The sequence below is a fragment of the Chionomys nivalis genome, chromosome 3, assembly GCF_950005125.1.
Source record: "Chionomys nivalis chromosome 3, mChiNiv1.1, whole genome shotgun sequence".
Classification (NCBI taxonomy): Eukaryota; Metazoa; Chordata; class Mammalia; order Rodentia; family Cricetidae; genus Chionomys; species Chionomys nivalis.
Window position 1 is genome coordinate 3194389 of NC_080088.1, and position 71633 is coordinate 3266021.

The 71633-nt window shown below is 47.1% G+C and overlaps 1 protein-coding gene across 9 annotated transcripts; it reads right to left on the reverse strand.

The window, feature by feature from the left end:
- Window positions 1-13201: 13201 nt before the first annotated feature.
- On the reverse strand, window positions 13202-53421 carry Kcnj15 (potassium inwardly rectifying channel subfamily J member 15). Of its 9 annotated transcripts, none has more exons than XM_057766150.1 (4): window positions 53299-53421; window positions 52822-52924; window positions 19404-19489; window positions 13202-15770 (listed from the first exon to the last, which is right to left on the reverse strand). In XM_057766150.1, exons 3-4 carry the CDS (start codon window positions 19471-19473, stop codon window positions 14623-14625), a joined length of 1218 nt encoding a protein of 405 aa, XP_057622133.1. In that variant the 5' UTR covers window positions 19474-19489; window positions 52822-52924; window positions 53299-53421; the 3' UTR covers window positions 13202-14622. The 9 variants fall into 9 exon arrangements, with proteins under 9 accessions (XP_057622133.1, XP_057622132.1, XP_057622131.1 ...); XM_057766149.1 differs by having other exon boundaries at window positions 52899-52966; XM_057766148.1 differs by having other exon boundaries at window positions 52899-53021.
- Window positions 53422-71633: the final 18212 nt, after the last annotated feature.

A 71633-nucleotide genomic window follows, 5' to 3' on the forward strand; every position in this document is an offset into this window, starting at 1 on the left:
ATCGTTGGACACCTCTCATCCATCACTACCCCGGGTACCTCCCTGTTTTTAAGAGTCAGAAAAATAGCAACACCCGAGTGGTGTTTTCCTTAGGACAGAGCCAAGGAACATGGGAACTTCTGTGTGCCAGCTGCTTTCAAGAACATTCTACTCCTCCAAAGGCTGCTCGCTGTTTTGTTCATTCTCTCAAGTTCTTCTACAATTGGTTTTAAGTACTTTCCTAATATTTTTCTTCTTTTTGAGAATGTAGATTTCTTAGAAGAAAAGCTCTTGATGATTTAGCTTCAATTTCATTAATTCTCTTCATCCTATTTTGGGTTTAATTTATTCTTTTTTTAATTCCTTAAAGCTATAGCTGAGATAAGAAATATTAGATCTTTCTTCCTTTCTAAAATAAACTCCCCAAACTCTTACTGACACCATCTTTATCTAAAATTTTAGAATCGTGTCTGTCATAGGTGTTATGTTAGTTTTATGTAAAAATATAAGATTAAGATATTATCTTGATTGCTGAGATTTTATTACTCCCCAAACGTCCCACCTACAGCAGAATCTCATGTTATTCTCAATACTATTGACTTTACTATGGACTAGAGTAGAACCACCCCCTAAAGCGGGCACACCATACCTGCAAATGCTGACTGTGGTGATGCTCATATTTATATATATATTATATATATGGATAGCGTTTATAATTACCTTATATTACATATTGCAAGTCCTGTTGTTGTAGTTTGCTTTCTGTTGCTGTGATAAAAGCGATGACCAAAGAGAATTTGGGGGATGAAAAGGTTTACTTCACTTTACACTTCCGGGTAGCAGTCCATTAGTGAAAGACTCAGGGCAGGAGCCTACAGGTAGCAACTGAAACAGAGGCCATGGAAGAGCGTTATTTACTGGAATGTTCTTTAGCGTCCAGACAGCTACCTTTTTATATACCAGGCCCCCTACCTAGGAATGGTACCACGCACAGTGGGTGTGCCAGGTTCTCCTACCTCAATTTGTAATCAGGAAAATTCCCAGAAAATGTGCTCACAGGCTAATCTGATCAAGAAAATCTCCCAGTTACGACTTCTTCAGATAACCCTTGGCTGTGTCTGTTTGGAGGTGACACTGACTGGGGCACCAGTCATGATAGCAGGTGACGACTCGAGAGGAAGATGTCACTGGCTCATACTGACACAGGGGTGATGGACATTATCAAGAAAGCCATGACCACCAGGTAGCCTGCTCCCCAAGCAGGAGCTGGAGAGGGTTGGGCAGGAGCATCCTGAATGAAGAGAGAAGATAAGCAAAGCCCAGAGACTGAGAGGAGCAAACACATGAGGCTTGCAAGTGTTATTAGAGACAGAGTGGAGAGGAAGGGAGGATGAGGGGAGGCATCCAGACCTGGTCCAGGAGAGGGCACTGTGCCTTCCTTCTGAAAGATCAGTCTTAAGTGATCGGAGCCAACCTCTGTTTTAGCAGGAGCAGCCTTGGCACAGCGTGAGTGAAAAGGGGATGAGACTAGAGACATGGTACCTGTTCGCCAACCAAAGGAGCTGGCCTGAACATGGAGGAGGGTTGGTGTGGTAGAGATGGTGGGATCTGAATGCCATTCCACGGATTGTGGATGATGGCAGTGTGGAAACTCGTGGCTGGGGAGCACAGGACAGGGATGGCTGTTAGGCTTCTAGCTCCAGAGAAGGGGCTTGTAAGGGAGCTCAGTATGTATGAGCATCGTCCTCAGAGAAGGGGCTTATAAGGGAGCTCAGTGTGTATGAGCATCATCCTCAGAGAAGGGGCTTGTAAGAGAGCTCAGTGTGTATGAACATCATCCTCAGAGAAGGGGCTTGTAAGGGAACACAGTGTGTATGAGCATCGTCCTCAGAGAAGGGGCTTGTAAGGGAGCTCAGTGTATATGAACATCGTCCTCAGACAAGGGGCTCCTAAGGGAGCGCAGAGTATATGAGCATCATCCTCAGACAAGGGGCTTGCAAGGGAACACAGTGTGTATGAGCATCGTCCTCAGAGAAGGCTTGTAAGGGAGCGCGGTGTGTATGAGCATTGTCCTCAGACAAGGGGCTCATGAGGGAGCACAGTGTGTATGAGCATCGTCCTCAGAGCAATGCGATGGTGCTCAGGTCAGCACAGTGATACAAATAGGATGACTTTTCAGTTGCATGTTAGCTTACGATGCATGCAGCGCCTCTGTGGTGGTGCACACCTGGTCTGGACTGTAGCAGGGATCCCCCAACCTCCACTGTGGTGGTGCACACCTGGTCTGGACTGTAGCAGGGATCCCTCCAACCTCCACTGTGACAGTGCACACCTGATCTCCTGTACTGTAAGAGGGATCCCCCCAACCACCATGGTGACAGTGCACACCTGGTCTGGACTGTAGCAGGGATCCCCCAACCTCCACTGTGACAGTGCACACCTGATCTGGACTGTAGGAGGGATCCCCCCAACCTCCACTGTGACAGTGCACACCTGATCTCCTATACTGTAAGAGGGATCCCCCAACCTCCACTGTGACAGTGCACACCTGGTCTGGACTGTAGCAGGGATCCCCCAACCTCCACTGTGGTGGTGCACACCTGGTCTGGACTGTAGCAGGGATCCCCCAACCTCCACTGTGGTGGTGCACATCTGATCTGGACTGTAGGAGGGATCCCCCCAACCTCCACTGTGACAGTGCACACCTGATCTGGACTGTAGGAGGGATCCCCCAACCTCCACTGTGACGGTACACACCTGATCTCCTATACTGTAAGAGGGATCCCCCCAACCTCCACTGTGACAGTGCACACCTGATCTGGACTGTAGGAGGGATCCCCCCAACCTCCACTGTGACAGTACACACCTGATCTGGACTGTAGGAGGGATCCCCCCAACCTCCACTGTGACGGTACACACCTGATCTGGACTGTAGGAGGGACCCCCAAGCTTTGTAGTAGGAGACACTTCCCACCAAATGTCAGATACGTTATTACAAAATGCCTGTAGGGGTCAAATATTTCCAAACTTCTCAAAGCCATTAGGAAACCAGTGAACTCTTTGGATGGTGACTGAAAGAGGAGGCTCAGTACATGATTGGTTCATAGAGAGTGCGCTAGCCCTGCTATTAGAAAACCATCTTAGAAATGTTCTCCTTGAGGTAAACAGCTAAGGCATTTGCCAAGAGACAGAGCTCTTCATTCCCATCTGTTCACTTATCCCCGTTAGGCACTTACCTTAGTGGATTTCCAAAGCATCAAAGATGATCAACTTAACAGGAAGAAAGGTTGGATTGGACTCACGGGTGTAGAGGTTTCAGCCTCTATTGGATTGTCTGTGTTACTTTGGATCTGTGATGGCACAGCGCATCATGAACGGGAGCAAGTGGTGAAGGAAGCAACTCACTTAGTGGCATCTAGGAAGCAAAAGATGAGGAGGAAGTAGCCTGAGTCCCTGTATCTCTGTCATGTGTTTGCGTCCATACTCTTCCTTCCTCTATAATCCACTGCCTATGTTCTCTCACCCCACATAATATCAAGCTGTGAACTAAGCTTTCGACACATGGGTCTTTGATGAACATTCACAGCTTAAATTACAGCGGTGCAGGTGACCAAACACTGTCTTAGGTGGGTCTCAGCCTACCCTCCTCAGGTTCAGCTCTCCGCAAACCTCCTTCCAGTTAGCACATCCCAGCGCCTTATGGAATTCAGCTCTTCTCCAGCTACTTCTCACACCTGTCTTGGCCCATCTCTTGCTACTGGAGGTTCAGCCTTCGTCTTGAGTTGCTTCATTCTTTGCTGACTCTCTTGGTTTGGAAGCACTGTGTCTAAACCTGTGCTCTGGAGCTTCGTTCTCTTGGCCTTCACCAGTTAGTGTGTGCTTTACTATGCTACTCTCTTGTCCATCCCACCTTTCATCAAGTCAAGTTTGATTCTTGAATGTCCCACAAAGACGCATGTATTAAAGGGTTTATTATGTTTAGTCCTATTGGGAGGTGGTCAAGTCCCAACATAGTAGGACTTGTTGAGAAGCTTTTAGGCCATTCAGATGTGCCTTTGAATGGGGCAGGAGGAACGATGGCTTCGATAGAGAGCTAATGGCCAATAGCTAGGCAGGAAACGGTTGGGTGGGACTTGCAGGTAGGGGAAAAGAGAGAGTAGCGATGGAAAAGGTGGAGTCGCCAAAGGAGCAGAGGAAGCAGGAGGTGAACTTACTGTACTAAAAACAGTACTGAACTCCGTGGTAGTAATAGATAGAAGTATGGGTGGATTTAAGTTGTCAGAGCAACTTAGTAATAAGCCTAAGCTATCAGTCGAACATTTATCATTAATAAGTCTCTATGTGGTTATTTGGGAGCCTGTGGTCCCAATGTAAAACTGCCTCATACCATGACCTTTCTTCTGCTGTTACTTAACTCTGGTCTCCCCATGTCTTGTCTTTGGGCAATCTTTCGTCCATGCTAAGGTGGACACCAGAGTTGGGTATTCTCTTTTGGTCTTGGTGACTGGCATCCACACTACTGTGTGCTTATTGTTTGGTTTGCTTGTGTGCTGTATGGTTGTGGATGTGTGTGTAAATGCCTATGGGGTCCAGAGATTGACACGTAATACATCCCTCAGCTGTTCTCTTTGGGTTTTGAGAACAGTCTCTTTCACTGAACCTGGAATTACTGATTAGCTCGATAGGCTAGACCTCCTGAGGTCCACCTGCCTCTGTTCGCCTGGCATTGGCCACACCCAGCCCTTCATGTGGGTGCCAGCATTCTGAACTCAGGATCTCATGACTGCCCACTTACCTAGTGGGTAACTCACCCACTGAACTAGCTCCCCAGACCTTCCTGTCTGCTTTGTAAATGATCCCTGTGCCGTCTCTACATCTGGATCCTTAACCCACGTCCTCAGTTCCTGAATAACACATCCCTCAATGAATAAAAGGCCTCCAGGGACTCCACCCAGCTTCTGATCTCATGCATCCCTGGGTAATCCATTCTGTTAGTACATTTGCCTGGAGTCTGACCCACCTTGTATGGAAATTTGCCCCACAAGTAGAAGTATATGACAAACACAGAAATCAGGAGGGTAAGAGAGGAGAGCAAGACTCAAATGGCTGCTCTGGGTTTTCTAGATTACTCTGGATAAGTGGGTCTCCAGGGTCTTTTACAATGTGCAGTTAGACCTGTCCTACCTCCTGCACAGGATATGAGATGCTTGTAGTTCCCTGACACGTTTGGGGCTATAGAAGTTTATTATTTGGGAGCTTGATAGATGACTCAGTCGTTAAGATCACTTGCTGCTTTCAGAGGAATCTAGTTTGGTGCCCAGCCCTCAAATCAAGTGGCTCATTACTATCTGTATCTCCAGCTCCATGGAATCCAACACCTCTGGCCTCCGAGGGGGCCTGCATGCCCACCCACCCAGAAACACACACAGAATCATATAAATATAAATTTTTAGAAGAATGTAAACATATTAGCACACTGCCAAACTCGAGTAAAGGAGTAGCCAAAGCTACAAAAAGAACAGATTTCACAGGGCAAGTGATTCTGGGAAAGTATGGACTTTAGCAATTCAACCTCTTTCTGATTTTTATTTTGCTAATTATTATTATTGAGTGTGTGTGTGTGTGTGCACGTGCACTTGCTATGTGTGGAGCACTCCTGCACACACAAAGGACAACTTTGTGGGTTCCCTTCTTATGCCTTTGTGTGAGTTTGAGGAACGGGGCTGGGATTACCACGGTCGTAAAGCAAGCACTTCGTCCTGGGTCATTTTTCCAGCCTTTGAGTGAGCTTTCTAAGGCTGCTGTCAAGTGAATGAAGCCAGTCTTTCTCAGAGGAGAACATGGAGCTTCCATGTTGCCACTCTAGAGTCAGGACTTCACATCCAGAGTCCATGTGCACTGTCCCCAGGAAGGGCTGTATAAAGGCGATACCGCTGCACCTCGTGAGCGAGGACAGCTCAGTTCTCAAGTGACATCACCCAGTGAAATAGTGGAGTTGGAAACAGTGAGAAATTTGCTGAAAATTCAAGCTCACAGCCTAGCCCTGCTTCCCTGCTGTGTTTGTGAAACAGGCTCTGTCCCACTCCAGGTTAACCTACTGTCCTCTGGTTTAACCTACCGTCTGCCCAGGTATATTTCTTTCCAAAAGTCAAATATTCACACCAAGCACAAGGCCTCATTAGCACTGGGAAGTCACATTAGACAAGTTCAGCTGCCATTGGGAAGCCTCCCGACTGGGACTCACAGTCCCTTTGTTGTGTGCGTGTGCTTAGTTTCCACGGGAGACTGCTAGCAGCTGTCTTAGGGACACATACCTCTGCGGTGTGGATTCTAATTAGGTGTGTTGATTTACAGCCACACCCGTATCCAAGCCTCGAAGACATCTGTCAAGAAGTGTCTTTCTTTGAGCCTATCAAAGAGCTGTGGAATGTTAAGGATTTGAGCAAGGGACTCAGAGATGAAAGGAGGCCCTGACAGAGCGACTGGGTGGATCTCTGATCCTACGGGGCGAAAATGAAAGGAAGTAGAAGAGATGAGGCCGGGGCTGGAATTTCGCTTTCTGTTCTAGGATTGGAATGGCAACAAACACATTCCTTCAGACTCATAATAGCACCTTGCACAGGGGGTGGGACACTTTTGGAGTCCCAACCACTAGGGAGACTTCGCAGGAAGACTGGCAAGTGTGGGTGCACTCTGGGCAACTCAGCAAGACCTTGTCTGCAACAAACAAGGTCTGTGATAGAGCTCAATGGCAGAAAAAAAAATTTAGTATGCGCAAGACCTTGGTTCTGAGCATGCGCGCGCACGCACGCACCACCAACAGCGGTGCCTTAAATAGTCTTTAGTACCTGGTCACGTCCTCCCTTCTGTGACTGTTGTTCCTAGGAAAGGCTGTTCCAAGTAAGTTTATTCCTGATATATCTGAGCACAAAATAGAACTCTCTCCATCTGAGCCAGCATCATCACCACACCACTAAGATCGGGTGAATGAAAACCAAACTCGGATAGCATCCGGCTTTCCCGAGTAGCAATGGTTCCCATGGTAACAAGGACAGAAGCAGACTGCTTGTGGATATACATGCTACAGTGAGTTAGTGTGACAAACAGAGAAACAGGTTCATCGAGTGTGGAGGATCTATTTAGACTTATCCATTCGTTTGTGGTTGGGTTCAGGTCTAACGTGCACGCATATGGCAGTCAGCGTGATATTTCCGTCATGCACCAAACCATGCTCCAACTTTGAGAAACACACATTGCTATCCTGATACAGTAAATGCTAGTGTCAGAGTAGTTGTGAATTGGGGAAAGGTGGGGTCGTTCATCTTGCTATCACAATGCAGAGGTCACGTGATAACAAGAACTGGGGTGTCAGGATTTGAGAGACAATACACTGCCAGTTGTCCTAAGTTGTCCCCTCTTGACTCCTAAATCAGACTGTTCTTTGGGATCGGGTCCCCATTACCTCTGTGTGAATTTTATTAAGCAGTTTCCTGGAGTGCACCCTTTGGAATTGTAGATTCTGTGTGCTGAAGTCTTTTCGTACTTGAGGCTTCCTCAACAGCCTACAGAAATAGACCTGGCTGGCTATCATCCTGCCTCCCTCTCCTGACTGCTATTTAATGCTCTGTCTGCACACACAGGGCTTCCTTTTGTCATCCCAGGGCTTGTTTTTGTAAAAATCTCCCACGCAGTCAGGCTTCCTGTGAGAGTTCGGTTCAGTTCAACATCCTCACTCCTCAACGGTGACAGCAGAAAGGAGAATGGAGTTTTACTCTGCTGGAAACACCATAGCCTCTGGGCTCCTCTCTTTACTTTCCACAGTATTAAATACATATGTAGCTACTTTTTGTAGTATTAATAAGCTAATAGGTGATGTAGACTTTTTTGCTGAAACTTTTCGTTCACAGACGGTAACTTCTGAGTTTTAGCTTGCTAGGGACAATGTGCGCCGATATCAATTGCTGTTCCCTTGGAAACTGGCTTCAAGTGTGTTCTAGCTTTTACATACTTGTACATTTTGGGGGAACCGAGAAAGATGTCACTAGGCATGGGGAAATAAGGTTATTAAATAAAATTTGACCAAGAATCAAAATTCAATGATAGTTAAGGGCTCTATCATATAGAGTAAGTGGTTAAACACAGGGAATTTGATTACAGGATTTTAAGATAACCCCATTTTTCAAGATTTTAATGAATTTTTTTGGTTACCATACAAATAAATGTTTGTATAAACTAATAATAAACATTAGTTTCATGCATAGACGAAGGCTGACTCTTTGTAGATCTGCCCCTCATGTGATGGTGAAGAGCACAGGCCCAGAAGCTGAAGTCTGCTCTGGAGCCCGGAGTCTGCGTTCTCCACAGCTGTGACAGGGAGGGCTGGCACTGGAGACTTAGGGCTATAACCAGAAATGTCTCCTCCCAGCTAAGCAGGCTCCACACTGGCTAGGAGAGTCACACATGGCTCCACGCTCCATTGAAATGTGCTTTGCTGACTGTACAGGTTGCCCTGCTTCTGCGGTGGTGGCGGTGTGATTATGCTAACTTCAGGGAAAGGGACATGCATTTACGCCCTTTCTAGAAATGGGCCTAGCTTGGGGTTGTGTAAATGCTCTCCACGGGCTTGACAGGTAGGGTAGAGACTTCCAGTTACACCTGAAGAGTTTTAAAATTTATTTTTATTATTTTAAAATTATGTGTCTATGTGTATGTGTGCACAGGTAAGGAGTTATGTGCACTCTAAGGCGGTGTCCATAGAGTCTAGAAGAGGGTATCAGGTCTCAGGGAGCTGGAGTTTCCAGGTGGTTGGGAGATGCTGTGTGAGAGCTGGGAACCAAACTTGGGTCCTCTGCAAGAGTAGCAAGGGCTCTTGACTGCTGAGCCATCTCTCCAGCCCCTAAATTTGAGGATGTTTTAAAGGTTGACTAGGCCGTTTCATTATATATGAAAACTCTGACTACGGGACTTGAAGGGCATCCTTACAGAACACGGGACAGAACGACCAGACAGAAGATATAGGAAAAGATGTCCAGGCCACTTGGCATCACCCGCTCTATAGCGTTTAGGGTTCTGGGATGATACAGCTTTTACTTTCTTGTGGCAGCCTCGGCATTTGCTGATTTTGTTTTACAGTACTGGGGATCGAACCCGGGACGTGTATAAGCCAGGCACATGCTCTGCCGCTGAACCACACCCCCAGCCCCATTGGAGGCATTTATACTCATGTATCTATCACACGATCTGACTTTCCAATCATGTTATTAGTAACTGACTGTTGATTATCAACCCCAGTTAACTGCCACCCTTGGCTCTATTTTTAAACATCTTATAGCATAAGAACAGGAAAACAAAAGTTCCTGGAGTCAGGATGTTTTAAATATAGTTTTAGATATAGAAATGCTTCTAGTTTGACTTGACTTTTTGTTAGCCCAGAAAATGAATTTCCTAAGTGGGATGGATGCTGCAGAAGGAGCCAAGGACACAGAATGTGCCTGGGAACAGTAGCTGGGGTGAGGTAGTATGACAGGAGCTTGGATTTTTTTTACCTCCTCCTCTTCCTTCTTTTTATTTTCTTCTTCTCTCATATGTTTCCCTTTAGAAAGAGCAGGCCTCCAGGGGTATCAACCAAGCATGGCATATCAAGTTACAATAAGGCAAGGCACATACCCTCATCTCAGGGTGGACTAGGCAATCCAGTAGGAAGGAAAGGGTCCCAAGAGCAGGCAAAGAGTCACAGATGCCCTTCACTCCCATGATTGCGGGTCCCACAAGAACACCAAGGTACACAACCATAACATATATGCAGACGACTTAGCTCAGACCCATGCAGGCTCCATGATTGTGAGCCCCTAAGGGCCCTGCTTAGGTGAGTCTGTGGGCCGAGTTCTCATGGTATCCCTGACCCCTCTGGCTCCTACAGTCCTTTATCCCCCTCTTCCTAGGGGTTCTCAGAGCTCTGCCTAATGTTTGGCTGTGGTCTCTGCATCTGCTCCCATCAGCTGGTGGAGGTAGCCTCTCTGCTTCTTCTTCTGTGACATACAGGTGGTAAAGCTTTGGTAAGAACCTGAGCTCGGTCCTTTGGTGTTTCTAGGAAAGTCTTGGAATTCAGAAGGGTCTGATGGCAGCTTGCTGTATATAACATCAAATTCCACTTTGGTGGGGCGTATGAAGAACAGCAGCTGAGATCAGACTTCTGCCTTGTTTTTTGAGACTGAGTCTCACTGGCCTGTTACAGATAGACTGGCTGACCAATGAATGAGCCAGAGATTTGTCTGTCTCCACCTCCCCTCGCTAGAACTACAAACCCATGCTACCATGCCTGGCTTTTTCATTCCTGGGTTATGGGGATGGAACTCAAGTCCTCGGGTTACATGGCCTGCACCTTCCCGAGTCAGATCCCTGGCACTCTAGTGCACTTTTGTGGCTTCCTTTTCAGTCTGAAGCTGAAGGTGATGTTTGTGATTCCTTTAAGAAAGTAGACAAAATGGCGACACGAAATGAAGAGACTGACTGACGGCAGCCCCTCAAGAAGCCAGGTCAACCTTTATCCTTTAAAACCCCAGCCAAGTCTGGCTTCCTTCATTTTGCTGCTGATTCGAACTCTGGAGACTGCAGAGCTAGCTGCTCAGATGTCATTATCTGAAGCAGGTGGCCAGCTATTGCCCGCCACAAACCTGAAGGCCGGTAGGCAAGCGACCCGGATCAGTGGCAACGTGGTGGCCACCTGGGCAGAGTGTGTAGGTGACCCTCAGAAGTGAGATCAGAAGTGCTAGACCTTAAAGGGGGAGGCTTAGAGGGGTCTCATAGCCTCATGGCGGGCCACGGTCCCATAACCGTGCATGACAGTGAGCAGCACAGTGAGTAGGGATCAAGACTCAGGTAGAGCAGATTTAGTTTTAAAAATCTCATCGGGGAAAACTAGGGTAAGCTAGCCTTCATCTGAAATGACTCTTTCAAACAGTGTATAGGCAAAGAAACTCTAGGAAGAAGGATACCTGTGCATGGTGGTAATCCATCATAGCCCATGGCCACCAGGCACAGAATCAACACCTACCATGGTAGTGGTGAGCGTCCTAAGAAGCCAGGTTTACCCCCAAACCCCCTCCACACACTCCCTTCCCCCACAGTCACTTTCCACCAGCTTTCTCCCCCCAGTTCCTTTCTTTCCAGCATGTCTGTTCTCTTCCCATGTGTTACAATGATCTAAGTGAGAGAGAACTGCGTGAGTAGAAAGACCTCTCCACACTGGAGGAAACGGCCACTTAAATATATATATATATATATACTTAATTTTAATTTCAGTGATGTCAAAACCACAACCAATTCAAAGTAGAAATTTAATTCAAATAAAGATCAAACAAAATGGGTGTTTACATTTACCTAAATATTTGGTCCACTAATGAATATTATTATCTTTTCTTACCATTATGCATTAATTATAGATATTCAAAAACTGCACTGTTAATTTTCTTCATGAATTAAAAGAAAAAAGAGCAACAGTGTTTAGCTCCCACCCCCAGCCCAAAGTGGCTCATCGTGCAAGTCAGAGGTTGCAGCTCTCTTTGGTGTCTGGGGTCCCGGGCAGCAAGGCAGAAGAAATGGCTTGGGTGCCCACGGATCTGCTGCTGCTGGCCCCGTGGCCTCCACGGTGAAGCACGTTGTGAGCAGCCACTAAGAAGGCGGATGCACTGTTTCTGGAAATCACAAAGCTTGTCTTGGGTTAAACACTCCATGGTTTTGATGATGCTTATGAATCTGTTTCTACCTGAAGCCTGCCTAGATCACGCCCAGTAACTTTACACTACTTAACTCCTCTGTCAGTATATCAACAGGAGAACACGAGAGTGTGCCATTCAAAGTGATCATAGCTAAGTGACTCTGGAGACTGTTGAGTTTCAAACCAGTCAGCCATAGAACTATTTAGTAAATATTATGTTGCAATATGATTTATTATACTTTTTAATAGAGGAGTTGACATAGTGCAGGCGATATGTCCTCAAGGCTGGCCTTGAACTCCTGATCCTTGTGCCTCCGCCTCCCACGCGCTGGGGTTACAGGCATGTACCAGCACACCTGGCCCATACATTGGTTTTGAAGGCACTATGTATATTTCTGCATATTGAAAATAAATAATCAGGTATTCCAAATTTGGCTAGCAAAGATGATTTTGAGTCCGACACATCCTCACTGTACCGTCTTCAACAGAAGCGAACCTAGTTACTGAGCTGTTGGTATCAGTCGGATTCAGAGGGCACCAAGGTGGAAGTGTGAGGAATTTCATAATGCAATAGAAAAGACACCACAAACACCCCTGTGGCGCGGTTTTTCCTATTGATTCTAATACTACATACAACACAAATACACAGTATCAGTGGCTAGAGGGGCTAGTGTCTAAACAGGCAAACGGCTAACAGTTTTTGAAGAGTGGCAACCTAAGTCTGCCATGAAATCAAGAACAGAAAAAATACTCCTGAATGACTGAAGATAACAGTCTCTCTGTGTGTGTATTTAGTGTGTGCACGTGTGTGCATGCACATATGTATGTGTGTGTGTGCGCGCATGCATGTGTCTATGCCTGGAGTCCAGAGGAGTAGGTACCTGTCCTCTTCCATCAATTCTGCCTTATTCCCCCGAGATGGGTCTCACATTAACTGAGCCTGGAGCTTATCTGGCAGCCAGGAAGCTGCAGCTGTCTTCCTATTTCAGCTCCCCACAGCACTGGGGTTACCGGCATATGCAATCCTCCATGGCTCTTTAGATGGGTGCTGAGGATTTGAACCAGTAACCGCATGCCCTCACCACTGGGCCATTTCTCCTGCCCTAAATCCTCCCTTTATTAATAGAAATTATTCTGCAAACTTTTCCTCAATGAGTCTCTGACTCTCACTACACTAACTCGGTTCCAATTCAGAGATTTTATTTTCACATTTTGTTGTTGTTGTTCAAAGGAAGAACACTTGAAAATGTGGCCACATGAAGATATGGCTGGGTGTGCAGCAGCTCACACCAGCAGCTGGATCCAGTTAAAGTCTCCCCAACTTCTCTGAGTCAAGTGTTCATCTTCTTATAAGATCAAATAAACATGAAGGCAATGCTCGTGGACTTCTTACGTGTGACATCTGACGCCAGAGGCTTGAGTTTGTGTTTGCAGAGTCAGGGCATACGTATGCATTTTGTATGAGGCATGTGTGTGTGTATGTGTACGTAGGTGCGTGTGTGTGTGTGTGTGTGTTGCCTGCACATTCATGGTTGCATGGCACTTGAGCGAATTTACAGTTTGCTCTGATTTGAATAAAAGGAGCACACACTGTTTACATATTTACACATTCCTGGCCACTTAATCTCTCTCCCCCAAAATGCAGACATTAAACTCTAGTATTTTCAGAGGTAAAATGTCCCCCTTGTAAGGCTGAGTTGTAGGAGGTGTGTTTAGGCTCTTGCCTGAGGGGTCCCCTTGCTTACAAACACCCCTCCCTCCTCTCCCCTCCTTCCTGTTATCACCCGGCCTCAGGAACTGCAGGATCTATGCAGACATCCTGTATTGTGACACAGCTTCAATTTTCTTTTGTGGGGACTATAATGATCAAGCCACATACTTATCATGGCGGTGACAATCACAGCCCTCGGGGAGTTGTTTCATTCTTAAGACATCGGTGATTTTGTATAATTTCTTTGTGGTCAAGGCATGCACACAGAAAAACACTGAAATGTCTGAGAGAGTCACTGACAACCCTGCCAGGAGAGCAGATCTGGTGGTCATAAGGACACAGAACCCACACGGTCATTTTTTTTCATATGGATCTAGAAAAATGACGATGACCACATTGCTCGAAGCAGAGCTTATAATCCTGATGGTTCTGTAAGCCTGGCTGAAACCCGATTGTCTGTGTTGCCAGTATGTCCTGAAATGGTGCTGTTTGGCTTGTCTGGCAGATACTTTGAAGGCAAAAAGAGGCTGGTGCATGCTTCCCCCAAGAGTAACGGGGATGATAGAATCAAGATACAGATATATTGCAGAACTCTTAGATCCTGGTTAGGTTACTTTCACTCCACACAGTTAAGTCCAATGGGAAAATGTCAAAATGAAATAAATGTATTTTTCAAGCCTGGAATCCCTGCTTTCCCAACACTTTTTGGTCATTACCAGGTAGCTGTCATTGAAAATACAACATACATACTTAAACAGGAGAAGGAGCAGGTTCTCGGGCAGTGATACAAGCAAATAGTGAATCCTGCCTTAGACCTCACCTACTGACGATGCCCTTGATAAATGGATTAATAAATACTTCAGATTATACGATGATGTTCTTCTTCAGACATACATTTCATTCTGTCAACATGGCTGCATGTCTGTCACCCGAACAGGAATCCCCCCCATCTTCTACACTCGGTTTTTCAATATACAGCTCTATTTAGGGGGCGAAAATCTGAATTTGAGTGTTCAGTCCTGACCAGGCACTCTGAAGAAATCCTTTTATATGCAGAGAGGTTTGTTCAGCCACCAGAACAAAGAGAAAGCTGGGCCATGAATATCTCCGTGGTTAGGTATCAGGTCCTGGCCCATGTTCACAGCAGCCGCTGGTTTTTGAGAGGAGCCCTGGTGAGGAGGCAGCTCTGGGAGGGGGCCCCAGAGGCCAGCCGGGGTCAGACATTGCTCTGCTGAAGCAGGAGGCTCCTCAGCTCGCGCTCCCTCTGGTCCTCCTGTCTGTACTGCTCTTCCAGCTTCTGCTTCTCGGAATCCGCACAGTAGAAGGTACAATCCGGGCTCTTCCGGATCTGCTCAAACTGGCTGAAGTCAGCCACATACTTTCCATTTTTGGAGAGAGAAACCACAGGCACAAACTCAAAGCCCCAGTAGATCTCCTCCGGGATGTAAGATGTTCGACTCTGGCAGACGGCGCTGGTGGATTCCACGGTGGCATTGAGAAGGACCACCAGTTCAAATTCCTTCTCCTTTAGGTTCTGTGGGGTGAGGTCCCGCAGGGGGCTTGTCTCGTCCAACACGTGGTAGAAGGTCATGGGTAGAATGAGAAAGGGGCTCTCAGAAGAGGAGTCCACGTGGAATTTGACGGTGGCCTGGTTGAGGAGGATGCGCTCTCCCTCCTTGGTGACGTGCGTCTGCAGGAGTTTTCCCGAGAGCTGACACTGGATCAGGAGGCTCTTCCTCATGTTGGCCACCTGGATGACCAGGCACAGCTTCCCATTCTGCTTGCTGATGACAGCGCAGTGGCTGAACTTGATGGTCTCGGCTCGTTTCTTGGGTCTTGCGATCTTGGCCAGGAAGGTCCCCGTAATGAAGATCTCAATCAGTGTGGTGATGACCAGTTGGGCAACCAAGAGGAAAATGGCGTGAGGACACTCCTCCGTGATGGAACGGACCCCGTAGCCAATGGTTGTCTGGGATTCCAGGGAAAAGAGGAATGCTCCCGTGAGAGAATCCACCTTCATAATGCAAGGTGTGTGGTTAGAATTAGGGTCCCCGAGTTCCAAGTCGCCGTGAAGGAACGCTATGGCATAGTAGACCACTCCAAACAGAAACCAGGTCATCACAAATGTGGCCGCAAACAGGGTGAGTTTGTACCGCCACTTCATGTCGATGACCGTGGTCCACAAGTCCTGAAGGTAGAGCAAGTAGATGCCATCGACCTTGTCAATTCTCACATTGCTGTGTCCACTCTTGGACATGACTCGAGGTCTGTGGGCCTTGAGTCCAACTCCATTGGCGTGTGTCACCAGGGGGGCACTGGACATGCCAATGTGGATGGCATCCATTTTCAGGCTCCTGGTCCCACCTAAAGAAATAACAAAGATGTGTCTTACCAGGTTTTTGGTGTGACTTCCAGAAAGTAGAAAAAGTACTAGCAGAATCCCATTGTTACATTTTGGCTGTGACCTTCTACCACGTGCAATAACTGCGTCTGTTACCATGTGGAGTAAGGTTTGGGTGCTGAGCGGTCCCTTGGTATCTGTGTAAGTTTTAAGGTCAGCTCAACACAATCTGAAATCACATGGAAGAGAGTCTCTATGAGGGATTGTCTGGATCCAGTTGGCCTGTGGGTATGTCTTAATTGTGGTGGGAAGAACCACCCACTCTAAGTGGCACAATTGCTTGGGAAGAGTGACCTGAAGGATAGGAGAGTAGAGAAAGTGGGCTAAGCAACTCTGCCATCCTTGTTCTCTCTCCAGTGTGAATGTGATGTGTCCAACTGTACCAAGCTCCCGTCTCTGTTGCTTCCCCTCAATTATGAACTGTAATCTGGAATTTTGAGCTAAAATAAACGCTTTTTCCACTTGTTTGTATAAGTGTGTTGGGAGGTTGTGCCTACTGAGGTCAGAAGCCTGAAGATGTGATGTCTGACTCGGGTGCTGGGAATGAACTCCAGCCCTCTGCAAGAGCAATAAGCTGTCTTAACTGATGAACTGTCTCTTGGGAGCCCAGCTAAGTTGCTTTTGTCAGGGTATTCTAACATGGCACCAGGAAGCAAAGCTAAGACAGTTTCCAGGGTCCTGTTTCTGTCCCCACCCTGCGCATGCAAAACTCTTGAGTGATCATGACTCCTCTAGGTAAGCAACAAGTTTTCTGCATGGGATCTGTGCATCTTAGTCTCAGTACTTCAAACCTTGTCTAGATGATTTGGAAAACTTATCAGGATGCGTATAACACACAGAGAAGTAGCTACCGCGCTGTCTGCTGGGGGAAAACTGCAAGAACAATGTCGGCATGAGACCAGCGCAGGTGCAGCCGTGCCCAGTATCTTCGACCCTCAGTAGCTCAAACCTACAGATAGAGAACTCTGGAGGCAGAAGGAAAGATGAGTGTGGAGATGCGTAAGGAAGTGGAACTGTGAAGGCCACCCTAGCTGGCTCGTGCCAACATGAGGGCAGCAGAGGAAGGGCTTGAGGCTTTGGGGGAGAGCTGGCATGACTGAAAGATGCCTCTGCAGCCGAGTAGCTGTGTGGCTCAGCACAAACCTTCATCCTCTCTGGACTATAACTCTTTCATTTTTAAGTGGAGTGAGTCCTTAATGCCTATGTGGGCTCCCATCTCAGAACCAACTCCGTCCCTATTTGCTTTTGTTGCCTGGGATAAAACACTGACCAAGAGCAACTTTCAGAGGAAAGAGTTTATGCCTTCTTATGGATTACAGGCCATCATGAGGAAAGCTGGGGCAGAAACTCAAGGCAAGAACTGAAGCAGAGACTATGGAGGAACTCTCTTTACTGGCTTGCTTCCTCCGTCTTGCTTGACTACCTACCTTTCTTACACAGCCCACACCCTCCTGCCTAGCGGACGGCACTGCCCACAGTGGGCTTGAACCTCCAACATAAATCATCAGTCAATGAAATGGCTCACAGATACGCCTACAGGTTAGTCTGGTGGAGGCGGTTCCTCGATTGAGATTGCTCTTTTCCAGGTAATTGTGTCTGTGTTCCGTGGCCAAGAGCTGTGGATGACCTACTCATACATGACAAGGTTTGTGATGGTCAGGTGAGCATCCAAACAAAGCCTTGTTCTAAAAACAGAATTGCTTTCTCTCGACCACACAAGGTTATGTGAATGCCTTACCAAATGTTACCAGCATTTATGTATACTCCACTTTAATGACTTACCATGATAATACTTAGAACTTATTTGACCAGATCCAGAACTGATCTTACATGTTAGATCAACCACCTATAAAATAATTTTGGTATAGCAATTGAGAATATTACTGTACATCTTCAGAGCCAAAGTGATATTAATACATTTTTAGTCCTTCCTTTTAATTCACATACTTTGGAACAATTCATTTGCCTCCCTCCTTCAATGAATAACTTACTATCTATAGTTTCTCCCGGTTCCCATGACATTTGGGAAAAGTCAAATTATCAAGCAACAAACGTCCCACTAACAGCAAGTAGTTAAACTTTCTTAACATCTCGTGCAGGCTATTCTCAGACACGTACCACCAATGTCATTCTAGGTGTGATATTTAGGTCTACACAAAAGTCTGCCTTGTTCCTTAGATCAAAATAGAACCAGCCGGAGGAGTCTATTTTAAGAACAAACGTATCTAAAAACGAAAGGGTATGTAGGGTATCTAACAAAACAGCAGAAAAAAATAAATAAGAATTTAAAAACCTACCCAGAAGCAGCACTGGGCTCCCCGCTCAGCCCCAGGGAGGCTCTGCTCTGCCTCAACACTCAACAGTCAGAGGAGAACTGTGAGCCCACAGAGCATCTTATAGCACCTGCCTGCTGCCTGAGATAGCTGACCCCGGCATTCCACGAAAAAAGGTAACGTTGGCAATGATAGAGTAACTCAACCTGGTTGGAGTATTTTTCTTTTAATTCTACCTCATTGGTATTTTAAGAATTGGAGGGGAAACCCCCCCTTTGAAAAGCAATATATGAAAATGCAGTGGTTTATGATTCAGATGCTAATCTTTCTGGTAGTGCAGAATTATGTCAATAAAAGTTTTACAATGGATGCAGACAGGTCTTTTCATAGAAACAGCAGGGCTCCCAGTGGAGGCCAGCACCTGCTCAGGGTGCAAAATGGAGCCACTGGGCCATTTAATCTTCCTGTTTTGTTATGAATGGCATGTCTCTTACTAAATATTACTTACTGAAATTAGAATTTTTCTTGGAAAGTCACTGTTCTGATTTCATTGCAAAGAAAGGCCATGCATGCATTACTCAGAGCTTTAATTTCTTTAAACCTGCTTCACCTTTCCTGGGATCTGTTATTTAGAAGCCAGGGACATCGCAGAGAGCACGTACCTTCTTCCTTCTTGTGCCCCAGACTACAGTTCTTAATTCGTAATGAGAGAAGGGAAAAACAACCCCACTGAGGCTTGGAAAGAGCCTGCTGGCCTGCCTGAAATGGGGACAGGCCGGTGACAGGAGACCCGCGGAAGATAAGCACAGCCTACATGCAAGTGATGGATGTTCTTAAGGAGAAAGAGAGAGGAAAGAAAACGGTGCGTGACCTTGCATGCCACGACATCCACTGAAACCAAAACAAGGTTTTCCAAGACAAGTGAGGCACGAGTGTCCTGTGCTCGGAAGAGATGCTCGCCATACAGTATTCTGGGGGGAAGGGGGGACTGTGGCCTTGTGCCCCGGAAAGTAGCACTGTGGGGCTTCTGTTTGTCCTGTGCCCTCGCTGGGGAGCTGACCTGGCCTGGGGTGAACAGTGTGCTTTCCTGTTTCTGTGAGCTCTCCCTGGCTGTGAGCCTGAGCACCTGGTTCTGGGGTCAGTGGCCTGAGCCCTGCTTCCTGGCTGTCAGGGTTTGGGACCTGGGGCCTCTGCAAGGGCACAGTTCAGAATGAGGGACGTGGGTCTCCGGATAGCCCATCTCCTCTGTCCTCCAACCCCAGCCCCGCCCCCGGTCTAGAACCCTCTGCCCTCCAAACCCTCCTCTGCTACCTGGTCACTCACTCTGTAAGTCAGGAATCTTCTGCAGGGCAAGTGGCACGTCCTCGCTCCCCTTCACCCACCTGGCTACCATGGGGTCCTGCTATGGCCTGGAAGAAAGAGGGACAGACACGTGCTGTTTACAGGTAGGTCCAGAGCACCCAGCAGAACTGGCCCCTGAAGATCCCTCAAGGCGACGGGTGTGGCATTTACCTTCGAATCCCTGGCCATCTGGCACAGTGCCCAGTACAGGCTAAATGGCCCAAAACTTTCAAGAATGAAACCGTTGCTACCACCACAGCCTTGCTATGAATCCAGCCCCTGGAGGGAGCTCATTGACAAAAGGCGCTGGAGAGAAAGGGTCAGCCCACCCCCACCGGGGCCACAGTGATCTGAGCAGGCGGCAGGAAGGGGAAGTGCGGAGGAAGTAAACAGCGCACACTGGAGGGGGAGAGTCCAGAATAGTCCCACCACGGGTGGAAATGCATCGCTCCTGTTGACTCAGAGAGAGGTAAAGAGGATCGTCAACACTGTCCCGGGGAGTGGCAGACCATAGAGAAGACGGAAGCCTAGAGGGGAAGGCTCCACTGGTGCTGGGGAGGAAGGAGGTGCAAAGGCTGTGGGAGACACAGCCATGCTCTTCCCAATACACAAAATTCCCTGTCCTCTCTGCTCTGTGTGACCTGGTGTAAACTCAACTCAAGGTGCTTCGCATTCTTCTTTTCTGAAATAATGTGTGTGTGCGCGTGCGCGTGTGAGTTGTGTGATTTGCCAGTCATCTATCAACCAGTTATCAATCGTCTATCATTTTGATTTTATCTACTATCTATCATCTACTTATAACTTATGCCACTGTACCTATCAGATAACCTGTTAATCTACTATCTGCGTTTCACCTACCACCTGGCTGTTACCTTCGTCCTCCATCTGTCCACCTTGCCTGTTATGCATCTTTTTTTTTTTTTTATCAATCTTTAGACCCGTGTATGGGCCTCACTCAGGTATACAGGCTCTTTACTGCTGATCAGCCATTATATAGTTGATATATCCCCTCCTGCTAGCTCCCTGAGCCTCCTCCAGAACAGATCTCAGTGTGCCCACTGATTGGTTGGAAGGCAACCCCTTGCTCCTTGCTCTCTGTGCCCAGTAACCTGCCTTGTACCCATCAGTTTGGCTGTTTGCTTCATTGACCTTATACATTATGACATTCTCTTGATTTGCTTTATATGTTTTCCTGCAGCCTCCTTTCAAATTGTGTGCTTCTCGGGTGCTGGAGAGATGGTTCCATGGTTAGGAGCACTTGCTGCTGTTTCAGAAGACCTGAGTTTGGTTCTCTGCACCCACAGGGCAGCTCACAGCCAACTGTAACTCCAGTTTCAGGGCTTTGGATGCCCTCTTCTGGCCTCCAAGAGTACTGCATGCACACTGATGCCCATAAACTCATACATACACATTAAATAAATTCACAGCATTGAAAAAAAAAAAAGAAATCTGCTTCTAGCACTCCCATTTTAATTTTAATAACATAGCCTTTGATTTTTTTTCTTAGTGGTTCTACAATCCACATGGCTTATCTTCTGCTGAGACATCAATAGTTTTCTACAAGCTAAATATGGGTAGGAAGATAAAAAGGCATTGCCATGTGATTCCCTGTCTCTTAATCCTGCAGATAGGCAATACTCCTATAACCATTCGCACAGTGTTGGTCTCTGGAGGTAACATTTGGTTTCCTAGGTTTTTCATGCTATCAAAGCTTACAGGTTGGGATCATAATTGTCACAACTGAGATCTCTTCACTGGAGTCCTTAAAATATTGGACAGAAAAGTTGGGATGACTCTTTCCCAAGAAAGACATGGGGCATGAATTTGTTAGTTCATTCTGCAGTATATCATCTGATTTCTGAAGATAAAGGAAAGCAAAGTCCCATGTGTGGATGCACCTGAGCAGCAGGCAGACAGCCGGAAGGCTCTTGGCTGTGTGAAGAGTAGGTGGCGGCTGCTCTGGTAGCGCCACGAATGAGGGACTGGGAAAGAGTCATCCGGAAGCACGAGCTCTTGTGAGAATAGAGGACCTGGGAAACCACATAGAACACAGGAGCTTTGGACGTGAACAACCTGTGAGGGGTCCTGGAAGCTGTGGGCTGTTTAGAAGAAGCATGTAAGGAAAAAGCAGGGAGGAGTAGGGATAGAAGCATCCCGAGTAGAAGATGCAGCCTAGACTAAAATAATGTGATAAGCAACCAAATCAGAAAGACTCGGGTAATGGGACCACAGTGGCTCAGGGGAGTACCAATAGAATCCACAGAGATAATAGAACTCCCAGGCGTGGCAGCCACACCTCAGCCATGTACTCTCCCAATGGGACCCTTGGTGTGCAACACTGGAGTTCTGCAGGGTGGACGCTACCGTTTGTCTGCCCTTGAGGCCACCTGGACACACACAGGGGCCATGGAGAAGCGACTCGTTCAGGCTCCCAACACTGACCCATGGCAGCACTGAGCCACAGCTTTCACTAGCCTGACAGAGTGCTCTGGGCTCAGGCCTCCACCCACCCCAAGACTGAAGCCCAGCCATGCGCATGTCTTACGGGATTCCTCAGGGCACATTGCCACTGCTCTGTGAGCATGCGCAGTTTCCACCCTGGTGTGGTTGGCTTTCCTCACTTTAGGATGAGCCTTCCTGTCTCTGCTTCCTCTCAGCACCCTGACCAATACCAGGTGTTGAATACACTGGCCGATTTCTGTAGGCATGTCCAGCTCCACCATCCTTGCAGGTTAAATGCCACCTCCCCGGTGTCCAGAGCCAGGGACAAAACTTTTGAAATCAGAAATACAGAGAGATTTTAGTTAAAACTGCAGCATAGTATTTACATTTATTTTATGGGTATTCGTAAGTCATGTAGACTGTAGAGTACATGTATATTATGTACTATCAAGTGTATGCCAAATACGTTATACAATTTATATTACTTATATTATGTATTGGCACAGTGTCAATAATTCTAGCTAAAATTAATCTACACTAATTATAAAAATATCTTTTTATATTTTAGGCTAAATATATATTATAAAATAAATAATTCTGGCCAAAATTAAGTACAGAGATATTTTTAGCACTCACAATTTTCACCCATCATTTTTGCTAGCCCACTCCTGTTTATACAGTACCTTTTCCCCCAGTTCTCAAAAATAGGATCTACTACCTGCCACAGATACTTTCCAAAAAAAAAAAAAAAAAACTCATTTAAGAATCCCTTTCCCCTCCCAGTTAGCACAGTTTTGGGACCTCCTAAAAGTTTAAAGTTATTTCTAATTGAATATTGTAAGTTTCCTGTGCTTCCATCCTGGGAAAACATCCTGTTGTACTCAACATGGCAGACAAACAAGGTGGGTATGCCAGCAGAAAAAAAGATTCATCTTTCCCTTGATGGGAACTGCCTGCTTTTCAATCAGGTCTCTAGAGTCCTCATCCCATAGCTCGCAGGGGAGTGGGAGGTCCTGGAGAGCAAACCTGACTCAATCCATACCTTGCTTTTCTGGACTAACAAAATGTGAAGGCTCTGACTTAAACCGTGACGACGTGTAGCTTCTTATTGATATGAAAAGTTGCTTGGAAAGCTTTCTTGGACATCAGCTGCTTCTGACACTGAGTTTCTGGGTTTGTGTGTGTATGTGTGTATGTGTGTGTTTTGATAATCTACAAGCCCAGAGATTGCCGAGTTTAAATGTCATGTTAAGTATACGCAGGCTTAAATATTAAGTAGGACAAAGTGCTTGACAAGAATCTGTTCAAGGGTCACTGAACTCGAAGGATTTAAAAGTAATTGAAAATAAAACCAGCCAGGCTTACTGTCCTTTGGACCCTGTGACAGGTCACACAAACACACACCAGGAGATCTGTGCTACAGCCTTGTACCGAGTTCCTCTCTCCTCTGCAAAACCATCTACCATTCACTTCAAAGACTGGCTGGCAGAGTTCCGAAGCCAGTTTAACTTCACCAGCATGGGGCAAGGCACCCATCACCTTGCCTGTGCACACCAGCATATTCACGAGCTGGTTTCCCAGGTCAGTGGTCTAGACAGGTAGAGCTGTGGCATTTGGTTACTGTGTGTGATTGGATGTTGATTCCTGTTATTCCCAGCATTTCACTGCTGGATCCCATAAAGGATCCTGACCTAGGTCTTTGGGCTGCCTGGGCGAGGAGGTCATGTGACTTTTCTGCACTGGACTCCTCATGGGTCTTGCGATGCTCCTGGGCTGCTCTTCAGCTGTTTTGCTCCTTATTCTGAGGGAGGGGGAGAAAGAGGAAGAAGATGCCCAGGGCTGGACTGTCTCAGGGCGGCCGCTAACTTGTAACAGGTGAGAAGGGACACTTGCGTGAATCATGGAGATTTTGGAGGTCTGGGTTCCAGAGACAAAACCTACTGAAAACTGGCACAGAGAAGCTCTCACTTCGGATTCCATGCTAGCCTAAAAATATGGAATTTAAAGAAAGGCATGGAAGTCTGAAATCGCCCTCATGGGACCGCCAAATGCTCCAAATGCTGGTCTTGGATGAGAACTTGGAGCAGAGAAATAATGGCAGTCTAAAGATGGGTGTGTCCGGTCTTAGAAGGAGGTCATTTCAAAGTCAGCACTTAGGTACAAGACACAGGTGAATCTTCAGAAGATGGCACACAGGAGACCCATTCCTCCATTCCAAACTCCTTTGATCTGCGGATCTGATGGCTCTGGGGCCTGTAATCTCAGACACGAAATGTCCTGCGTCTTTACCTCTGTACCACTGACAGCTCTGATTTCAGGAGGGGCTTTTTAAAGCAACACCATTTTTATCTCATCGTTCCGTTTACCAGAGAAGAAAAAACAATGTACTTCCTAAGTGGGGAGCTTAAGAGTGGAGAGATAAGGTAATTTATGCATATACATTCAGCTAGGAGGCAGCAGATCTTGTCCAGAGAACCAGCTCTGTCTACCCTTGGCATCGGCCTCCTAACTACGACACCATAACAGGGACATGGTGATACCTGTCTTTTCTCAGTGACTTGTGTCGAAACTGCACACTGCATGGTTGCCCCATCATAGAGTAAGCAGCCATCCCTGACTCATCGCTTATGCCCTGCCAGCCCTTGTATAGGCACCGTACCTGACCCTCATGTAGAACCTAACACAGTTACTACTGTTACTGCCTTATTTCTGACGAAGGCTCCAGCTATGTGTCTGTGAGCCCTCTAGCCACTGGAGGGGACTGGAAGGAGGAGAATGGCCGGTGTGGAGCCAGAAGGTCCAAAGGTCTAAGCTCCTAGGTGGTGCCATTGCTGCAAATCTTGAGGCCACACTTGGAGAACAGCGTCTACACACAAGTTACAGAGAATACGGGGAAGATAGGCATGGTGGGGAAGTAGCAGAAAGCTGATGGGGGTCAGAACACATGAGACTGCCAGGAAGTTGCAGCTGTCCTTGAAATGTCCCCAGAGCACGGAAGCTCAAGTGTTCTGTCTCAGAGAATAAACAATGATGATGGAGAGCTGGAGAGGTTTGGATGGGGAACACTCCGTTGAAAATTACTCCAGGTCTCTTCCTTGCGTAAGCACCATCCTATAGAGGCCCTCAGTTCCACACTGAATAAGAACTCTGGAGGCCGGACCTGCAGAGATAGCTGGACTCCAGGGATGGGTACCCAAGCATCATCTGACTCAAGGCAAAGTAGCGTTAAAGGCATTTGTAGCAAGTCCAGCTTGGATGTTTTGTTAGTTAAGGCCAGGCTGCTACAAGTTCTTAGCCGAGAATACTACAGAATCACGTAAGAGATATGGATATGTCCACTTCCTTCCTTGGCTCTGCCATTGTGGGGCCAAGTGTTAGCTCCTGTGCCATGAGGGGTATGCACGGCACTCACTCATACCACACCTGAGCAGAACATCCAGCCTTGATCTGACATTTGGAAACTGTCTTGGGAATACTGATCTGGTTCAGATTGCCCAGATCTAAAGAGGATCCAAGAGTGTGAAGACTCCTCAGCCAGCAGCTAACTGGCTTCAGCCTGGAACACAATCGTGCTTCTCAGGCCTCTCCATCGGCAGAGGTCACTCCTGGTTAACATGACATGTCTCTAGCTTTCCACCTCACTGGATTATGAACATAGGAGGTCTTGAAGTGTATGCCCCCCTCAATTGCAGCATCAGTCTCCCTCGGGGACCTTGCTCTTCTCCCGTTGGTCCTACCTCTAAGCTAAAAACCCAAACTTCTGGAGGTGCTTCCCATGAGCTCGAGCCTTAAAAGGAACTCAGTTTTCCAAAAGATTGCAAAGGTGGCTTGGAGGAATTTATCCTTTACTCTGTGACACACAGGGCAAGCAATAAATGTCCCTTCAATGACTAAAGCCCAATTTTGCAACCCATGGGACCCTGTCAGGAGCCTATTTGCCTCTGTGGTCAAATATTGAGCTGTCTTCCTATGTCTTTGTTCTGTTATTATTCTTTCAAATTCCATAAGTATTAAAAAAAAAAAAAGAGCTCCCTCCCTTTCCATCCTTAAATGTGGTTTGCATAGTTGTGCCCTTTTTCCTCAATGCAGATTCCTTCTAATTTCTTTTTCATTCCATAGAATGTCAACCTCTTCTCTCCCCAGAAGGACAAGTCTAAACGGATACCATGCTCAGTAGACTCATTTTCCATTCTCCATGGCAAAGAATCAGAGCCCTAGAGTAAGTCAGAGCTATCATTTGCTGTGTATTTTTGTAAAGACAGTTTAATTTTAGGCTCCTTATTTGCAGGAGAGCTAGCTAACCCAAATAAAACATTATACATCTGTCTGTTGTTACGAGTGACCAACTTCAGCTGAACATTCTTCCCTAATAACAGCAGGCTTTCTTATAGACTAGGGACGACGTGCAGCAGCTAGGAGCAAGTGGAAATTTCCTTTGGTTTACCACCCTCGGTCTCGCTTGCTCCAACATGTGAAGAACGCGGTAATAGGCATCCTCTCCCCTTTAATCACAGCGTGGCTTGGACATGCATTGTTGTGAGGTGATTGGTGAATCAGGGAAATTTATGTCTGGGGGGAAAAAACAACAAGGCGAAGAGTGTTGTGTTAACGTTCCAAAATGTTCTCCTCAGGGAACGCGTTTCTCCCTGTCTCCCAGTCCCGCTTGCTGCTCTTGTTTAGATCAATTCAAACGTTGGGAAGAAGATGGATTAGCAGTTCTGTTTGGTGAAGGATGAGAAGGCAGAGCCTTGGGGATTGTTTGACCTGAGTGTGTTGGAGGAAAGCGTTTGTTTCTGCAGACAGACTGTGGGAGAAACAAGCATTTTATATCATGTATTTTGATGAAACTGCAAGCTGGGTGCAGTTGGAGCTTTCAAGGAGGAAGCCAGCAAGTGTGGAGGGAATGAGGAAATGACTTTCCTTAGTTCTTATCTTCTTAGGACTCAGGAAGGACTGAGTGGGTGCCACCTTCTCACCATACGTCCTTATGTAATTTACAACACTTCGGATTGATTTTCCTAAATAAATCTCCCATGTGAACTCACTGGGTGGAGAGCCTCTGTTTAAGGTGATGAAGGCAAAGAAACACAGGAAGCATATTGTAAATGTGGCGTCCTCTCTCTCTCTCTCTCTCTCTCTCTCTCTCTCTCTCTCTCTCTCTCTCAGTGGAGCTGTGACCTGGGTGACTGAATGGTGACGGGTGGATTTCAGTGTGATTCACCTGCCGTTGCGGCTGGAGTTCCTCTGCTTGTTGCTTTTCCTGCTTGTTATTATCCCAATGGGAATCGCATTCCAGACAAAGGAAATGACTGACTCTTGCTTGGTTTGGAACCAAGTTATTTAGGAGCGGGACTTGTGTCAAAACGTTTCACAACCCCGTCTCACTCTTAGTCCATGCTTTGACCACATGCCGGTGACATGGGAACTGGAGCACTCAGGTCTGGGGAGCACAACACAGACCGACAGTCTAACATGGAGGACGATGAGAGGACCGGAGATGCGTCTGAACTGTTCACTTCTTCAACAGCTAGTCACATGTGATCTCTGAAATGTCTTCACATTCAGTCAAACATCTCAGCCCTTTGGCAGTTAGCTAACCTTCATCAGTAAACAGGGACACACGGTACACTGATGTCATCTGTACTTAATTAACTGGATGGTGTTTGGCTCAATTTTGGTCGTGTTAGGGTTGCCAGATATGATATAAGATGCTCGGTTAAATATGAATTTCAAGTGGATTGCATGTACTTTTTATTATAACTATGGTAATATTTAATAATAGTATTCATATGCTAAAATTATTCATGGTTGATCTGAAATGCATGTATATGTGCTCCCTATATATGTATATATGTGTATGGACGTATAGATAGCACACTGGTCTTTATTTATATGTCTTAAATCCTTTTTTTTTTTTTTTTGAGACAAGGTTTCTCTGTAGCTTTGGTGCCTGTCCCAGAACTAGCTCGTGTAGACCAGGCTGGTCTCGAACTCCCAGAGATCTGCCTGCCTCTGTCTTCCAAGTGCTGGGATTAAAGGTGTGCACCACCACCCGGCATATGTGCTAAATCTCATATCCTTAGGGAGGACAAATCTGCCTTCCAGAGTAGATCAGAAGGACAAAACATGTACATACCAGGTTTTATACATAGACAGTATTCTTAGAAGAACATTGTCTTGGTACTAGGAACTCTGAAAACAAACGCAGTCATTGTGGCATTGAGGAATCAGGAGGTAGCCATTTCCTGAATGATTCTCAGAAACGACCTGGAAGCTGGTAGTGTAGTCCTATCTTTTGTTTGTTTGGGGGATGGTGGTAAGTGCCACCATGCCAGGTTCATGCAGCACTCGGGCTTAAACCCAGGACTTTGCACATGGTGGTGAGCTTTCCACTGACCCAATCACAGTCCCAGCCCTGGTCTTATTTTTGAAAATTTGGCTCAGAGGCTCTGAACCATTTTGTTTTGCTTTTCAAGACAGGGTTTCTTTGTACAACAGCTCTAGCTGTCCTGGATCTCACTCTGTACATGAGGCTGGCCTCGAACTTCTTCTGCCTCCCGACTGCTGGGATTAAAGGTGTGCACCACCACGCCTGGCTGTGAACCACTTTTTGTGTTATGGTCTTTTTTGGTGATACACGATTGCCTTCTCGGAGCATAGCATTTAAGGAGATAAGGACAAACCATGGGGGTTACCAGCAACGCTGTACAGTCCTGAGTAAGTCATCGTGTAAAAACCATTTTTACAGTCATTAAGCCAACAGAGTGGCGGTGTGTGGCTGTGACAGGTTCACTGCTGGAGCTGAAACACCTATGGTCCGCTGCTCACATTGATAGTAAAGAAGACAGAAGTTTGTACAAGTAAAGTCACTGAAAATAAAGAGTTCCCTTTCTTCCTTCCTCTGAGACCTTCTCTTGTTCACCAGACATGGGGCCTGGATTTAGATTAAGTTATACATTCTGAATGCAATGGTTCTGTAACGTCAGTCGACCTAGTCCAGCCTTCTCTACTTACTTTCCCCAAAGACACAGAGGTCTAATGTATTATTTACATTATAAATATAGCATGAATCCTTGCTGCCAAATGTGATAATCTGATTTCACTTCATGGGACATGCGTGGTAGAAGGAGAGAACCAGCTTCTATAAGTCGTCCTCTGACCTCCACACATATACTGTGGCACTTACACACACCCATGCGCGTGCACACACACACACACACATGCACACTAAAAATGTAACAAAAACTTTTAAAATAAATAACCACAATTAATCTCCCTCCCAACACAGCAGCACACACCGTATCAGGATGGACATTATGTCCGTATCTTGAGCTCACACCCAAGGGATGCAGTCCAACACACACTGCTCTAGAAGCCGTGGCACCCTGTCCTCTGACGGGGAAACAGTGGAGGAAATGACAGGAAGCTGCTGAGAGCTGTATGTCGTCATTGCTCTTCATAATGGTGCATGGTGTTTCTGAGAACCAGGGAGCCGCAGCTCTGGCTAAGGCACCACGGAGCCCCACACAGCTTAGATGACCATGGTTGCAGCAGAGCTCTCTCCAGGAAGGAGAAGACATACTCTTCCGGCAGGGCGCATGTGCACACAGAGCAGCTCCTCACAATCTTCCAGTGGTTCCCACTCCTGGTGGGGCAGGTCCCAAGGAACCTTTAGAAGGCACCGTGCCACCCCTCAGGCCTTGCTCAGGCCTTGCTCAGGCCCTCAGTCCTCAGCTTTGCTCTCTCTAGGACGAGCCTGGCTTCCAGTTCAGTGCTGGGCTCTTCCAGAATAGCTCAGTGCCCTCAGGGCTCCGTGTCTGGGAACGCTTGATTCTTTCCTGAAGGTTCTCCTTCCTTCTGCTGTTGGTTCATCCCACCTCTCCTTCAGAAGTCAAGCTGAGCATGACATCTTCTGTCCTTAAAGATACACTGAGCACTGTAGCGTGAAGATGGACCTAGTATTCACTGTGTTCCTGTTAACACTACCTGTGCAGCTTTGGACAGATTCTTAACCCTTCGGAGACTTGGTACCCTCAAGTACAGAATGGAGGACATAAGACCTGGCCCCCAGAGACTGTGAGAGGTTAAAATCCTTCTGCCATACCACATGTCACAAGAGAATTCATTGTCAATTAGAGACTCCAGTAAGAAGGAGCACACAGACCATTGGCCGTGAGGAAATTGTATTCACCGCAGAGGAAGTGCAGAGAATTCTATCTGAATCTACAAAGTTCTCATGGGCCCAAAGAACCATCATCTGCAGCATCTAAAATCACACAGAGGAAAACCTGCGACAGGCTGAAAAGACATTTCATTTCTTCAGTGTGCGTTCATCCGCACCAAGAACTTACTGTGTCCCTGCTGCAAGCTGAGTGCCGTGCGGACCCGTCAGTGAAGACAAGTTGCTGGCTTTGTCCTCTAGAACAGGACGGGGAAGTGAGGTCTTGCACAGTCATCAGGCAGCCATTCAAAGACAAACCTGGGTGTGCTGGGGAGGGAGTCCAGGCTGGAAGACAGAAGAAAGCGTGGGTGTATGGTGTGGTGTGTTCTAGTCTGGGGTTCCTGGAAGGTTTCCCAGGGAGGGGTGAAGAAACAGAACAACTTCTGGTCAGGTGAGAACCGGTGTCTGTGGCAACGGCCCTGGTAGATGGAGCTCGGAACCTTCTAGAAAGGAAGGCAGGTATGGGGAGGCTACAGAGTCCAGGTGAGAAGTTAGGGCCTTGGGAGCTTTTTGAGATCTGTCATGTCTTCAGCTTAGGAAAACGAGGAACTTCTCGGGTTTTATTCAAAGGAAAGACAAGATTTAACATGCTCACCGGGTGGTTGCTTTGATACCATAGAGAATGGTCTGGCAAACCCAGATCCTGACATTCTAATTAATTAGCTCCTGAAATAACGACTGAGGTATAGCCCGGGCTGGGGCCAGCTGCTTGAGAGAGGCGAGAGCCTGTGAGCTGAGGGCTCCCATAGAGTCAACAAGTGTCTGGGGCACAGCTAGGGTGACACAGAGGAAGAGAAGGTCTCAGAGAGGATAGGAGAGGGTCTCATCCTGTAGTCCAAGCTGGTATCAGACTCCCAAGGTGGACCAGGCTAGCCTGAACTTATAGTAACCCCCCTGCCTCTGCATTGCCAGTGCTGGGATAACAGCCATGCACCACTATGTCTGGTTCTAATATGCCTTTCACAAGGCGGTCAGCAGGACTGAATACACAGTGTGCTCTCCCTCTCTCTGCCTCTCCAGGTAAGATTAAAGTGAGATGCTTTATGACTCCAACGGTTCTCATCTCTTCAAAGGAAACACAATTAGAAAGGATTTCCAACCAGACTTTCCATTTTATGCCGTTAATCTGAAAATTCAATTTCCCCCGGCACGGCTCATTCTCAGTCCGTCCAGATATTACTGTAAACGAGATGTACTTACCGTGTCCATGGGAGAAAATTTCCACACCCTGCCACAGCCAAATCTGTGGAATCATTTACTCTCAGACATGTTCCAGTTGTGCAAGTCCAAGAGCCTAGTTTGCAGCAAACAGTGAGGACTATTATTTTCTGTTCGCTTAAGGCTTCCTCTAATTGGCTGAGGAGTCTGTGCTTGGCCCAGAGGGGTTGCTGATACAGCAGATTCCTGCCTGATGCCTTTGCTCAGGCAGGTCAGTCACTCCAGAGACCTTTCCGCTTTGCAAACTCCTCTTTGCTCCTCACAGCCCCGCTGACGCATGGGCTCCGATGCTAACACTTTCTCTCTTTCCTCTCCTCGGCCTTTTGCACATTGTCAGCACCTCGTGGCAGCTTCACTCTGCTGCTATCCGTCTCTGCTCTGGAATGTGTCTTTTCTGTTCAGAGATAGGCTCTAGATGGATGGGTGCTCAGCTCATCATGTGTGTGTGTGTGTGTGCGCACACTTGCACTGCATGCAGGTATGTGGGTGCAAGTGGGTGCATATATGTATGACATGCAAAGGTTGATGTTGTATGTCTTCTTCAATCACTATTCATCTTACTTTTATTTATTTATTTTTTTCCAGGCAGGGTTTCCCTGTGTAGCCCTGGCTGTCCTGGAACTCACTCTGTAGACCTGACTGGCCTCGAACTCACAGAAATCCACTTGCCTCTGCTGGGATTAAAGGCATGCGCCGCCACCACCTGACTTTCTTACTTTTTGACACATTCTCTCACTGAATCCAGAAGCATGCTGATTCAGCTCTCTGAGCCGGTCAGCAAGCCCAGGGATTCTCCTGTCTCTACAGGAATTTTAGATTCAATCATTATCCCAGTTTATTTTTATGTGGGTCCCGGGGATCAAATTCAGGTCTCCGTGTTTATGTCACAAGCTCTTCACAGAGTGAGACCTCTACCCAGCCCTTATCACTCATGCTAAAGATAAACCTTGACACATATGAGGGACTTAACATTTAAGGGAGGACCAAGGGGGACAGAGGTGCTGTCTAAATGAACTCAGAGACCCCTGGCTCAGAACCAGGTCTCTCATTTACAGACACCGCACCCAGTGCTCCAGCTCAGTGAGAACATGGGTCTACAGCTTAGCACGTGGGGACCCTTCGCCCACAGGAACCATTAACCGGAAATGAATATCTAGATTTCATATATTGATTGACAGCACAAGCACTAGCTTGGAGAGGAAATATCTGTATATTCCTCAGATTGATGGGCATCAGCGCACCCAGCTTAGCCTGATGAAAGTCTCCCTATGAAGATCGTGCACATGGTGTGTCAATCAGCGTATCAGAGAGCCGGGTTCTACATAGTGTTCTGCCTGCTTAGCCAAGGGGTCTCTAGTGTGGAGAAGCATAATGCAGGTGGATATAGATATGAAAAATATTGATATTATATATAAAATATATAATATAAACAGTGACTCCTATTCAGCCTTACTTTATCTCTTTAAATGCTTATACATGGTATATAGTTTTAAGTAGACACACATGTCCATTAAAATAAGAATTTTCATATACCATATATGTGTGTCCCGAACCTTGATTGTGGGAGATGAAAGATCATAAATATTTGAATCATATGTGTATGTGTATTATGTATTGTTTGTTTGAGTCAGGGTCTTGCTATATAGCCTAGAACATTCTGGAACTGAACTCATGGTGTTCCTCCTGCTTTTGCCTCCTGAAAACTGGGATTATAGCCCTGAGCTTCTAAGCCTGTTGAATTCACAGGGCTTTAGAAATCAACGATCATTGAGTCTCAAAATATGCACACATTTCCTGGGGGATCACTTAGCATGAAAATTCTTATTCGGAAATTCTTGGCTGTAGTCTGAGGATCTTCAGCTCCCACTGCCTCATGTGAGGCCAACCAGGGCTGAAGGGCACAGCTCACTCTGTGTAGGGGTGAGTCAGGGTCTTCCTCTGAACCATAGGACGTGTGGCACAGGAAGGGGCCCGAGTGGCTGACTTCCCATTTTTCCTGTGGGTGGCAGTTACTAGTGTCACCCCAAGCATAAAAGAGAAGATATGGGTTATGTCAACCCATAAATTATGGCACAGGGACACAAAGGTTCACTTTGCCATATATTATGATAGGGAGGGCCCTGAGGAAAACCTGCTTTAACTAATGGCATTCTTTTCTGAGTACATGTTCAGCCCAAAAGCATCATTTGTACATCACGAGGCTGTGTTACACAAGGGTCCTGTGGTCAGCAACTCTTTCCCAGCTCTGGCTCTAATCTAAAAGCTTTTCTGCCGGGAAGCATACATAGCTGGAGACTAAGGTCTTGACCACTCCTGGTCACGCAGCTCCTGTGGGACTCACACTAAGCTGGGATTGCTGAGTCAGGACAGGCAGCTCTGCCTTGGTCATCCTGACCATGCTGGCTGCAGAACACACTAGATGAGACTCACACTGTGAGGGAGGGGACACAGGTCCTCCTCATCCAAAATGAGAGGAGTAGCAACACACACACACACACACACACGACACCATTGACTGAATCACTGAATCAACTCTCTCAATTCATGTTTGTATGCCCCGTTACAGCTTCCCAAAGATTACTTTTGTCTTGTTTATATGAACTTCTTTTAAGACAAGATTTCTCAGTGGTCTAGAGCTTGCCAAATAGATGAGGCAGGTTAGACACATATCCCCAGGATCCCCCTGTCTCTGCCTTCCTAATGTGAAGACTGCATACGCCACCACGCCTGGCTTCTTATGTGGGTTCTGGGGGCTCAAATGCAGATCTTTATGCATGCAAGGCAAACACTTAAGGAACCGAGCTATTACCCTAGGCCTGACTGTATGTGCTCTACTGTGGAACTGGTTTTAGTGGAAAATAACAAGGGATTAATTACCTAGGTCCACAGCTCACAGAAGTGGAGACACAGCATCCAATCTTTTGATGTCTGAGAGGGTGACATTAAGATGGAAGAAAACCAGGGATGATGGAAGGGATGAAAGAACACTAAGCTTCCTGGTAGAAATGAGTTAACTCAGAAAGCTGGTCCGTCAATGTCCATATTCTTGCTTGGATCTGTCCTCAGCCCTGTTACAGACAAGAGACCCCTCTTTTGATGGAGGCGGGTCTTGTATCTATCTGTTGCTTTCATTGGTTAATTACTAAAGAAACTGCTTGGCCTTTGATAGGACAGAAAATTAGGTAAGCGGAGTAGACAGAACAGAATGCTCGGAAAAAGAAGCAGATTCAGGCAGTCGCCATGATTCTCCTCTCCAAGATGGATGCAGGTTAAGATCTTCCCGGTAAGCCACCACCTCGTGGTGCTATAGAGATTATTAGATATGGGTTAATCAGGATGTGAGAGTTAGCCAGTAAGAGGCCAGAGCTAATGGGACAAGCAGTGTTTAAAAGAATACAGTTTCCATATAATTATTTGGGGTAAAGCTAGCAGGGTGGCGGGACGCAGCCCGCCGCTCCGTCTACACTCATTAGAGGTGGATCTGGGACTGGCTGTGGTTGACAGCCCTTGGCGGTGCCTCCACATTAGTTCTGTGTGCCCCACAGCTTCTTGTTGCTATTGTCACTGCCAGAGCAACAGATCAGGGCATGAAAATAGAACCCAAGATGCCAGTAAGGCAGGAGGGAGGACTCCTGGGCCTTCCATAGGACGCCCACCAGAGGTTCTGCTCATGCTCTCTCAGCTCTGGGTCCCCTCCCGCCCTTAACGGAGCTGTTTCACTTTCTCTGCACATGAGTCTTCTGTCTTTCCCAGCTGTTTATCCCTGGTCCTCCCCAGACACTGGCGGTCCCCCAGACACTGCCAGCTCCCTTTACAGTTCTGAAACCTTCTAGTCATCTCTGGGTGTGTGTCATTCTGGTGAAACTCCAACAGGCTCATGCTTGAGGTCCTGTCTCGAGTCATCTTTGCTCTAGAATATTCTATGTAGTGAAGCTGCAGCGTCCCTCTAAAACCTGAATTGTCTAGATGAGAGCTCTCTGTTAATCAAAACATCACTCCTGACCTTTTGAACGTGGATCTACAGTTGGCCCTACTTGCCTGGCTTTGGCTCGAGAAAACAGTTGCTCTAGATTATTAAGGAATTATGACAAGGAAAAAACACACATGCTCCAGCGTAGAAGCAAGCACTTCATCCTCAGCACATAGGATAAGAAAAGGAGTCAAGGAGAGTCACACTCAGGCTGTGTGGGCCAACGATTGTGATCTGTGAGCTGGGGGAGGCTATGGCCCTCAGCAGGGTGTGGTTACATCTCCCTCAGCAGGGTGTGGTTACCCCTCCCTTTGCTTGCACAGATTCCCCCATGGGCTTGTTGTGTGGGGCACATTCAAGTTTCGCATTTTCAAACTTCCTACAATTTTCTTTTAAGCATTTTAAGTCCTCTGTTAGTAGATTCTTTTGGTCCCAAACCCATCACTTTGTCCTTTGATGACAATAGCTTCGTGCTTGAGGTTCCTGTCTCAGGTTATCTTCCTTTAAGAATGTTCCACATTCTGCTACCTCAGAGGTTCCTGTAAAGTCATCTGCTGCCCAGATCAGCAACATCCACTATCTTCTAGTCAAAAGCTCACTCCTGGGCTTTTGAACGTGGCTATGAGAGCCCACCTGCTAGCAGGCTTTGACACCGAGCATTCCCCAGCCCTCTGCCTACACACGCTGAGTGACTCACAGCTGTCTTGATGAGCTGGCTCTGTTGATAACAATGCCTTTTACCTTTTGCCATGGTCTCCCTTCTGCAAAACCTGCCTCCCTTTGCCTCCTGATTTTTTCTGATTTTGTTTTGAGACACTGATCATTCCAGGCAGGTGCTTTTCTTAGCTGTGGTGATGGATTCAGCATTTGCCTCCATGTTTGACTGGGCTTTTATCTCCGAGACCCCTTAGCTCCCCGTGTGGAACGGTTTGCTTCCATGCCTATGTGTGATAAGATAATTAGCAACATGAGAGGTGAGCGTGTCCATGCGTCCAGCACTCTGTTGGCAGCGTACATACTTCTGAGTCCAAATTTCAGAATGACTGGTGAAACTCTGATAAAAATAAGTCACTGGAGACCAAGATAAATTTAAGAGTTGGCCTGAGGTTATGTCTAGACCATGGTCTGTCTGTTTTCAATGCCAGCCTTTCCTCCATCATAGCTCAGGGGTTCCCAATGGAGTGTAAACTACTTATACTATATGTATCTGGGCCCAGGACACAGCGGGGCTGTAATGTGTGTTGAGTTTGTGCATGTATGAAGACAAGAAAAGGAAACGTGAATCTGCCACTGTAGAGCAGTAGCCCAGAGTCTCACAATGAATGCTTCTGCATATCAACTGCGGTTAGGAGCTGAGTCAAGGGACTCTCTGCTCCTGTACCATGCATACTCTTTGCTGATGGAGGATGTCAGCATTGCCTGGAGGCTACAGTGTGATGCTATCAAGGGAGACGTCATCAGCCTTTCCCTTGAACTTACTATTGTTCCATGTTCTTTGAACAGTCCCATGGTCTTACAAATCAGGCATGGAAGTCCATCTCCAACCTTCCTTGGAATCTATAGCTCCATGATCTTGTTTCAGATCCTGCACAATCTGTTTCCATGCCTGCTTCTCTGTTCTTTTGAGACTATCCTGGTGCAGACCTGCGTGTCTTCTGCAAACCATTTTAACATGTTATCTGCTGTTTCTCGGGCTACAGCGGACCTTCTTCATGCCTCCCCCATTTTACAGTCAATTTTTCTAAAATGCAAGAACAGTTTCTTAAAAATGAGAACCTCTGTGTGGATAGGACCTGTAACCCCCATCCCATTCTACCCCTGGTTCAAACCTTGTTGCTCCTCATTTCCTGTTTTATGAAATGTCAGCTCTGAACCCAAATTGCAGGTTTCTTTCATCTAGTCCCCTGCCATTTTGGCCGTATCTCTGGAGTTGCCTCTGACAGTCCAGATCACCTTGGCTCTTTCAACCTGCTCCTTCTCCTACTGTCTTCCAGGTATGAAGAGCCAACAGGTCTGATAGCAAGTCCCTTGAGGCTGTAATCAGTGCTTGTTTTCCCCGCCTCCCAGCACAGAGTCAGTAAAGAGTTCTCCATTTCCTTCACCACTAGGCAGTTGTGACACCACCTTCCTTACTCCTGTAGCCTAAAGCTCCAGAGCTTTGTGCCCCTCCCTTCCGGATGGCACACGGGTTGGGCTGAGTTCCTCCTGTGCTCTCAGCAACAGACCCTGGCATAGGATAAGTCTCTAAAACTGTTTTATGACTCATGACTCTAGAATGTGCAGCACACGAACCAGGAAATGGATCATTAGTCAGTTCATAAGATGAAACATCAATTACCATCAAAGGCATGACCAAGAGCACGTGAGTGGTTCCTATACCCTTATCACTGCATGCAAAGTTTTCTAAATTGTTGACTTTGAAATGCTCTGTCCTTGCACATTGTTCTGTCTTTCTAGGAAATGGGTTTTCATGTTTTTAAAATCCCCTGAATTAGAATGCATGTGTGTTTATCTGTCTTGGCTACTCAGACACTCCTGAAGGTGTCACTGATGTTCTGAGAGAGCACACGGGCATTTAGCTTAGAGGTTTCGACTAGAGAAAGCAACAACTTTTACGTGCACACCAGATCATTGTTCGCTGAGGCTGCATACCCCACCAAGAGCACACCTGCATAAAATTACCAAGGAAAATATCGCTACACTCACGGATGACCATGGAAACAGTTTAATCAACAAGATAAGAAACTTTAAGAAGCTCAAGAGTTCAACTTGGGACTCATGTCAAGGTCAAGGGAGAAGGAGGGAAGGCTGCTGGTCTGTTGGGGGGTCCTTAATGCCCCTCAATTCTTTCCACCACCCACCTGAGTATCACTTTTCATCTCCAGCATTTATTTCCTAAAGTCAAAGGGGGGTTTTGACCTCTTAGTCATTAGAAATGGGACCTAGTTTTAAATATGTAAGTCTCATTCTCACTTTAAAAACACTATAGGAAGGCGGGAGGATGTAGAAACCTTATACACAGTTTAGGACTGAAAGTTATGACATGAAACTTTGAGCCTTGGTGGAACCTCTTACCCCTGCCTCAAACTCTGAACTATAGTGCCATTTTCTTGGAAATTCCTGTCTTTTCCAATTAGGCCTCACCTCCAAAACATTCATTTGTTTGCTCATTCATTCTGCAAGCATTTAATACATTTTGGTCCTTCAAATATGTAAAGATGAGTGTGATAAGGTTCAAACACTCAAACATACCCCATCAGATAGAGATGCCCTGTATGTCATTGTTTTTATACCCAGCACAGCAGACTCTTCATATCTAAATAGTTCCCATTTACTCGTGGATGCTTATCCATTACTATGATAAAATTCGGTATTCCGTGGTTCATGTGTTTCACTCATTGCAAAAGATTGTCAGCAAGGACAAGGATCTGATCTTCACCTCCACCTTGCCTATATCCAGTACAGAGTTGACTGGTAAACTTGAATGAATGTGATCAATAGAGAAGACGGGGTTTCCAGGAGAAAGTCAGATTAGTTTCAATTCAGAAAGTCAAAGAAGTCTTTGCTAATTTCCTGCAGCCAAGAAGAAACTGGAGAAAGAGCTTTGCCACAAGGGAGAGATCACCCAGGTTTTATTTGGGTTGGTGAAGAATGCCCAGAGTGTTCTCCCTCGACTGATAAGAGGGTTCATCAGACACCAGTGTTTTCCACTGCACAGAAACATCACACAGACACCTTTCAGATGTGCTAATGCCTTTGCTTCAGCACAAGACAGAATCTCCTGGAGAGGGCGTGTGGCTGGACCTAAGTCTTGCTCACTTTTTAAAAGCTCTTAATTTGTTTCTAGTGTGTATTCCTGGTTGAGAATCACTGGGGAACCAGAAGCAAAGGTAGAACAAGGCCAGGTTGTGGGCACAGCATATTAGTAATGGACTTTATAAAGAGGTGGAGACAAGACTGGGGAGTTCAAGCTTTCAACAGGCAGAAAGGATCATTTTCATAGCTGGGTGGACTGAAGGCCAGAGAGTGCCCTTGGAAGATTATCTGGAGGATTCTGAACTTGAATGAGCTGAGCATGAGCCCAGATAGACCATCATCTTGGTTTACCATCAGGTAAAATCCACTCAGATATACATGAAGAGGTGATGAGAGGCTGAAAGTGGAAAGGATTTTGGATTTGCTGGTTAGATGGAGAAACCTGGAAGACACCCACAGGATACAGAGGGTGAGACAAGCCCAGCGATCATCTGCACCAGCAGAAGGAGGGCTGTCCAGGAAGGGATCAGAGCAAAAGTCGCCCGGTGGTTAGAAAGTTTATCCAAATAGCTAACTAAGAAGGTGATGGATAAGAATGACCCTGAGGTTGAAAGGGTTTGATGGAAGATAAAGAGGCATTAATGCTCACAGTGATAGGCATTGGAGAGGAAGGGTCAAAGCCACTGCATGCACATTGGTGTACAGGCATTGGGATGCGATGGACAGGCAAGATGTTGGCTCTCATGGAGTTTGTGTTCATGTAAACTGATAGAATCATGCTGAAGAGGGATGGGGGGGATGTCGCTCAACCAGTGGAGTCCTCACCCAGCATTAACAAAGCCCTGGCTCACATTCCTAATACCGCAGAGACTGGGCATCTTAGACGCATGCCTCCAGTGCTGGAATTTGAGTGGTGGAGGGAAGAGGTTCAGCGGTTCAAAGTCATCCTTGACTACATAGCTAGCTGGAGACCAGTCTAGGCTACTTGAGATCCCTCCCAGAAACAAACAGGGACAATAACTGACGCTCACGGGTGTGAACACAGGTCCTTTGGTGGAAGGGGCAAGGGATCCAGGACATCGGACAAACTTAGGCTGCCTCCTGATCACAGCTAGGAGGCAACAACTGTGGAGAAGGCTTTGGCCAGGATCAGGGTCTTGTGATGGTCAAGAGGGAACTTGTATTTCGTTTCACCTGCTATACTTCATAGATACTGAGCAGCCTAGAAATGCTGGCTGGGTATGGAAGGAGTGAGTCACTCTGGCCAAAGGCCCCAGAAGCCTTAGTAGTAAAGGTCATGCAGCAGGAGATTGCAAACCCCACGTTAGAAACATAAACACTTGCAAGCCACAGAAGGTGGAATCTCGGGGTCATAGCACGCTCGCCAGCTTGTGCAATTTTTAAACTAACGGAACACACGGAGGAGCCTGCTGGCCCTGCTATCTGGCGAGAGAAGAGCTGTAATTTAGCATCCCTGGCTATCAATTAGTCCCATTTTCCTCATCTGTAAAATAATAGGTTTGGATGAAATGACCTCAAGGTTCTCTTCCAGCCTGGTGAATGGTGAAGGTGAAAATCTGAGCATTCACTGGCAACTTTAATGGTTGAATGTTTTGAATGTTTAACTGTTCATATTCGAAAAGGCAGTACCAGGCCTATGCCCTCCAAGCTCTAAATTTTAGGAACCTACCATATTTTAAAATGAATTGCCCTCTGGAATCTAAATTCTGCTGGGAGAACTCCTCAGGGGTCTGGGGAATTGCCCATGGTGATGGGTAGAAGATGGATTGGACATTGAAACAGACCATCTAGGAAATGATTAAGAATGTCTTAAGTCCCTGGTATTTGCAAGGGACTTAAGACATTGCTCCATGAGGACTGAGAGTGATGGGCTTCTCTAGTGTTAGGAGGCTCTGCCAATGGGACTCTTCCCCAGGAGCCCAGAGGACTCAGAAGAATGCACACAGCCTCTTTTATCCCTCTCAAGTATTTGAAATAAGGGATAGAGAGATGGTCCAGCACTTAAGAGCTCTGGCTGCCCTTCCAGAGAATGCAGGTTTATTTCCAGTTATTAACCCATATGGTGGCTAATAATTGTCAATACCTTCATTTCCAGTGAACCCAACACCCTATTCTGACCTCCATAGGTACTATACACACTCATAGCGCACAGAGATACATTCAGGCAAGAAACCTGTCTTCGTTAGGGTTTCTATTGATGTGAAGAGACACCATGACTAGAGCCACTCTTATAAAGGAAATCATTCAATTACAGTTCAGAGGTTCAGTCCATTATCGTCACAGCGCGACATGACAGCGTGCATGCAGACGTGGTGCTGGAGAGGGAGCTGAGAGTGCTACATCCTGTGCAGGCAACAGGAAGTGGTCTGAAACCCCTGGGCATGGCTTGAGCGTGTATGAGACCTCAGAGACTGCCTCCACACTGACACACTTCTCCCGACAAAGCCATGCCTACTCCAACAAAGTCACAGCTCCTAGCAGCGCCACTCCCTTTGGGAACCCAAGCACATAGAATAAAATATAAAAGCCAACCAGGCTATCATGAGCTCTACGTGTCCAGTTTGACAGTGTCCTGCATGGATGGCATGCAGGCAGTCTGCATGGGATGATGAGAACCGCTAGGAATTGTGGACATCGAGGTAGAAACAGCACGTCTTAGAAGGCCGCCTAGTTCTGTCTTATGGACCTGTTTTCTCAGGCCACCTAGCAGTTCACTCTGCTTCAATGCTAGTGAATCTTTCCCACTTCACTGTCTCCAAAAGAGGGAGCAGAAGGATGACTAGACTTGTCCAGAGTCACTACCACCACCCAGCCCCTTCCCAGGAGGTGTCTCCCTCCATCTTTAGGATGACCCAGCCAGCAGGTGGCCTTCAGTGCCTGTTTTTTCAGGTTTCTGTCTTAGCTTCTCTTCATGATGGACTATCTGGCAGCCAAATAAACCTGTTGTAAACGTTGATCTGCACCCAACATTGTTGCAGACCTAGCCCCAGTAAAAGATTTTAGATCCTATTGTAGCCAAACACAAGATGTCATCAGTCTTCCAGGGACTTAGCGTCTCCTGGTCATGTAAAGGTATCCACCCCAAACACACTCAGATGCAGGCAGTACCCACTAGTCACAGACACATCACAGACATCCTGAGAGCTTGCTCAGCCTAGAGAAGATGAAGTTCCGGGAATGCAGGGATGGTCATGCTTTATGAGGTTGGAAAATCCGAGTCTGGGGAAATCAGAGTCTTGGGGAAATGGATAATGAGGTGCTAATAGGAAAAGCAAAGTCCAGCTTTCCCGGAAGGGGCACTGCCATGAGATGAGGGAAGAACCCTTCCGCGACTGGATGGGACCTCACAGGGAGAGGTGGTACCAGAATGAGTGAGTGGAAGGGCTGGCGAGGAGAGCTTAGAGAGAAGAGCCAGCCTCCCCTCCCCCACCCTCCCAGCAGCTTAGGCTACAATGGCAGGTGCCTTGGATGCTCAGGTTCAAGGGACACATCCAAGCTGTTGGTGGTTAGCCTGGTTCCGATTCGGAGGCAGCAGCGAGGCTCCTGAGAGCAGGAGGTACGTGGTGTTCCCGCTCCTCGTTTCCAACAGCCTTGAGGTTTTCTCTCCATCCCAGCCTGAGCAGAATGCAGTCAGTTTATAGTTTATGGGGGTTTCCTGCACCCCCATCTATGTTTCCACTGAGGTCTGTGCTTTTTCCTAGACCCACCCGGATTCCAGAGCACGGCTCACTTGCGTGCCAAGTTCAGACTTGCTCTTTGTCCTCCTTCCTTTCTCCAACTAAAACATAGGAGTGTTACCTTTCGAAGGCCTCTGTGTGTTCTCCACAGACTACAAGGAAGGCCCCTAAAGAACAGGAGGAGTAATATCTAACTCATTTTGCATGCAAAACAATAGCGCTTCTAGAAATAAGCCACTAATCAGTTCTCTCCCATCCCACGTCTTGTTTGTCAATTTAAGAGGCTTTGTAGTAGGATACCTTGTGTGTGTGTGTGTGTGTGTGTGTGTGTGTGTGTGTGTGTGACAAACTTGGGTGTCCATCAGGCACATCGTTATTGTTATTATTGTTTGAAACGGGGTCTCCCGCTGGCCTGGCACCCTCCAGCCAGGGAAGACTACTTCACTGAAATAGGAACTGCCTCTCTCTGCCTCGCAGACACTGGAATTATCATGTACTGACTGTGTTAACATGGATTCTGAGAGTAAAACTAAGGTCTTCACGTTGCAAGGCAAGACCTTTACCAAAAAGCCATGTCCTCAGCCCTGCGATGCCCTTTATAGGTTAAAGGACAGTTCTTAAAGATTCTGTAGGAGTGGCAACTTAGACACCAAAACTTAGGACTTCTTTGCAAAATAATCTTTTCTTTTCTTTTTTTTTCTTTTTAAAGTGGAACTGATTAATAAGGGAATTGGGCCCATGGAGGAGGAAGTGAGGAATTATCTTTTTGGTCATCTGAAGGCATTTGTTCCCTATCATTTCATACAACACAAGACTGGCGACTACAAACACTTTCACTCAAATCAGCACAGGCGGCTCTCATCATCCCTGTGGTAGGCATTTCTCTGGGGTTTTCAGGTAGGAAAGTCAGCTAGCTCACCCAGATGAAGCTTCCCTGTGAGTGGAGGCCGCAGTCTGGGACTTCTTCCTCCACCCCCACTTCTCTGGGAAACTGACCCAAGGAACGAGCTTGCACTGTTCTTCTGGGGAGAGGAAGAAGACAAGGGAAGGGGAGATCCCAGAGTGCTCTGTGGACCACTTCCACCACATCTGGAACACCTGTCTGGGGCCGGGAGCAGTCACACCTGGAATTCACATCAGGGACGTCTGGACTCCAAGGACCAGAAACTACATGGGGCCAGGCTGCCTGTCTCATCAGAATAATCCCCAGCTGGTTCTCCTCTACCCCCTTAGGGAGCTGCCTCTCTGTACCTCTCTCCCCCTCCGTCCCTCCCTCTCTCTCCTTCTCCCTCTCTCTCTTTCATCTCTGCACCCCTCACTCTCTCTCATCTCTTCATAATTCTAGATACTCTTACCATGCATTTGTGTTCTCTGTCCTGTCAGGAAATTTCCAGAATGAGTGTTATTCCTTAGATTAACTTCTGTCCCTCCCTCCCGTCTTTCCTGCTTGCTTTCCTTCCTTCAGCTGCCCATCAACACGTGGCCTAGGCACACCTTGAACTGACAGACCTGTCTCTGTCTCCCAAGAGCTGGAGAAGGTTCTGGACCACACCTGGCTCTCATTCTACTTTTTCTAAGACAAACACAAAATAGCTGTGATTACTTTTCCAAGCTACCTATGTAGTTTTCAACTTTGCTACTATGTGTTCTGCCGCAGTTCTGCAAGGTCACAGCACCCTTGGGGAAACCCAGAAGACAGACCGGGAAACAGGAACTGGGAGCTGTAAGAAGGCCCATGGCCCCCGGGGAACTGGCATGACTTCCTTGTTCTCGCTGCCTTGGCACTGCTAGCTTTCAGGTCCTGTCTGTGCTCAAAGGTCGCAGATCTTATGAAAGAATTAACATGAAAGGTCTTGCTTTAATCACGGCGGTAATTAGCAAGTTTGGAGCCAGCATTATCTTTCCTCGTTTTGTTTTGTTTTTTAATATTGGAAACGCATTCAAGAACAGGCTTGTAGTTTGCTCATTGTCTTGGGACACTGAAATACATTCCTGGCAAAAACCAGCTACTCACCCACTTCTCCCAGGCAATGCCTTTCCCAAAGCAGTTTCCACTCCTGAAATCTGAAGCTAACAGACTTAGCCTCTGTCCCCTGCTTGTCTGGCCTGCACGGGGCTGATGGTAAGGTTCCTTGTGTGGGTCAGAAGTTCTGAACCCCGTGTCCAGTCTTCTGTAGGGTGTAAGTCTGTCAGGGATGCTAACTGACAGTGTCTCTCTCTCCTGTCCTTTCCCCACAACAAACTCGAACCTTGGGTACAGGGCAGCCACTCTGCATTGCCTGGCCAGCCTTATTTCATTCACATTGCTCTCTGCCCTCTGATGGTGCCTCCTTCCCCTCACTTTTGGAGCCCGTTCTGCTCTTCATGACTCATCTCAAATACCCTAGTGCCTTGCCCCAGACTCTTTCCCCTTTCTTTCCCTCTACAAAGGTCCCTCATTCAGCTCTTATGGTTTCCCATGTACCACAGCTGTTCCCAGGCTTTGGGTGGCTATTCTTCTCCCACCTCCCTCCCTACCCACATCTGTCCTCATAACATCCAGAATTTCTCTGAGTTCAAGATTTAAGTTTTGGGGCCAGCGAGAATGCTTGGTGGATATTGTACTTGGAACCAAGTCCAACAATCTGCGTTTGATCCCCAGAACTCATGTGATAGAGGAGAAATCTGACTTGTACAAGCTGTCCTTCAACCTCAATATGAACACAATGGTACACATATATAGGAACACACACACACACCCCAAATAAACGCAGTTTTAAAATTTAATTAAAATGGCTAAATCTTATCACCTGGCAAGATAAAAGACTGCTCAACTTTCAATAGAGAAAGCTCCCAGAAAGAACCGGCTGGGGAAAGGTAACTGAAGGTCAGAGCTTAAGTATTCAAGATACAAAGGGGGGTTGATTTAAATCTCATTTAACAAACATTTCTACCAACCATAGGAGTTACAGATATTGAAAAGTAAGCAAGCTGCTGCATAGAAATCATTCTTTAAGAAACCTCCCCAGGATATTGAACTAGACAAGTTAATATCCGTAATTATAAGACTTTGTGTTTAAATATGCATATTCTCATGAAGGCTTAAAGAGTCTGGACGTCTTGAAACAAGACACATTCGATTGCTCTTACAGAAAATCAGCTCTTCAGACTTTGGGTCTGACAGAGTATTTCATGCTCTAGAGGGGAAAACCTAGAAACTTCTTTTTGACTTAAAATCTGAAAACCTCTGAGAGTCAAACGCCTTTCCTGCCATGCACCCAGTCCAACCCTCATGAAACGGCGTCTGAGGGAGTTCAACACGCTAGCTCAGTCGGCTCCTGGATGTGGCTTGCTGCGGACTGACTCACTTCTTCACACCCAGGCAGCACAACCTTCTTTTCCCTTCTCCTCTTTGCTTCCTGGGTCAGAATTGTAGCCCCCACCTCCATGCTGCACCTTATAAGCTCTGAGCTTCTTCTCTGCCTTGTCTCAAGTCTCCCCACATTTCTTCTTCCCCCAGACACTCTGGGTGTTTCCCTAGCTCCCCCTTTGGGGTTCAGAGCATCACGGTATTGTAGGCACAGGATGTTGGTTCACCAAGGGAGATCAAGATTCACTTACTAGTTTTCAGATATGTATTTCAAAATATTTCCTATGAGAGGTCTGTGCTGGGATAGATGTGGGAGGCCAGGAAAGAGGCAAAGACACAGCAATTCTACCTTCGTGTGGGTGCACACACAGACTCAAGAAGCGTGGCTTTCCCTGGGTGACATGTCGGCAGTACAGAGGAGGATCTAAAATCTCCATCGCCAAAGAGACTTCAGGCCTGCCTAGAGGGGCAACTAGGCTATTATAATGTCAACGAAATACCTATCTCCAGGAATGGGAGAAAATTCTAGAAGGTGCTAGCCCCAGCTTTGTATGCCAGAGATGGTGTCCTCGTGCTGAGCTAGATATGAGTTTAAACCATGGGGAAAGTTAACCTCATCCGTGTGGGCCACCAGATGATACACAGAGGGCTGTAAAGAAGCAGGTCAGGCATGCACAGCAGAGGACAGATATCGTCTTTCAGGAATTATGACATAGTGAACATAGACTAGTGATTGTAAAGCTATTTCTTCACGGGCCACAAAACAGCTCAGGTAGAGGCATTTGTCACCAAGGCTGAAGACCTGAGTAGACCACATGATGGAAAGAATAGTCCATCTCCTGCAAGTTGTCCTTTGACCTGAACACATACCACATGGTACACGCATGCATGTGTACACACACTTACGTGCATGTACACACACATGAATTCGTACCCAAAAGAAAGAAGGAACGTGGCTAAAGAGAAATAAGAGACATTTGGCTTTGAGACAAAACGTGAAATCCTTTTCTAGGGCTGACCGAGCAGGTCCACTGTGTCCCCTAGTGCCGCCACTTGCAGTCACCTGCAGGGGCACACAACTTACTGTAAGGTGATTACAGTGTTCTCAGAGGGGTCATGTGACTCCTTACCATTCCCCACTAATCAGTGTCCACCCCGTCCAGTGAAGCTGTATGAAAACAGACCCGGGGGAGATGGGTCTTCTGTCTAACGCGGGTTCCAGCAGTCTCATAGTTAATAGTTAAAGGCTGGTTGCTACAGAGCTTGAAGATTTAATGTGCTAATGCCCAGGACCTGCAGGCTGGGAAGGACTTCCTGAGCCTGAGAGTTGGAACTGCATGGGCCCCTCCTTGGACTCTGCACACCAGCAGGACAGGTGATAGGAGACGAGACAGGACTAGTCTCTAAGAAGATTCCCGACATCCCAGGAGACTAAAGCTTCAGCATGTAGGGCCCGAAGCTGGGTTCTTGAGAACCTGTTGATGGGAGGATTAGAGTGCTGTTTGGGCTAGAATCATTTAATGCCACACATATGCAGTAGGGTCCCTGGTGACATGCCCACACCACCGTGGCAGCCCTTACAAGGCAGCCTTGGCTCTTCATGGTTAGCTTTTTTTTTTTTTTTTTTTTTTTTTTTTCGATTTTTCGAGGCAGGGTTTCTCCGTAGCTTTTGGTTCCTGTCCTGGAACTAGCTCTTGTAGACCAGGCTGGCCTCGAACTCACAGAGATCCGCCTGTCTCTGCCTCCGGAGTGCTAGGATTAAGGGCGTGCGCCACCACCGCCCGGCTCATGGTTAGCTTTTATACTTTATTTATTGATTTATTTTTGAGACAGGTCGCACATTTCCCAGGCTGGCCTTGAACTCACTATGTTGATAAGGATGATTTTGAACTCCTGATTTTCCTGTCTCTTCTTCCTGAATGCTAGGATTACAGGCTTGGGCTACCACACACAGTGTGTGTGGGGTTGGGGATACATCTCAAGGATTTGTGTTTGCTAGACAAGCACTCAGTTAATCAACTGAGCAACTCCAATTAGGCTAGCCTAACCCTAACTAAGAAGCACAGACCTCTTAGACTCATAGGAACTGGAGAGACAGCTTGCTGGTTAAAAGCTCTTGCAGAGAACCGGAGTTAAGTTCCAGCCCCTACATCGGGCTTCTCACAACCACCTGAAACTGCTCTAAGGGATCTGATGCCATTTTCTGGCCTCTGAGGACTGCACGTATACACATAATTATAAAGTAAAAATGAAATCTGTTTACAATTAAGATGAGAAGTGTATTGAACGAATGTTAACTGATACAAGACATCGGAAACAGCGCTCATTCACAGAAACCAGGGAGGGAAAGGAGAGCCTAGGCACACAGGCATTTCACCGAGGCGACTGCTCGGAGTGCACTGCAGCAGGTGTGCCTTGCTCACGAATCTGGCGTCATTCTGGGCTCCAGACTCATGGCCCGCAATGTGTTCTTTGTATCTTAAGTTTCCGGGTGGAAACTGTGCAGCGTGGACTCCCCGAGAGGATGCGTGGGCTCTACAGTGAGAGGATTGAATCCACTGATTGCATCTTGCCCTGAGGCCTAAATGGGACCAGAAGGACCAGCCATTATATGGAAATCTGTCATGGTCACATGCCAGTGATGTAAGGAGCATTCCAGACACCATCAGATTGAATTTTCTTAACCCACTGGTGAGCAGGTATGTAGAGGCACAGGCCCATGCCTCCGCCTGTTTCCCAGAGTTACTCGTCAGGCAGCTGGTGACTACCATGTGCACACATCTGTCCCTTCACTGGGGAATCAGTCTGGGGCTTTCCGACATAAGACCCAGCGTGGACTTATCCTGAGGTGATGGGATTCACATGCACAAGCTCTCTCCAAAACCTCCTTCTGATTTTACAGCCATGGTTTTGAGTTTATGTTCCTTAATGAAAGCCTTGCTTTGTATAATCTTTGGGCTCTGTGACATCTTGACCAACCTCAGCTTTGAGCGGTGAGAAATAAAACACACAAGAATTCTGTAACTATCAGCCATACACTGAGATGACTAACTGAAATGGGGTGGACTGCAGCCAGACCTCCCGGGTCTAACACTGCTCCTTCTCTGTGTCAAATCCACCCACCTTGAACTTGAGAGGATCAGCATGGTTGAGCACATCAGAGGTACGGTAGACTTGAGGTACTATCTGCCCTGACCCCCAGGCAAAGCAGGAGCGCTCAGGGCTGTCACAGAGATTTTGAGCATCCTGGTATCAAAGGTGACCCTGCTGGTGTGTGGATGACTGCACCCTGGGGGTGTGAGCTGTGAGGTCACAGGGGAAGTATCCACCAAGACCCAGTCCATTCTGGAGCTCATTCTTCGCATGGTTTTCTCGTTATGTCCTTCACCGGGCTGGGGCTCACACATGCGTTTCTATTTAACTGCTCCGTACTGGACACGGAACAGCTTTGGGCACCTGTGTGCTTTAGTGCCCCAGATTGGAGCCCTGATTTCTTCTTGTGTGTCTTCTGCTGTGAGCATGATCAGACAGCCTTGATTCGTCTTCACAGTGCGGCTGAAATAGCTGGGATTTATTGTCTAGAGAATCTGGCAGAGAAGCACATAGGGCTGTGACTGAGTTTGGGCTCACTGAAGTCTTCCCGCACCAGAGGGAATGCAGGTCGCTAGTTAAAGAAGGGCACAAATGTGTGTGACTCAAAGTCCTGGGAATGCGTGTGACCCTCTACAAGGGCCTTAGCTGCACTGTACGAAGAGACTCCCCGTAGTTGTCTCAATGAATCCGGAGTGCATTGCAGCAGCTGACTGTCTCAAGTCCAACCCTCCTGGCTTTTCCTGCATCCAGGAGGCAGAACCAGGGCTCCGCGCCTGCTGGGCACATGTTTTACCACTGAGTTATGCCCTCATCTTGCCTTTTAGGAGGAATGTCCGTGTTTCTATTTGTTTTCCATCTCAACAAAACAACATTTAGTCAACGAGACTTCTTTCTGGGAGTCCTTTGCTTAACCGTGTTAATGTTTTCTCCACCTGCTGCTCGCAGTGTGCCCTTTGAAGGGAAGGAAAAGGCTGGTTCCCTCCGCCCCCTCGATCCAGGAAGAATCTAGGACTCTGCTGTCCTGAGGTTGCTTGGCTATGAACTTCTGAGAGCAAAGCTCTCTTACCTGACAGGAAGCGGCATCCAGGAAGCCACCTGAACAGCAGCAAGGAGCCAGGAGTGTTGGGTCATACCTGCCTCTTTGTGGGGCACTGTGTCCTTGAGAGGCACAGGGCCAGACCTGTCTGTGGCTCACTTTGCTCCTGTGCTGTCTGCCACCTCCTCCTTTCAGGGAAATGGAGGTGGCTCTGAGGAGATACATATGAAGGACAGAGTAGCTGAGAGAGCAGGCAGCAACCTCTTTCTGCTCTGCTTCTTGCCTTTGACCACCCATAAGCAACTCTTTGCTGGTGTAGAAAGCAATATTAATCCTTACAGGAACCTCCTGACTATTTTTGCAGTCGAAAAAAAAAAAAAACTATTTTCACCGAGAATGAGGCCCTGCATTTGCTGCACACGCAGAGGAGAGTATAAACTGTCACTTCTGGAAGAAAATCAGAAAGCAGCCCCTCAGAGGCATCTGCCGCCTCCTACAGTGTTCCAGGGGCTGGCACTCACATTCTCTCTGCCCACCCTCCCTCACCGTGCCATGCTCATCCTGGGATTATGTACAAATTCATTCTAGCCTAAGCTTGGGACTCTAAAGGGTCCATTCAAGGGAAGCAGTGGACTGCTGCAAGGCTCAAGCGGGTGGACCACTGCCTAGGAAAGTGTGGAACACTGATTGTGTAAGTCAGAGAAAGACTTCGCTGAACTTGCTCCCTAAAGCCTCCTGGGTGGGCTCTCTGATTCTCAGCACATTCTGTCATTCAGGTAAATATAGCTAAGCACACATATGACACACATACACACATATCCACAGGTGCACATACAAGAACACAAATATATGCATACACACAAACGCACATGTATACACGCACACACAACATACATACACATGCATTCATGCATATGTACACACCTCCCCCCAACAACCACAGAAGCCTTCAGAATTCTTCCTTGAAGAAAGGGAGGAGGCATGCCCTCAGGTCTGAGGGAAGAAGCCAGAAAAATCCTGTTTTTGTTAGCTCTGGGCCCGCTGGCGTGAGAAGCCCGTGGTCTCACTCTTCTACCCTCAAAATGTGAGCTGTCTGCATGGGTTACACGTGTGAGTGGGGAAACTGGGGAGTGGCACTTTTGTAAAGTGGCCACGGATGTTAGTGGGAGGAAGGAGTGGTAAGGGGGAGGGCTTCTTAGAAACACATTTTGCCCGAAGCCAGCAGAAGCACACACTTCAGCTCCGTCTGTTTCCCTAAGACCTTCACAGTGCTCACGTGGGTATCCGGGGAAAGATTTGATCTGTTAGGACTCATGTTTCTGGGGCTAGGACTGCAGGCAACCTGGCTAAAGTTTTTCAGCCTCCAGCCTTGTGTGGAAACCCCACAGGTGACCTCTGGTTCATGTTCCATGGTCATTTATTTTACTTCAAAAGGCGGGTTGTTAGGAAATCAAACCCCGGGAAGGTTTGGAAAGAGCATTTCTCTGGGACCCACGTGTGAGGTGAGTTTGTAATTAATGCTTCATCTTAAGTCACCCTCATGTGTAGTGTCCACACTTGAGCGGCATTTAACAGCATATTCCACTTTTATGTGACACTTTCCTTTGATTTTTTTCCCTAAGCACGGCTATAAATTGGAGAGAATTTGTCACCCAAGGCTGTTACTGATGGTGACCTGTTTGTTTAACCCTTCACGAGAGTGGGCAGAGCAGAGAAGGGTCTGAAGTCACCGAGGCTGCTGTGTGAGCATGAGCTGGTGATTTGAGACTGCCAAGAGGGGACTTTGAAACCCATTAATAACCTGGACACTGACCTGGGCTCTGGGGTGGAGGCAGGTGAGCGCATTCAGATAAAAAGAAGGTTGGCTGGATGTTTGGATTGTGGGGAGGGGGAAAGGTTTGGACCTCCGTTTTCCAGAGTTAATTTCTACATTTGTGTGAGTTTTCTAACTTGTGACTTAAAGCATCTGTGGGGTCACAGAATGTCTAAGAAACAAATTCTTACTTCCTCCAGGCGACTGAACGCGGAAGTGTAGGGAAAGACAAAAGCAGGCTTTGCAGGGGCCGGTGGGAGACTTCACCCAGCCCTGGGCTCATTAGCCAAGAGCGGTCTAATCCACATGGAAGTACACCCCATTAGGGAGAGCAGTGTTCTCCCTGGGTCGCCAACAAAGCGGTCTCTTAAGTCAGACTCCCTCCACTCCTTGACCCACCACAGAAACTAACAGAGCCCTTTCTTTTTGTTGAGAGTTTTAAATGTTTGGTTGAGGATTTGCCTTACTTCTATCTAAACTGACTTCTCCAGTGACAAAAGAAAATGACAGCCAGGGGACTTAGGAAAGAACTATATAGTCCCTGGAAATCAGTAGCACGCTCCTTCTGACACCCAGCACAGGAAAGCATTAGAGCAGTGCACAGCAATTCTCAGACTCTAGACCCCTTACGCCCTCCCCACGCTGGGCAACATATGCTTGGTTTATGTTATTTTCTGCAGACAATGATAAAACGCGCTCCCCTCCCTTTGCCCACATGTAAACAGCCCCTGTAAATCCCCAGATAAGCTTGGTCGGCTTGAACAATTTAAGAAAGTATTAAAAGAAGGGCAAGGTTTTCATTACCTTTAGAAGTCAGGTTTTTCAGAAACATCTCCAGAAAGCTGAGTGCCCCCACGTTGACATAGGCGCCTGCCTCTTACCTGCAAAGAGTGCCCAGTGCAGGCTCCTGGGCGACCAGGCAAGGAAATGATCAGTTCATGCAGGGTGCCTTGAAAAGATAGGTGCGGAGGGTTTTCAAAGTGAAGAAACACTCTGGCTGTTCACTGTCAGTCAAAAACAAGTTGGTACAAGTTTCTGTAGGAATTACCTGAGGGGAATGAGGAGAGAAAGAAAGAGATTGGAAGAGATTGAGTGGGGAAGGAGGGACAGAGAAGGAGGGAGGGAAGAAAGGAGAAAGAGGGGGAGAGAGGGGGAAAAGAGAAGAGAGAGAGAGAGAGAGAGAGAGAGAGAGAGAGAGAGAGAGAGAGAGAGAGAGGGGGGAATCTGAGAAAGGATCCCATGATGTCAGCATGACTTAAAGTCTTAAGGAAAAGTACAGACCAGCGCAGGGCAGTTCAGAATGTCAGAATGGCACCGACTCCCCAGCTCTCCGGGCACCTGTGTATAAAAGAAACTGAAGTCCTTATACAGAACAGTAGTTCATTTCTGGAGAAACTTTGTCCAGTCTTATCAAAGTCCTCTTAAAGGTTTCTTTGCCTAAGTAAACTATAAACAGATTATCTTTCTTAAGGAGCCAGCCTGAGTCTCCTGTTCCCGCTCCCTCCCTCTTCCCCACCCCACCCCAAAAGAACACTAATCAGCATCCTGGCTCCCGGGGAGAGCAGGGGACAGCAAACTCACTTGAGCCATGTCTACCACAGATTATGCCCAGGGAGAATTGCACCGTGGGGAGGAACTGCTGTTTTCAGTTCTGCCCTCTGTGGTCGCAGTGATTTTTTATTTATTGATTGATTGATTTTGGGGGACTGATTTTGTTTACCTCCAAGTAGTTGGAAAGATAAGAGTAAAGCTGGCTTCTTCCAGACAAGACAGTGGGAGCTGGACTGGGTTTCTGGGTTAGAATTAGGGTTTAGCATTCTTGTTCAGAGTCTGGCTTTTTATTAATTATTATTAATAAGAAGTAGCCAGTCATGCTAGGAGAAGCCCCTAAAAAGATAGTTGTAGGGTGTCAAAACACCCATCTACGGGTCTGCATCCTTCCTGGACTTCCAGGAAGGGAAGTCCACAGCCTCTCTACCCTTCCACCATCTTCTAGCAGTATATACAGAGATCCTGGAGCATCCTTAGAGGGGAATAGTTTCCCGTGGAACTTCCTGAGTAGCGATGCCCTTTGCCAGTCTAAAGGCAGTACAAGGACGAGCAAAGACTTTTTTGTCAGAAGAACATGATGACATACTTGTGTACCTCACTTCCCCGCCCCCTGCTTTGCCAGGTACATGCACCCCTGTTCTTGACTAAGCCCATACCACAGTCATTGATGAGGTCTTTACCCACACAGTACACGTCTGATAGGTGGTCCTTACCTAACACAGTCCTGCCCAACTCTGGATCTCTATTTTCCTTGCCATTTGATACGTCAGTTATCACCACTGGAAGCTCCTCTGACTCTGGCATTTACTGACTGTGCTTCATTTCCAAGTTCCTCACTTGTCTTAGATATTAACTATGTCTTTCCAGGAATACCCAGCACAGCGTGAGTCCATACAAGCATCCTTGTTCCTGGTACATTTACACATGTATTTATATATTATTGATATTCTTACATGTATCATGTTGTATAATACATGTACTTGCCAAGTAGATTGAAAGGCCATGACCGAAGGATGTAGTGATCACAACAGAGCTTCTCATCTTCTGTATTTGATGCACAGGATTAATTGTTGCTTATGGGGAAGGAAGGGGAAACCAGAGAGACTGATCTCCCCAGAACCAGGTCCACAGTGCAGATGGACTTCAAGACATTTCATGGCCCATGTATATTTCATTGCTCTGCGTTTTTCTTGTTAGTCCACTGGAGATATTCACATGCATGATACAAACATGTGAATATGAGTATGTTCATATGTGAAAGTTCACGTGTTCATGTGTGAGTATACATGCTATGCATCTTCCTTTGAGCAGCATGTAATATACCTCATGCAGTTTAAAACAGCTGCAAGTTTGGTTTCTTGCAGAGTCATGTCTAGTAGAGTCAAAATTCATTTATATAAATGAAGACAATAATAAGAATTTATAACATAATAATAATGACAATGAGAGAAGAAAATTAGTCAAAAGTAGTAAGAGTGCATGTGGAAGTTAAATTCTTAGTGTTCTTCATTGTGATGATGCTTGCTTTTTCATTCTTTATAATGGTAATAATCAATAATTAGATCCTGTGGTTGCCGGTCTGACAGAACTCACCAGATGAAGTGAGGCACTAAAAATATAAGCCTGGGTGCTCACAGGGGAAGTGAGAAAATTCTAGAAGAACTCTCCAGGAGAGGTCAGTCACCGGAAACAGGCTCTGTTTTGCGTGATGTAACAGCTGGACGACTCGTCTAGGTATCTTTGGAAATTTCGGAGGCTGAAGGGAATAGGAAAACCTTTTAATCCTGGCAAAAAATATTTTGTGTCATTAATCTCTTTTTTTGTCCAGTGAATAAAATCTGCTCCTCATCCTGGGGTTAAGGTGCAGATTTTAAAGTGGTGGAGTCTGGGATTGGCTGCCTGATAACACAAGAGATTATTGTCATGCATGTTGGTTAAAGTATTGATTCGACAGCCTAAAGCCCAGCAAGAGTAGCTTGTTCATAATCTTCTTAGCCCCCCTCCCTCTCCCTTCCTTTTGCCCTCCCTCCCTCCCTCCCTCCCTCCCTCCCTCCCTCCCTTCAAGTTAAATGAAAGCAATAGATGTGTCTAATTTTCACAGAGCATAATCTCAAACCTGCATTTGTATCTGGCTTTTGCCAGAGGGACGTCTCCCCAGAGCGGTTTCTATAGGGCACCATGAAAGCTGCAGGTGCTTTCAGTTCTCCTCCTGGTTTGAATCAAAGCACAAAGAACCTTGAAGTATGGAGAGAGGAACAAATACGTGCTGACTTCTCTGAGTCAGGTTAGCCGTGCACAAAATGTGGCTTTGTTTACAGAGCGCCCTGTCTGGATTGATGGTGACCACCAGCGTCTTAGAGCAGGGTGCTAAGGTCCCAGCGCCAACTGTCAGGAAGGACCGAGGCAGTGTTAGGGTTCACCCCAACACTCCATTAGGCAGATGGCACGAAATCACCAACCCAAAGGTGACTCAATGGAAACACTGCCTCCAAGCTATTCTGGGCTTAACACTAGAAATGCTAAGAAATCCCATAGTCCAGGAAAACAGCTACGGTGGGTCACCCTACTCCAATGTAGATACTTGGCTTCTTTTGTTTTCTTTTTCTTTTCTCTGTTTTTTTCTGTCAGGGTCTCACTGTGTAATCTTGACTGGGCCTTGACTCACAGAGATACACCTAGATAACTGGGGTTAAAAGTATGCATGGCTGCACCCAGCCACTCTCTCTCTGTTTTGAAGTTACCTATTTTAATGTTAAACATTAATTTGAAAATAAAAATTGTTATTCTAATATTCTAATATAGTCACACTAAGTAGACAGTGGCCAACAATCTGTAAATGTTAATCCAATGGGAAAAATACAACCTAAAAAGTTACGTTCATGACCCATGGGCCTCTGCTCAGAAGCTGCTTGCTCTTTAAGCCTCTCCTGAGTTATTTGGAGACTCTAGGTCCCTCTTGGTGACATGTAAGTGTCCGTGAATGACATAGTACCTGCTGGCCCCCGTTGGATGGTCGCTATGAAGGTGAGCTTTCACTGTTGACCGTGTGAGCTGGTAAACAGCAGAGCATTGCCTGCAGGGTAGAACGGCCAGGTCTGGCCCACTGCGTCCACAGCCACCCTTCCTTCCTTGGACATTCTAACCTGGTCATTCATCTGAAGATGAGCTTGAATGCTGGCTTATGTTAACTCCTATTATTATTTAGCTGTGCATTGAGTAGGTGGGTAACTACTAAACCAGACAGAGAGATGTCCTGGGCATGTCTCCACCAGACGTCCAAACGGAGAAAATTATTCATAGCAGCTTGGTTCTTAGCCAACGTGCACTCCAACAACCATTTTTACATGTTGAAATAGTCCGTTGCAGACCTCGTGATGGTCAGCCTATGTAACGTAAAAGACGAATTGGAATAGGCATTTGTAGATGGTTCTACTTCTTTCCCCATGGGTCCCTACTTGGTGATAAACTGGATATTGTATTGGGGTACCCCTCTTTTTGGCTTGGTGATAGCAATCATTGGGGGAGGCCTTTGGTTCTATCTGCTGAGTGCAGCTACTGTCTTCTGTCACCTCCAGTCATCGTGTTGACAAAGACCCCTCCCTTCAGGTCTCACCTGTTCTTACCTGCCTCTTCGTCATACTTCCACCCCCGAACATAGGCAAGGTCTCTTTACCACTTTTTCAAAGTTAGTGATTGGCTTCTGGCAGAGACTGTGGGTTCACATTACAATTTGGGGGCCATTGCTTTATCTAACTGTGGCACTTAGTGGTAAACTCTGTTATACCCTCACTCATACTCCCTAGGGATTCCTTGTAGCAGCCCTGATTCTTCATAAGCACCCTGTTCCCACACTGCACAGGGCAGCAAAACCTTAGCAGCCCCCAAACACGCCCTCAGCATTTATTATAAGCAGAGAAGGGAAAACACCTGTGTTCCTTGGGTTTTGATGTTGGAAATTTTCCCATTGCACAACTGTCCCTTCTTGCCAAATATTCCAGTTACTGTGGAAAAACTGAGCAATGAAAATTGGCTAAATGATGTCAAGTGACAGAGCCCAGCCAAGCTGTCATTAAGGTCTCCAAGAACTCCCATGACGAAGAAATAGGAGTTGGGAAAGAGGGTGCCTCTGCCTTCTAGATCCTTGGCTGCACACCCCACCTATTTCTTATTTTTAGCTAAGTCACAATAGGAATTAACGGGACATTATCTAGAAAGCAATGTCCACATAGCGAGCAAAAGGGCGCGCTAAAGGGAAGCTGGGCTGGCGGCTCGCTCTGCAGCCCAAGCCAGTCACCTCACTGGACTCATGGCCACAGCTCTATTTGAATAAAGCACACTTAGAGACACCCTGGAGATAGGTTTTGATTGTCCTTTTCTTCAACAGCCAGCGTGGAAAATTAAAGCAGCTAAAAAGTTGTGAATGAGCCAAGGTCAAACTCCCAAAACTGATAGACTCCGTTGACTGAGAAGAGAGTGACTGGATTTTCTTAGCTTCTCCATTAAGAAGGAAATCACCTTGTGCTCATTCAATCTCTCCCTCTCTCCTCTATGTCTCTCCCCCCCACCCCCCCGTGTGCATGTGTCTCTCTCTTTCTCTTTCCTATGTGTGTGTGTGAGTGAGTGCGCGCACGTGTGTCAGTGTGTTCCTGTGCGTACAAGTTCATGTGTGTGGAGTGGGTGCCAGAAGTCAACCTTAGGTGTCACTCTTCAGATCATCCACTCTGGTTTTTGAAATGGGGTCTCTCGCTGAGATACTGGGCTTATGAATCGGGCAGCAAACCCCAGAGGTCCTGTAGTCTCTACCTCCTGAGTGCTGGAATTACAGGTATGTGCTAGCAGGTCTGGTTTTTTCCCTGATGCTGGGGTTGGGGCCACGTCCTCATGCTTGTGTGCCAGCACTGCACCCACAGAACCACCTCTCAGCATCTTTGCTGCATTCATCCTTGGTCACATGCGGGGCAGGGTGGGGGAGGGGTCTGCTTCTGTCACTAGTTCCTTCCCTGGCGTTGCTTTGCTGTTGTGATCATCCTAGGGGAGTTGAGGGATGACTTGCCCTTCTCCAAAAGACTTTCATTGAGGAACTTCCACTAACCTCTGGCTACCTCAGCCCAACTGACTTCCTTTCTGAAATCTGTGTATTTGGCAGGCAGTGGTATCTCCAAGCGTGAAGGGTTCTGATTTATGAATGAGCGAAAATTCATATGACTGCGTAAAGAATGCACCCCAACTAGGGTACTTGGATTTTCAATTTAGCCTCATGTTTATGCCTTGGGCAAATATGACTTTTGAGTTCCTCGGTGGCTTGTGTTATGAGTCAAGTCCTGGCTACCGTGCCCAGAGCAGTGCTGTAGCCCACCCCGCCCGCCACACACACACCATGACATGCTAGTCTGTCTTGGCAGGAAGTTGTGTAGACGTGTGGGGGTGGAAGGGACATGCTGCTCTCTTAGCCATTGGTTCAGAGTCTGGAGATGCTGCCTGGGAATTGGGACCTGAGAAAAGGTAACTCCAAATCCAAACTGCTTTTTGCGCGAGTCAATTAATCATAACGAAGTCACGTTCAGGGCTCCTGCAATGCCGATGGAGAACATGGGGTGACCCTATGCCGTGTGTCTTCTCTCAGGAGACATTGAGGATCAACGTTCTACAGTGAAAGTGGCTGAACTCAGGTTACACTTCTCGCTTTGCGTTTGCTCATTGCCATATCAAGTTCTGTGTTGTTTTCCCTGAGCGTGTGTCTAGGAACCTCCCTACGCCATAGCAAGTTCTGTGTTGTTTTCCCCCGAGCGCATGTCTAGGAACCTCCCTACACAAATCCACAGGCTTTTCTTCATTTGTGCCCACTGCAGTCCCTTCAAACTCTGTGAGTTCGCCATTTATACTCCTTGAACCTGAACTACCTTAAAATACTTCCAAAAATGTGAATTCCTTCAAAGAACCAGAGTTTCTCCAAGAAGAGCAGTGGGGAACACTGGTGTGAGGAGCCCTGGGTGGGGAGTACTGATGTGGGGAGCACTGTGTGAGGAGCACTGATGTGGGAAGTGAATCCTGTGTGAGGAGCACTATGTGGGGAGCATTGTGTGAGGAGCACTATGTGGGGAGCCCTGTGTGAGGAGCACTGTGTGAGGAGCACTGATGTGGGGAGCATTGTGTGAGGAGCACTGATGTGGGGAGTGAATCCTGTGTGAGGAGCCCTGTGTGAGGAGCATTGTGTGGGGAGCCCTGTGTGAGGAGGCCTGTGTGAGGAGTGAGTCCTGTGTGGGGAGTACTGTGTGCGGAGTCTTATGTGAGGAGCACTGTGTGGGGAGTAATGTGTGGGGAGCCCTGTGTGGGGAGCCCTGTGTGAGGAGCCCTTGTGGGGAGCCCTTGTGAGGAGCCCTGTGTGAGGAGCACTGTGTGGGGAGCACTGTGTGAGGAGCCCTGTGTGGGGAGCCCTGTGTGAGGAGCCCTGTGTGGGGAGCACTGTGTGGGGAGCCCTGTGTGGGGAGCACTGTGTGGGGAGCCCTGTGTGAGGAGCCCTGTGTGGGGAGCACTGTGTGGGGAGCCCTGTGCGGGGAGCCCTTGTGGGGAGCCCTGTGTGAGGAGCACTGTGTGAGGAGCACTGTGTGGGGAGCCCTGTGTGGGGAGCACTGTGTGGGGAGCACTGTGTGAGGAGTCTTATGTGAGGAGCACTGTGTGAGGAGCACTGTGTGGGGAGAACTGTGTGGGGAGCCCTGTGTGGGGAGCCCTGTGTGGGGAGCACTGTGTGAGGAGCCCTGTGTGAAGAGCACTGTGTGGGGAGCCCTGTGTGGGGAGCCCTGTGTGGGGAGCATTGTGACTTTCTGCCTTACACTGTTGCTTTTGTTGGGGGGAGGGTCAAATCATTTGAGTGCTTAAATAGGTTATATTGCTCAGATAAATAGATAAATAGATTTCATTAGCTTGTTCTTAGGAAACTGAATTTAATCAAGCTAATTTTCCTGGAGCGCCTTGCACTGCAACAGTAATTTGCGGAGTTTATGCCACCCGGTTTATTTAGCATTTTAGTTCTGACTTTGATCATGTGCTTGCATTTGCAGAAATCAAGTGTGAGAATCTATCTCCTATCATAGTTTTATAATCTAAAATAATATTTGATGGATCTCAGAACAGCATTGCTGTTCATTTGCTGACAGAGTCTTGTGCTGTCCGGCCTTGAGTCAATCAACATCAGGAGCAGTGTGCTGATCCCAGCCAGTGGCGTGTGAGTGTATAATTCTGTCTGCTGCTGGCTGTGTTCAAACTGCCGTTTGAGTTTCAGAAATCCACATGGGTAGGGCCAGCAGGGCCCACATGTAGAGGTAATGAAATTTGACAGTTCACTGCGTCCTGGAGATGGAATCCTTAGTTAAGAAAGCAGCCTGCGTCATGAGAGCATTTCTGAGTGTTTGCTGGGGATTAAGTTTCCTCCTCAGAATTCAGCGAGCAGAGAGGAGGCAGGCGTGGAAAGTGCTTTCCTCCGTTCTATGTGCTGGACGTGCGCCTGTGAGAAAGCGAAGAGCTCAGGTAGAGGTGGACCGGAAAGCCAGCCTTCCATCACAAGGTGACCTTGACGAGTGGCCGTGAAGAACGCAGGAGCCCTCAGAGCTGGCGTTCGTGCCCGTGACTGACATTAGTTAGTCAATCACTCCTTCAATGTCTCTGTCTATCTGTCATCTCTACGTCTGTATCATTTACTTATGAACCACTGTGACCTAACAGAAATGATCTGAATGAGAAAGGCTTCCTGGCTCATGATTTTAGACAGGTCAATCCAAGTTTGTTAGCCTCATGCACTTGGACAGAATGTTACGGCAAAGGGAGTATGTGTCCAGGAACCCCCTCAGCTCCCCACAGGCAGAGAGTAGAGAAAGATACCATGAGGGGTCATAGACAGGAAATATTCAAGTAGCTTATTTCCTATAATTAGATCCCACCTAAAGTTTCCAGAACCTTCCAAAAGTACCACTAGTTGAAGAATCAGGTTTTCAAAGTATTAATCTGTTAAGAATATTTCTTATTCAAATCATGACAGTACCCATGCAGACATCACACTTCTTTCGTTCTCTGGTCATCTGACTTGGCCTAACTCTTAAACTCATAGCAGAAGATAGTGGTTGACGTGAAACTCCTGTCCGAAGGGTTCCACTTGGGTCTCAAGCATACATTTACAATTACAGAGAACAAGCTTCAGATGCTAACTTTGTAGCCTGAGGCTTACATTGTGGTTCTGATTAACAGGTATTATGCTCATAGCCTTGCCTCTCTTGCATGCATAGCCTTGTCTCGCTTCCTGATGGGACTGTAACACACTTCCTCCAGGTTGTCCATGGAGACATTTAGTGCAGACTAGGAAACCTAACAGGAGCCACAGCCCTCACACAATGGTTAAGAACTCCAAAGAAATGAAAGGCAGGCCCACAATGATTCGCCTCAGAGGACGGAAAGATGCCATTAAGGCACCATATACTGGCAGTGACCAGCCGAGGGGATCAGGTGCAGTGAGATTTCGAACTGGGTCTCTGACTCCTTGCCCCTTTCCCCAAGCCTTCATGGTCTCGGGCCCCTTATGCCCTTCTGCTGTCCTCAGACTTTGTGATAATAGTACCTACAGCAACCTCTTGTGGCCATGGGGGTGGCTCTGCCTTTTCCTGTCAGCTGTGGCCAGTAACGGCCCTTTAAGGAGCATATTAGATGACCAGTGTCCATGTGGTCATCTGTATCAGGATGTGTCCCGTTTCCTGAGCTAGCCATCTGGACTCCATCCAGCCCACAATCCAATTACTTAGAATATCTTTTCTTAAGATGAAAAAGAGGATCCTTGTCCAGCGGACGTATTGCAACTATCTGTTTTATAAAATAAATACCTTAAAAGTCACAAGCCTGGAATCGGAGAGCTGGCTCAGCAGTAAGAATGCTTGAGAAGCCATCATGGGGATCAGAATGTGGATACCAGTATCTAAGCCTGGTATCCTGCAAATGCCTGCAGTCCAGGTCCAAGGGCAGTGGAGACAGAAGGATCTCTGGGGTTTGCTGGCTTCCAGACCACCTGAGAAAAATATTGAGATGCCAGTTCCTGCACTGCTGCCCTTAGTGCCTGGGATGAATAATTTTCCCCAAGAAATTCTGAACTCTGCAATATGAAGAATCAAAGATGGACCCAGAGGTGGCGATCTCTTTGAGGCTATTGGATTCAGTTCTGCCTAGAAAGAACAGTTGGAAAGTTAGAGAGATTCAGGGCATCCCGTAGAGCCAGGGAATTCTACTCTTGTAGAGGAAACCTGAGATCAGCGCAAGTCAGGTGCAGACTAAGGATAGATGGCTTGTCTATAGTCAGGTCCTAAGGTCCAGTTCTGCTTCAGTGTCTGCTTGCAGCCTGGAATATAGACTCTGCTCCCTTGCTCGCGTCAGAGTCAACAGAGGTGAGACAGAGGGGGCTACATCACTCGGGTCCCTGGCCAGAGCACTGTTAAGGCACTGTGAAGATCTGCTGAAATCCCTGCCCTGTTAACGAAGGTCCTGAGTTCAGATTGTAAGCAAGAGCCTGCTGTTCGTTCTGCTTTAAGCAAAGACAAGGAATGCTTCCTCAGCAGCTTCCGCTCTTTCCTGCACAGCCCAAGCTACCCTGAGCCAAAGGGCTATCAGTTTGAGAGCCAGGCTGTGCTATGTCAGCACCAGGTATCTTTAGGGCTCCCTAAACACACCTGGAAACAATTACATAAACCCCTGGTGTTTGTTTGCCCTGGATCTTGAAGGTTCAGGCCCAGTCAGCACAGTTTGAAATGCCTGAAACAATTTAGACCAGTTATTTTGTAGCCTTACCTCTCAAATAGCCATGCCCACCTTGTCTGGGGCCTGGGGGAGGAGGGCACTTCCGTCAGAGAGTGCTAAAGGACCAGGGCATAATCTTCCCAGCGCACCAGCCTCAGTCTCTGTGACTGGTGCTAAGGGGCAAGGCTGTGACTAGCCAAATACATGACTGTGATTGGCCCAAAGACCCCTTCTGGGGCTGCATAGGCAGGGTACTGCAGCTCACTCTGTGGGTCAGCTGGCGGATGCGCTGCTGGGCTACTGCATCTGGTACTGCAGCAGCAGGTAAGATGAAGACTGTCTCAGAGTGGCCTTGCCTCCCTTCAGCAATGCAGGCTGTATGCGGGATGCCTGGAGAAAGAAGCAGCAGCAGGGAATGACAGAGGCAACAGAGGTAGCTTAGCAGTCAAACAAATAGATCCTGGATCCCTCGATCTGTGTGAACCCGGCAATGTGGGCACTGCCTGGTGGTCGGACTGCTGAAGATTCAATGGCCACGTGAACACAACATCACTTCCTGTCACCCATAGATCCCAGACTTCCTATTGTCACATGAGAACTCAATACCACCCACTACCCCAGTGTTTACATGGGTAAACAATGAGCAGCCCTGCCTACGCGGGTTCCTGGCGCCCCAACTCTGGTCCCTGATTTACCGGAGAAAAGCACTGGCAATGCTGCTTCTCAGAGCAGAGGCCTTCGTGCGTCTGCTTGAGGACTGAAGGAACAGCTACCTAGAGAGATGTAGTGTGAGCTGTGTTCCTGCCGCCCCAGCTCCTGGTCGCCTGGCTAGCTTATGCCCCGAAATAACAACACACAAACTGTATTCTTTTAAACACTGCTTGGCCCATTATATCTAGCCTCTTCTCAGCTAACTCTCGCACCTGGACTAGCCCATTTCTAATAATGTATATAGCACCTCAAGGTGCACTTACCGGGAAGATTCTAGCCTACGTCCATCCTGGGTCGGAGCTTCATCGCATCTGCCCAGGAGAGGGGAGCTATCGAGTCTGAGCTCACTTCCTCTTCCTCCCAGCATTCTGTTTTGTTTACTCCTCCCACCTATGTTTTAACCTATGAGGCCAAGCAGTTTCTTTATTACTTAACCAATGACCTTCCTCCATCATTTCCTTTTTTTCTATTTAAACAAAAAGGAAAGGCTTTAACTTTAACATAGCAAAATTACATATAACAGAACAGTTATAAAGTAAAAATTACAATATTTACATCTATTTTATCCTTTTTCATAACTAAGGAAAACTATAACTATCTATATATTCTTTAACTCCATCAAAGACTCCAGAAGGATATAATATTACCTAAGTAAATGAGAAGTAAGCAACTTACAAAACTCTAGAAATCACAGAGACATCTCACTGCCTGGACAGTCACCCAAAGTTCCTCTGTACCGTTGGGGCATCCATCTTCGGCCTACAGTTCCATAGTTTCCAGCAGACTTTTCCATGAAGCAGGAAATTTCAAAGTCAGTTCAGTCACTATCTGCTGTGTCCTGCAGAATGTCTCGCAGACTCCTTCATGAATCAGGAATCCTGAAAGATCATCTCATCTTTAGGCAAGTTCAGTAGTCCTCTCTCTGCGGGTTCTCTGTGTCCAGTTTATGCAGTAGTCCAGGCAAGAACAGTTTCTTGCCCAAATGGCTATCAAACTCCATAAGGATCCTCTTCGATGCCCATCTTCTTTCTTCTTGAAGTAGATTGGTGCTGCCAGGAGCAGACGTGTTTCATTGTCATGAAAAACCTGGGAAAGATTCAGCATGTCTGACCTGGCAGCTTGCTTCATCGCGTCTGCCCGGGAGAGGGGAGCATGGCATCCTAGCTCACTTCCTCTTCCTCCCAGCATTCTGCTCTGTTTACTCCTCCCACCTATGTTTTAACCTATGAGGCCAAGCAGTTTCTTTATTACTTAACCAATGACCTTCCTCCATCAGAGAGAGGCCTTGGCCCACCCTGCAGCGGCAGAATGAACTTGGTGGTTCCTGACGGCCCACCAATTCCATCCAGAGGGTCCTACGTACCAGCCAGGAGCCTGTCCCTGATGGGAGGGCAGGTTTGCTGGCGAGTGGTGCTGGCTGGTCTGACACCCAGTTATTGAATAGTCCCCTGGGTCCCCTGGCTCCTTAGCAATAGCAGGTATCCAAGTTGTTACCTGTCTCTCCAGTACATCTGCAACAGAGACCGTGCCCTGAGGCCGTTGCCACTGACAACCAAAAGAAGAACCCAAGAGTTTGAAGGTGCCCAGGGAGGAGGGGTAGGGGAGGTAGAGAAATGAGAGGTGGCAGCTGGGGACTGATAAAAAGCTCTAGGGAGCTCGGGAGAAGAACCTGCAGGCTCTGGTCATCTGAAGAGTTGCAGGGAACTGTCCACTCTCCAGTGAGGGTCTCAGTCCTCAGTCCCAGAGAAGTTACACTGGCCACTGGCCCAGACCAAAAGTCCCCATGCCTGAGGCCTGCAGGGCGAGATGCTGTCACCTGTAAGGCTGAAGTCTGCATGGGGACAATGACATAGGCAGCTGCTTCTGTCTGCCCACTGCTGCCTCTGCTGCCGTCAGACACTGAGGGAGAGGAAGGCGGCTGTGTCCAGCATTTGAAGAGCTTAGCCCTGTCCACAGAAAAGGAAGAGAATCAGTCAACTGGTTAGGTGGTGGGAGTCCATGCCCTCATCCCTATATCCACAGAGAGCACCACCTCTGAGGCCAGGGGACTCTTGAAGAAGGCACAGCCCTGCTCCTGCACTCAGGTTCCCTGACAGAGGCATCTAATCTGCCCTAGGCCTTTCTTTTCCTTTCTAGACTCTGGTGGTTGAGAAACCAGTTTAACCACAAGGAGCCCAGGAACCCTACACCAAGGCTCTGCTCACTTGTTTAAGTAAACAAGATGCCCACAAAGATGAGTGTTATTTTTAAAAGATGAGGCGGAAAAGGAAAATAAAGGCTGGCTGGGGTTGGCATTCAGTCACTTAAGCGCATGCTAAAGGTGCAGAAGCCCTGGGTTCAATTCCCAGCACTGCATGAAGTGGGCACAGTGGCATGCCTACCATCCCAGAATTCTAGAGGCGCGGGCTGAGGGATCTGAGTTTCACTGTCTTTCTCAGCTTTATTGGAGTTTAAGGCCTGCATGGGCTATAGAGAATGTTTTGAAGAGAGAGGGAAGGAGGAATGAGAAGAGAGAAGAGAGTCCTTAGGACATTTCCTAGGTGGGCCAGGCTTTATCAAATCTAAAGACAGGATCAAAGGAGTTAAGATCGAGAGTCACTTAGCAAATCTTTATTTAAGTATTAGGACCAAAAGTCTAAATGAAAGGAAGGGAAAGTGGTGGCAGGTCCCTAGCTCAGAAACACAGCACACTCCAACTCTTAGGAAATGGCTTTTGGGTGGTAATGAAAGTGTAGCCAAAGCACCAGAAAACCCCACTCTCCAGGCCAAATGCAGCCTGTCACCTCTATCAATAAAGTTTTATTGTAATTGTGGCCATGTGCATATAATAACAGATCATTTACCGAGATTCTCCTGATAAAATGGCACAGGGACATAGTTTTGACAAAAAAACAGTATCACAAGCTAAAATGTTTGTGAGCTGACCTTTTCTAGATAAACGTTTGCCAACTCCTGGTATCAGAGACGACAGAGCAGACAATGCGTTGTTCTCCGCTGTGCAATGGAGTCTCTAAACAGAGAAGGCAAAGATGGAATCTTTGTAGTTTGTTTTTTTCCTGGGCACTGCACCATTTGATTAAATAATTTTATTGACTTAGCATCCACCAAGCTTTAGTCAGGTGTCTACTGATGGACACTCTTCCTGCGTTACGGTGACAGTGGCAAATAAAGCTAACCATGTGTCTGGTTGCCTTTGCTTGGAGAGTGGTGGGGAGCAGGAAGCTGTCCTGCTTCCATGGCTGTCAGAGCCCTGTAGAGACACAGAGAAAGCCTTAGTGGGGAAGCCTGGCATGGGGGCTGCTGGGCGAGTGGGGTATGCTTTCGGCAAGAGACCATGCAGGGTTTTACACAGCTGTCTAAGAACTTGGGTATGAGCAGCTTTGAGAATCTTCAGTAGTTAAATGTCAAACAAAGCCATCTCTTCATGTGTGTGTGTGTGTGTGTGTGAATGTGTGTGTGAATATGTGGGTATGTATGTGAATGTGTATGTATATATGAGTGTGTATGTGTATGTGATTGTACGTGTGTATTCAGAGGCTAGAGGTTGCCATCTGTGTCTCCCATAGTCATTTCCAGCCTTATTTTGGGGGACAAGGTCTTTCAGCGCACCTGGAGTCCACTGATTCAGCTGGACGGGCTGAGTGGCACACCCCAGAAGTCCTCCTGTCTCTTTCTCCCCAGCACTGGGGTTATAAGCATGTGCCTATGTGGCTGTGCTTTCTTTTTAACATTGGGTCGGACACGGACCCTCAAACTCGTGTGATAAGTCCTTTTCTGACTGAATCACCTCTCCACCCTCAAACCCTCTCCTTTTCTTAGTCCTTCCTCTCATCCCCGTGTCTTCCAGGCTTGGCCTTGAGTGAGGGACTAAGTGTGTGAGAGACAGTGATTAGAGCATGCTTTTCCACAAGTAAGCTCGTGGGAAGTTCTGGCTCACAGGTGACCTGGGCTAGCACTATGGTGGCAGAAACCAGCGGGAGAGAAGGGTGTGTGAGGAGAGTGGATGTTTGGGAACGACTTCAGATCAGCCTGGAAAGCACATGCCCATCAGATGCCTAGGTTGTTTACTGCATTTTCTGCTTGGGTAAACAGCCAAGAGAAACTAGAAAGTACACCAGAGTCTTTCCTGCCTCAAACACAGTAGGGGATGAATAAAGAGGGTTAGAGGTGACTAGACCCCCCCCCCGGGCTCCTATTCATTATCAATCTGCTGCAAATTGTCCTGTACGAAAGAAACAAGCAGCCTATTAAACAACAACCCCAGCACCAAGAAGACAGGGGGGAGGATTGGAGAGTTAATTATTCCCCCAAATCTTTGACTCCATGGAGGTATCATCTGAGGATATTGGTTTAATAACATGTTCCCACCCAAGTTCATTTAAGGCATCATTTCAACACTTCATCTAAGATGTTAACAAATTTGTTTTGGATAGAAGAGGACTCAGCCAGGAAAAAGGTCACTTACACGAGATAAAAATTCCACCAAGCTGCCCCAGACTTCCATGTCCGCCCACAGATCAATAGTGTCCAGCAGGCAGTATCCCAAGTCTGTGGACTTGCCCTGCCCACCTGTTTTGAACTCCAATATGCCGGCCATTTTTTTGAAATACCTGGCTCAGAAGCTAGGCCCCAGATGCACGGAAAGGTGACCGGAATGCTCACTCAGGGAGAAACTGCAGACCTGAAAACTCGCAGCAAGAAAAACATGTCTTACCAAAGTGCGAACCAGACACTTGGCATCCGCTCTGTGTGACGCAGGGCTCCCCGACTGGCAGGAAAACCACAGTAAAGAACTGATTATCCTGTGAGAGCACATTCCACAGTCTGTCCAAGGCTATATTTGTTTTACAATAAGGTACAATATGTTCCGTGATGTTCCCAATCCTGGGCACTTAAAAGAATTGTATCTGTATAGTCATTAATTCCACTAAATTACAGAGAATCCATCAATTATGTAAATGAATGCATCAGGTTTGGGGTGTTCTTTCATTTCGGTAACAGTGATAATCCACACATGGAACGCTTTTAGTAAGAAGAACGCTCAAGCCTGGCCCCACCTGTTGATTGTAGCAGCCATTTGTAAAAGCTACAATTGAAAGACAGCTCAGATAAACTGAGTTTTATGGATCAAACACCTAAGTATGATGTTCCCTAGCAAACTAAATGTTTTTTAAAAAACATAAAAATGAAAAGTCAGTTTTGAAAGTCATGTTTAGTCAAGTGTTAGTTGATACATAAAAAAAAAAAAAAAAAAAACTAAATCCCCCTCTTACTCCTAGCCGGTGCCAGGAACTTAAATGGTGAAAAAAATAAATGTTTCTGTTTTAAGTTAGAGCCTGTAAACACTGAAACTGCTTCAGAAGAAGGAATGGTTTCCCCTGACAGAATGGATATTCAGCAGTGCAGATGCGTTTGAAAGCAACTTTCCATTCACCTCGGAAAGGAGACGACAGTGTAAGGTTACTCCTGGAGCCAGACGGTCCTCTGCGCCCAAGTTCAAGAGCTGCTTCTGCCTAATGCTTGACTAGTTAGCACAGCCACTTTCCGTCTCCAGACCTGCCTAGCTACTTTTTAACCATTTCAGACCAGGAAGCTGGGCAGAGGAAAGTGGCATCCAGTTCTCTGCCCTTACCAAAGGTCTCAACCTGAGAACCCAGCAAATTCCTCCTTGTTTGTGTCTTTTGCAGACTTTGGAAAGTTCATAGGTCAAGAGAGGGTTAGCCATCTGCAGTGCCATGATGAAAGTCCATACTGTGTGCGTATGGGAGGAGTACATGTGTGTATGCATTTGTGTGCACGTACACACGTGGATAGGCATCTTCCTCAGATTCTCTCCATTTTTAGAGACAGCATCTCTCATCAAACCCAGTTTTTCATTCAACTAGACTGAGTCCAGCAAATCCCGAGGATCCCCCTGTTTTAGCCTCTCCAGTGCCGAGCCAACAGGTGTACACTTTAGTGCCTAACTGTTGACAAGGCTGAAGAGGATTGGAACTCGGGTCCTCATGCTTATATGGCCAGCATTTTTCTGATAGAGCCATCTCCCCAAACTGTGCTCTGTGGTTCTTGATGGCCTTTTCTTGAGTAAAGTAAACTGCAGAGAGTACTTTTTGTCTATTCCATAAAGCATTCTGGTACTCAGAGAAAGGTGATAGGGAGGTAAGAAGAAACAACACATTAAATAAAATACGTGTGTGTGGGTGTCTGTGTGTGTGTGCGTGTGTGTCAAGAAGATACACACTACAGGTTCTTTCTGAGGCTCCAGTTAAAAGTGTTCATTCTATAAACTGACACCTCATAAGAAAACATAAACAAGCAGGATGATTGTTCCAATTTTTTAACATCAACTTTGCTGACAAGATCAAGAAACTTGAGCCAACCATCTGCATCAAATGATAAATCAAAGAAATAATGTCCTTCTCCACTGCAGGGCAGGGCAGTCACAGCAGCAGCAATGGCACAGGAGACACAGGCTGTGCTCTCACTTAGAGCGAAGACCAGCGTCCAAGCCAACTGTCCGGCTAGCGCTGGCACCTCACGCATCTCCCACCTGCCCAGCTAGCGTAGGAACCACGCGCGTCTCCTGACTGCCCGGCTAGTGCTGGCACCATACACATCTCCCGACTGCCCGGCTAGTGGGGGCACCACGGGCATCTCCTCTATGACCAGGATTATTACGTTCAGATAAGCCAGAAGGAAGGGGCCTTTCTCTGTCCTTGCTTTGCTCAGTGGCCTGCAGATGTTTGTATCTCTCTGTGATACCTTTCCCATAAACATACACAAACACACACACACACACACACACACACACACCACATAATTATTCTTATTTAGCTTTTAGAGTACCAAAAATGTGGTTTAAGCCATCATCTTTCCAGTTGCCCGGGTTGCATTGGGATATTTTTATGTGCTTCAAAGAAAGAAAAAGAGTGGAGAAAGAGGAGAAAATAAAAATGAGCCAGGCCCCTAGAAGAGATTTTTCAGACCTACTGTGTGCAATCTTTGCAGAGCCCTCTAGATCTTAGGGGATGCCCAGGTGAGGGAGACAGGGCCCCTTAGCTGGATGCCCTATATTGGTTGTTGAATTTTATGTCCTTTCTGTTTATGGGTTTTTGAACTTGCACTAGTCAGACAGCAACCTTGAGGAAACAGGTGAGTTACACAACTAACATTGTAAAGAGAGTGTCAAGCTGAAGCCCTTCGAGGTAAGTGTGAGCACCCTGCTGGGAACCTACAGCTCACTCTAACAACCAGCTAGCTCTTTGCTTCCTCATGGGCCCCACTTGGAGAGGGTGTTCCCCTTTCTTTGCCCTGAAATAAGAGGCCAATCACCAGTGTCTGTCCTACAGGGGGAAAGGACCGAATTCTACAGATGAACCTGGACATGGACTTGGCCCAGATGTCATTTCTGCATACCCGTAGAGAGGGTCCCATTCTCAGGGGCATTTCTAACTGGAAGCAACGTTTGTATATGGAATGCTTCATGAGGAGAGAAGAGGCAGAAGCACTGGGCACGGGAAGGAGACACGGTTTTTCTTGTTCCTCCACTGCCAGCCCTAGACAGCCATGTGTTGGAAAACTTTTAT

What these genes read in the sequence shown, in the direction of transcription:
- Kcnj15 (XM_057766150.1), bottom strand. Translation starts at nt 19,473, where the DNA reads ATGGTAGCCAGGTGGGTGAAGGGGAGCGAGGACGTGCCACTTGCCCTG. An exon ending in GAAGATTCCTGACTTACAGA is followed by an intron (nt 15,771 to 19,403) that starts GTGAGTGACCAG and finishes TTATTTCTTTAG; the next exon opens with GTGGGACCAGGAGCCTGAAA.